This window comes from Silene latifolia, chromosome X (genome assembly GCF_048544455.1).
Source record: "Silene latifolia isolate original U9 population chromosome X, ASM4854445v1, whole genome shotgun sequence".
Classification (NCBI taxonomy): domain Eukaryota; kingdom Viridiplantae; phylum Streptophyta; class Magnoliopsida; order Caryophyllales; family Caryophyllaceae; genus Silene; species Silene latifolia.
The window spans coordinates 22857628-22929716 of NC_133537.1; the positions used below are offsets into that span (position 1 = coordinate 22857628).

At 35.0% G+C, this 72089-nt stretch overlaps 3 protein-coding genes and 1 long non-coding RNA gene across 7 annotated transcripts; 2 read left to right on the plus strand and 2 right to left on the minus strand.

The window, feature by feature from the left end:
• Positions 1 to 7622: 7622 nt before the first annotated feature.
• On the minus strand, positions 7623 to 9991 carry LOC141623132 (uncharacterized). Of its 4 annotated transcripts, none has more exons than XR_012533212.1 (3): positions 9492 to 9983; positions 9319 to 9382; positions 7623 to 9149 (listed from the first exon to the last, which is right to left on the minus strand). It is a non-coding gene; the product is annotated as an uncharacterized LOC141623132 (long non-coding RNA). The 4 variants fall into 4 exon arrangements; XR_012533210.1 differs by having other exon boundaries at positions 9546 to 9982; XR_012533213.1 differs by having other exon boundaries at positions 7623 to 8092; positions 8358 to 9149; positions 9319 to 9979.
• A 4597-nt stretch (positions 9992 to 14588) lies between these two features.
• On the plus strand, positions 14589 to 20619 carry LOC141623133 (uncharacterized). Its single transcript, XM_074439201.1, has 9 exons — positions 14589 to 14928; positions 15019 to 15166; positions 16013 to 16181; positions 16437 to 16695; positions 17476 to 17564; positions 17683 to 17865; positions 17969 to 18054; positions 19056 to 19140; positions 19991 to 20619. The coding sequence occupies exons 1-9, from the start codon at positions 14718 to 14720 to the stop codon at positions 20123 to 20125; spliced, it is 1365 nt and encodes a 454-aa protein (XP_074295302.1). The 5' UTR covers positions 14589 to 14717; the 3' UTR covers positions 20126 to 20619.
• A 41-nt stretch (positions 20620 to 20660) lies between these two features.
• On the minus strand, positions 20661 to 26173 carry LOC141623134 (putative prolyl 4-hydroxylase 9). Its single transcript, XM_074439202.1, has 8 exons — positions 25670 to 26173; positions 25109 to 25252; positions 24026 to 24183; positions 23722 to 23824; positions 22828 to 22923; positions 22489 to 22554; positions 22078 to 22194; positions 20661 to 20889 (listed from the first exon to the last, which is right to left on the minus strand). The coding sequence occupies exons 1-8, from the start codon at positions 25793 to 25795 to the stop codon at positions 20806 to 20808; spliced, it is 894 nt and encodes a 297-aa protein (XP_074295303.1). The 5' UTR covers positions 25796 to 26173; the 3' UTR covers positions 20661 to 20805.
• A 21763-nt stretch (positions 26174 to 47936) lies between these two features.
• On the plus strand, positions 47937 to 50858 carry LOC141623135 (protein CONSERVED IN THE GREEN LINEAGE AND DIATOMS 27, chloroplastic). The gene is made up of 7 exons (XM_074439203.1): positions 47937 to 48412; positions 48967 to 49119; positions 49300 to 49377; positions 49494 to 49589; positions 49675 to 49710; positions 50135 to 50316; positions 50413 to 50858. The coding sequence occupies exons 1-7, from the start codon at positions 48185 to 48187 to the stop codon at positions 50573 to 50575; spliced, it is 936 nt and encodes a 311-aa protein (XP_074295304.1). The 5' UTR covers positions 47937 to 48184; the 3' UTR covers positions 50576 to 50858.
• Positions 50859 to 72089: the final 21231 nt, after the last annotated feature.

Consider the following 72089-nt stretch of genomic DNA (forward strand, 5'->3'; position numbering starts at 1 on the left):
ATGCTTTTAATGATTTATATGAAAGAGTGGAGCTGTGGGATTTTCTTAAACATGTGGCTACTGATTGTTCTGATCCTTGGCTCTGGCTTGGAGATTTTAATACTGTTCTATCTCCTATTGAAAGACTTGGTGGCCAAACTACTGAGGTTGAAATGGAACAGTTTCAAGAATGTGCCTCCTTATGTTCTATGGATGATATTTCAGCTACTGGGGCCCTCTATACTTGGTCTAATAAGCAAGAGGCTTCTACTAGAGTGTATAACAGGTTAGATAGGGCAATGGGGAATCTTGAATGGATGGCTATGTTTGGTGATTATATTGCACACTTCCATCCTGAGGGTCTATTTGATCATTGCCCTTGTACTGTGGTGAATAGAAGAGCTGATTTGGGAGGGAAAAGAAGTTTTAAGAATTTCAATATGTGGGGCAAAGCTGCAGATTTTAAACCTAGTATGCTTAATGTATGGAGGAGAGTATTTCCTGGCACTAAAATGTTTGGAGTAATTAAGAAGTTAAAAGCCCTCAAACCAGTTCTCAAGAAGTTAAACAATGCTTGCTTCTCTGATATTGAAAACACTGCTGTTATTGCAAGTATGGCTTTAGCTAATATTCAGCAAGCTTTGGTTGACAATCCTGGGGATCTGAATCTTATTCAACAAGAATTGGACTTAGCTAGTGATCTTAAGGAGCTTACTGTGGCTAGAGATAGTTTTTTATCTCAGAAAGCTAAAATCCAATGGTCTATTGAGGGGGATTTAAACACTGCTTATTTCCATCATGCTATTAAAAAAAGAATTATGATGAATAAGGTGTTCCAAATTGAAGATAAAGATGGGAGGCTTTGTACTGAGGGAGCTGATATCCAGATGGCCTTCTTGGACTATTACCAGGCATTGCTGGGTTCTCATACTCAGACTCTTTCTGTACAGCAACATGTAGTGACTGGTGGTCCCTGTTGTACTGAGGAACACAGGCTCATTTTAGCCCAACCAGTTACTATGGAGGAAGTTAAGCACAGCATCTTCAGTATTCCCAATGGTAAATCTCCTGGTCCTGATGGCTACTCAAGCCAATTTTATAAGGATGCATGGGATATTGTAGGTGATGAGGTTGGTGCTGTTGTTATTAATTTTTTTTATGCTAGGAGGCTTTTGACTCAGGTTAATTCCACTGTTATCACTTTAATTCCTAAACTGGATAGACCTACAAGTGTGAAACATTTCAGACCTATCTCTTGTTGTAATGTCCTCTATAAGGTAATTTCTAAGATAATGTGCAATAGACTAGCAAGGGTCTTACCAGATATTATTAGAAGGAATCAAGGTGCGTTTGTTAAAAGGAGAAGTATTCTTGAAAATATACTCATTTGTCAAGACCTGGTAAGATTGTATAATAGAGGTATGGTTTCACCAAGGTGTATGTTCAAGCTTGACTTACAGAAGGCCTATGATTCAATTGAGTGGCAATTTGTGGACCAAATATTACAAGCACTTAACTTTCCTGAGCATTTTAGGAAGTTGATTATGCTTTGCATTACTACTCCTTCTTATACTCTTAATTTAAATGGTTCACCATTTGGTTTCTTTCATGGCAAAAGAGGATTGAGGCAAGGAGATCCTATCTCTCCCCTCATTTTCTGCATTTGTATGGAGTACCTGACAAGGGTTATGGAGTATGCCACTAGGAGATGGTACTTTAGATATCATCCTCTTTGTAAGAGCCTAAAGTTAACCCATCTTCTCTTTGCTGATGACTTGCTCATGTTCTGTAAGGGTGATATCAGGTCAATTATGCTTCTACTGAGGGCCTTATCTACTTTCTCTGAAACTTATGGCTTGAGGGTTAATGCTTCTAAGTCAGAGGTTGTGTTTAATGGGATCTCTGATGAGGTGAGAATGGATGTTGTTCAGGTTTCAGGGTTTCAACAAGGAGTATTACCATTCAAATATTTGGGGGCGCCCATCCAACCTGGCAGATTGTCTAAAGCTGATTGTCATATACTTTTGGATAAGGTGGTGCATAAGATCAGAGGCATTGGTGCAAGGAAGTTAAGTTATGCAGGAAGGCTTGTTTTAATCAATTCTGTGTTAAATACTCTCCATAATTATTGGGCTTCTATTTTTCTTATCCCTAAAGGAGTTATCAGAATAATAGCAATTTGCAGGAATTTCTTTTGGAGTGGGGAGTCTAAATATCACAGGATACCTCTGATTGCTTGGGAGAAAATTTGTTGCAGAAAGAAGGAAGGTGGACTTGATATAAAAAGTGTTGAGGTGTGGAATAAGGCTACTGTTGGTAAATTAGTTAACTGGATACATACTAAAGCTGACAGGTTGTGGGTACTATGGATTGATCATGTCTATCTAAAAGGAGCAGATTGACAAAGTTATCAACCTCCTCCTGATTCCAATTGGAACTGGAGAAATATCTGTAAAGTTAAGGATATACTGAACTATGGTTTTGTGGGTGGTCACTGGCAGTCAGATGCTAGGGGCTACTTAATTCAGTCTGGTTACTACTGGTTGCAGGGTCCACACCCCCTTGTCCAGTGGTATAATAGTGTTTGGGATTCTTGGAACATACCTAAGCATTCTTTAGTTGGCTGGATGGTTAAGCATCAAGGTCTGCAGACTAGGGATAAGCTGTTCCAGTTGCAGATTTGTGACAGTAACAGTTGTGTGACTTGTGAACAAGATGTTGAAACACATGATCATCTTTTTGGCAGCTGTGTTTATAGTTCACAGATTATTAGTGGGATTGAACACTGGTTTTGCAGGAGATTGTCTGGCTCTAACCTGAACTGTACAAAGATGCAGAAGCAAGTTGTTAGGCTGACATTGATGGCTACATGGTACTGTATTTGGAAACAAAGAAATGAGTGCAAGCTTTCCTTGACACTAGCTACACCAAGGAGAGTGATTATGGAGATTCAATCAATAGTGAAGGCGCGCATTCTTCAGAAAATTCAGACTACTTTGCCTCAAAGGGATAAGGATTGGCTACTTAGCTTAAGTATTCAAGTATAACTTTTAAGGTTTTGTAGCCTTTACTTGTATTGATAAGATTGTTAGTGTTGTAATAATGATTTATTATTAATGAAAAGCTCACATTCTACCAAAAAAAAAAATATAACAGAAATGCAAATTAATAAACTAGAATTAGAATGGAATTTAGAAACTAGAACTTGCAAAGAACAATTGAGAACCAAATGTTTGAATAAAATTAGAACCAAATGTTTGACAACCAAATGCTTAACAATATTAAAACTAAAGATGAAAATTAAGAGAGAATTTTGTGCTTAAGGCTAATAGAGTGTATGAAAGACGTAAGGAAGATGTAAAGAAGATGTCCCTAATGACGGATTAAGGCCCCTATTTATAAGAAAATAGGGGCATAACGTAAAATGCAAAGAAGGGGTCAACCCCGATCGGGGTTGCCAGCCCCGATCGGGGGCGTGGGTTTCCGGGTATTCTTCTTCAACTTTTGCTTTAATGCTCAGGGGAATCCCATGCAACGTAATTAAGCCTCCTTAATCACCCGGTTAAATGTGACAATTAGCACCTTAAGACCTTCCAAAGAGCGTCCTAAGTTGAGCATCTATGTAGAATTTTGTGGACTTGTAATGTGGGGTTCAAATTAGCATTCTACACTTCACATCTCTTCATGCTTGGCCTTGTAATTTCTTCCATGGTCCATTTAGCTTTCATACTTGGCCATATATTCTAGTGCTTGCAAATGTGATAGGAAAAAGTCTCTAAATGCTTAGATTCCTACAAAATGTAACAAATACAAACAATACACTTTGAACACAAGATTAGCTCACAAATATACTAATTAAAGTATGATATGCAATCAAAACCGAGATAAAATGAGGAGTAAAATTATATATAAAATGAACACATCATCGGTAAAGTTGGGTTAGAAAAGGTGACGGTGTCAGTGTCTGTGGCGAAGATAAAAGCAGTGAAAACCATGATGTGGGGATAGCAAAGAAGGCACGGACCTTGGTTAGATCGGAAAAGGTGGTTAAGTAAGGCCAGAAGAGGGGGAGGGGACGGTGTCTGTGGGTGAAACCCATCATTAGGGTCATCAATGGTGGTTTCTGAAGGGAGAAGGGAACATCAGAAGGAGAAAGGAGAAATGAGAAATGAGTGGATGAGATGGTGAGAGTATGTTGTGAGAGTGAGAGGAGGAATGGAGGGGAGAGATGCAAAGAGGAAGATATGAGATCAACGGTGAGAAAGTAGACAAAGCTGAAGTCCATGAGAAAAGGCACAACCCAATTAAACAGCCCAACACACACAAAACGACAAAAACAATTAAACTATTCATTTTGGAGAGTTGGACTGTTCATCTAACGCCCAAAGGAACGCAAATTATGAGATTTATCTCCCCCCAACACACTTTTATATTAGGGGGGGGGGGATATAATCATAGTCCACAATGTAAGATTGTATTTTTTGCTCCAAATAAATATCTAAAATAATTTTAAGATGTCTTTATTTTGTTTTTAGTGATTTAATTTTAATTTCACTAATTTTCAAATGTGCATGGGTCTCTAATAAAACGTTATTGCACCGGAAACATTGATTTGCCTAACCATAAACTTAAAATCCAGCAACCGCGTCAGCAACACAACCTCACTCGCACAACATAAATCACCTTGATTAGCCACCACAACTCTCAACTGCACACTAACGGGTCGTTTGGTTCACTAAGGGAATTGAAATTTCAAAGAAGTAAGAGTTCCCACGATTTTTTAAATCACATGAAATGGAAAAAAGTTGTTTGGTTGAGATGTAGGAAGTGAATTCCACATGAATTCCCACTTATCTAGAGGGATCTAGGTAAGCAACTTTCCATAAATTACAATTCATATGCTTTAGTATGGATAACCAAACGAACCCTAAGTTTATGGTTCACCCTAACCCACTCGAACTCATTCGAAACTCCATATACCGTGTTTTTTTCATCGTATATATGACAACCTAACTTTACCTTCACAACCTTCCATAGGTACTCACTAGGTTGCACGGACACTTCTATTAATCAGTCGTCCCGTGTCCGACACCGTGTCGGACACCGACACTCCTCGGACACACGCCAAAATGTGCCGGACGCCTATAAAGTCGTGTCTAACTTTCAACATTTATTTGGGCACGTGTCCGACGCGTCTCCATGGTATTTGGGTCGTGTCCGACGCGTGTCCATAACATTTGGACATCATTTGGGGTGAATAATGTTCTTTAGATGAGAAATGAGCTGTTGAAATAGCTTGATTAGAAGATGTGTTTTGATGGAAAATGAAAATGAGTTATAATCACGGACAAGTTTTACCTTTACTTATTTAAATTTAATATCAAATACTTTTATAAAAATAAAATTGAATGTTTATAACTATAAAATATATATATTTTATTAAATTTATATGACGTGTCCTTTGTCCTAAATTTCATGGGACGCCGTATCACGTGCCCGTGTCTATGCTACCTAGGGTACTCACTAAATATAAGACCTTAACTCCTCATGTCATCCCCATACAAGTTACAGTACAACACTTTATTGAAATTCTTACTATATGTGAGATCATCTTATAATGATGGCTTAAAATCTTAAATTACGAACAACAATTGATAGGTTAACTAATTATCATGGGCATAACTTTTTGGGGATTCACTCATAATAATATAAAGACACTTATAACCCGGTACAAATTATGAAAGATACCAAAAACCGTTTTTAGGAATGTTTTCGCCGATTACATACACATGCAAATATCTAACCAAACAGCTTTACAAAAATACAGGTACGTCTAAAGTAATACCAACTCCCGACAAACTTCGTCAAAAAAATTTTAAAAATAGAACAATCACATGTTTTTCTCGACAACAAACAAATATACTATTATGATTTATGAGTAAGTGTCTATCAAATATAAACACCAACAATAATCAAAAATTTCAGTAAGTTTTCGTTAAGACGATATTATCCCTCTTAAGTTTAAGATGGGTAAAGTATCATATTATCTGTGTATATAAGATAAACTAGTTTAGAACCCGTGCAAAATTCCACGGGTATATATAAATAATAAGAATAAAAAAGTCTTAAATTTTAGCTACAAATAAAATATTTGATTGAGTGTACAAACATCTTATAAAAATGAATAGAATCCGAAATTATGAGGCTGCCATGACATTCAATCCAACAATTTTATAATGAACTAGTTTAGTTGCCCGTGAATTCACGGGACTTTGTTGGTGCCCTCTCGAACATGTTACTATGTTATACCCTATTTGTTCCGGTCATTTGTTTACCTTTTTTTTTTTTTTTTGGGAGTGTAATTGTTCTACCTTTCTATTTTGATTATGCTTTTGATGACCAATTTAATCTTCTACACTCAATTTGGTCCATTTAGCATCCAATAGTTAGCCTTCTAGCTCCTTGTTCCTTTGCCTTTGTATTAAAACCAAAAGTAAACAAATAATCAGGAAAGAGAAGTAGTATTTAATTTAGTGCATGCCAAAATATCTTTCGATGTTTTTGTGGTTTTTTTTTTCTACGACCGAAAATAAAATTAATAGAATGCTCATTTGTCTAAATCGTACATCCGATAAATATTACCCTCTTTCATCCTCTCACACACCTCACTATCCAGTATCCACATTCACCTTGGTTTCACTATCCAGAATATGAGGGGTGCTATCAACCTTTTCTTTTCAACTTTCTCTCCAACCTCTTTTCACAACTTTCTCTCTAACCTTCTCCCTTCGCCTTTTAATCGGCTGCGAGAGAAGGTAAAAGAGAAGGTTGGAAGGAGAATTAGCTAGTATTTCTCCCGAATATATATTACCATTGTACTCCCTCCTATTCACTATTTTATTCTATATTTCCTTAAACGGATTATTCAGGTTTTATTCCCCTTTATTTTGGAAACTTTTAATCTTGTTTTATTCATTCCTCTCTCCTATTACCAAACCCCACCCAACTCTTTTACTCATATTTTATTACTTTCCTTAATATTTTGGCTCCACAATTACTTATTTAACTTCTAATTATCCATCCATATCTCCTATCACCAAACCCCACATAACCCTTTTACTCTTATTTTATTCTTTTCCTTAATCCTTGTGCTCTTAGCAAAAGGGAACAATATGGAGAATAAGAGGGAGTACTAAAGTCATTCCGACATGAATAGATGATATCATAATTTATACTTTTATAATGCTTTCCACCGTGTATTACCATATTACATAAAAATTCACTCAGCATCCATGAATTTTATACTTATAGTTTACTTCTGTATAAAAGATTTCAGTTGGTTTCTTGAGAAAAAATAGCTACACCAAATTGTTGTAAAATTATAAATTAAAGGAATATACTTCATTTATCTCAATAGCTTGCTCTTTTTCTTTATTTTTTATGAGGGACACTTCAATTGAATCGAGAGATAATAATAGGGTTAAAAGCGGATAGAAGATGATTTTATCAATTAATGTACTCCGTTTTTTTTATAGAAGACAAAATATATTATTTTAATTTTTATTTAATATTTTAAAAATAATATAACCTACAGTATACATACATAAACACCCATCTAGCTCACCTTTCAACAATCGGTACCCTAAAGTCCTCAACAATAATGCATGAATATTTGTCACCTCAAAATATTCTCTCCTTTTGTATCAAAACAATAATGCATGAATATTTTGTAAGCATTTCTAGCAATAACCAAAATCTTATCTTCAGGTTCTCTACTTCATCTACAATTTTACTGAGATCGTAGATAAAGAGGTTATCAAATTGGATGTTCAGATGAAATAGATAAGAGGAATTAAATTTAATAGCCCCTCTTGCTTGTGACGATCACAAGCTTATGACCTCTCACAACCTTCTCCCACTTTTCCTCCCACTTACCCTAACGGATTTTGTCCATCACAAATGAGAATTTGTGAAAATTTTAAGGTTGATGTAGAAACCATCTTTTCTCAAAGTTCTAAAGTAGTCTTGTTGTCATCATCCTCTACTATTTGCGCCAAGCTTTCCCTTACACTATGTATCTGTTATCACCTTTGCTACTACAAACTCCAAGCACCTACGTGAATCATAGCCAAGAAACTTAGTTAGCTTTATAAATCAACACATGTGAGTTATATGGGAAAAGAAAAAAAAATGAAACTCGTTATAGAACTCCATAACAATCACATACTCAACCTCATTAAATTATTGTGAGTAATACTCCTAATAACACTTGCAATATAGCCAACATTTCCATGTAGCAATGATAAATATTCCGTATACAAGAAGTAAATCAACAAAATTCGCAAATTATAATAACTAAAAATTCCTTATAAAAATACCACAAAGAAGCAGTGGATATGGAATTATATCATCCTCCTGAAATCGAAATCAAATTAGTTGTACAAATTAATATCGTGCCAAAAACGAAAAACAAACAAAACACAATATTTGAGGGAAACTATACGGATCGGAGTAGGGGGAGAAGAGAACATATCATGAGAAAAATTAACTGAAATAGGGTCACAAACTCACAACTACAAGGATAAATAATTATACTGTAGTTAAATACACGGGAGTTAATACTCTAAAGACAATGTTTCGCATCATTAAAGGAGAAAGAAGATAAAGAGGGGAGTTTGATTGCAGGTCATTAATGATGAGGGATGTAAAGTCTTTAGAGTATTAAACAGAGTAATAATTGTGTTAAGTCGTTCACACTTCACATATGGGGAAGATTATGGGATTTTAAGGTTCCCTTTTCCTTTGTAACCGTCAGAATTAATATAACGCAATATAAACTCATGGTTACTATCCTCTAATGTTCGTAAAGATTTCTTCATCCTCGTGATCTTCCGACTGATGTACTCATCTTACGTCATCCAAAAGAGCTCCAGTACATAGGTCATTACTTTCACTTTGATAGGCTTCATTGCTTACGTTAACTTTCCACTACAAAAAACTGTAGGTAGCTACAAAAAAGACAAACTCGAAATATGTTAAATTGGTAGTTCATTTTTAAAGTCGTTAATCCTCAAACATAACCAAACACCAAGACAAAATTACAAACTGTGGTTAACGATCTCTCCTTCGTTTTTGGTGAAAAGTGATTGCAGAACTCATAAAGCTTTACCCTACAATTCAAAAAACAACGACAAACACATCATAATAATTAGTAGGAGTACAATAAACAGTAACATCAGCGGCAACAACATCAACCATAACAGTAGCTAATATTCTGCTTAGTTATTTGCGGAAAAGCGGTAAGTTTTAATAGGGAAGATTGTAAGTTCAGGCACTTACAATGATTATATGGGGAACAATTATTAGATCGTGAAGCGTAGTATTTAATCAATCGGACCAAAACCTGCAAAAGTCTGACTAAATCAAAGCTCCAAATATACAGAATTTAGCATGAATTAAGTATTAGCTTCACCGGAACACACGCAAACTATAGATTAATTTAAAAAGTATACATTCCGGCGACGGTGATAGCAACCCAAAAAAACCGTAGGTTTGAAAGTAGTTACCGACATCGTAGATCAGCGAAGAATCAGGGACACAAGGTTGTGGAGTTCATTGGTTCATGCCGATCAATATAGGGAATGATCAGCCGAGGAAGTTGAAAAGGAAGGATTGATACATCAATTTTTTATAGATTTAAAGTGGGAATTCAATGACAATAACACCCGTTCTATTGTGAGTATTTAAGAAGTTATTTAATTGTGGGATTAGATTTAAAGTGGGAATTCAATGACAATAACACCCATTCTATTGTGAGTATTTAAGAAGTTTCCTTAGAGCAAGCAAATTAAAAGAGAGTGATTTTATTTTACTTCTAAGGGATTAGAATTAAGATTTGTGTCATTGAATTTGGTAAGTAACTCTTCTTGCGTTGGGGAAGATGAGTGGATTTTTTTTTTCCTTTTTTTTTCCAATTTTGCGGACTAATTGTAGGGTGTGTAAGAATGCGTGATTTTGTTCTCTAAAACCCATATAGCTATGCCACATAGGATTTTCTAACCACCCCTCAACTAACCTTTTTATATTATTGTATAGATATCTAATGGCCATAATAAAATGATCACACTAACAATACTTCCAAGTTTTTGAAGTCATTACATCTCCCTTAACCTTGAAGTCATCTTAAATTCTTAATGATATCTTTTTAACGATTTTAATCGTTCACCACCTCCGACAAAACCTGTTTTCCGAGACATAATCAAGGTGCCTGCGACCCAATCCAAAAGTAAAAAAAAAAGTCTTAAGGCTGTATATATGTTTAAATATCACAAAAAATAGAATACCGTTTAATTCTAAATAGTTGGAAAATTCGGTGCAAAGACTCAATACAAGACCATTAGACATAATTATTTTAAACAATGTTTATGTGTAATTTTATTTTGAAATTTTAGCACTTATCTCTTTGTGAAAAAAATTATATACGTTACAGATGGTAATAATAACGCCTTTAAAATTGAGGAACATAACGAAAGCCCGGCGTGAACACCGTCAATTGAAATTATTCCATTAGTATAACCTGAGTATTACTCCTTTCATCCCAATATCCTACTCTCTCCGTTTAGGCCATTTGCTTACATTTGATTTTGATACAAAGATTAAGAAGAGGAGAGGGTCTCTCCGTCTCGGACCTCGGTCATTTGTTTATCTTTAATTTTGGCACAAAGACTAAGGAGAGGGGAGGGGTTCCATTTGTGGGTGATGTTATTGAGTGACAAATGAACGATGAGTTATGTGAATGATCAAATTATTACCCTTCGAAAATATTCCAAATATAAAAAGGTAATTAAATGATGAGACATACATAAATAAAATAAGTAAACAAAAGACCGGGACGGATCGAGTACTATGGCTTAAGTATTATTCAATTCATCCCATTATACTACTCCGTACTAATTAAGCCCCGTTTGGCAAGGCATTTCAGGTACTTGATTTGGTCAAAGTAGCTTATTTGACTAAAATTTCAAGTACCTTATTTTTTTTAATCGTTTGGCAAGTAGCTTATTTAACCAAATAAGCTATCTAAAATGAAATGCTACAGAGTGTAGTATTTGAGATTTCAGGTACCTAATTTGATTTAATTTTCCGTTTTACCCCTTAAATTTATACTATTAAATAATTACCATATCCTTTTAGGTCATTTAATCAAAATCAGTTACCTTTTCAGTTAGTTTGTCAAACTCTTCTTTATATAATCAGCTACCTTATCAGTTCCTAGTTTTCAGCTACCATATCAGTTATGTTTTCAGGTTTCAGTTAGTTTTTCAGTTTTTAGCTACATTTTCAGGTTTCAGGTATTTTTACCAAACAGAGCCTAAAACATGATATATGTAGCAGGTTGTGTTAGAAAAGATTTTAATTAAAATGTTATCATTAACTCATTTTTCATTTAGTAAATCTACTATGGACCTGAAGAGATATGTGCAAAAGTATAAAATATGGCACGAAATAAAATAAAATATGATGTTGGTTAAATTACATTTCTATAATGCCCAATATACCGTGAGCCGAAAATGCATAAAATTTATATAGTGGACGGTCAAGAATCACCACTCTAACAACTACGGAGTATATGTAAGTGAAAAATATCATGGTGTAAATTAAAAGAAACATAAAATCAATGTTCAATACATTTTGAGCTGAAAATGCTTGATTAAATTACATTTGTATGATGTTTTCAAGTAACCAAATTATGTAGCCATGGCTAGGAGCCTAGGAATGACTGATACGATAAATGAAACATTTCTTTATATTTCAAATGCAAAAAAAAAGGGTAATGTTAATACAACTCATTGGGTTGTATTTATCATTAATAGAAATAGACGTAGAAGCCAAGTAAGTATTAAAGTTTGTTAACGTTTCTTAAGACAGGTGTATGTTTTATTATACTTACTTGACCCATCTTAAGCTTAAGACGGATATCCCCGATTTACATGTCTTAAATAATGTGGAGTAGTTACTGTGGGTTTCAAAAAAAAAAATACGGAGTAGTAATTTTTGCTAAAGCTAATAGCTATTGTTTTTATCCCGGCTAATTATTTAGGTGTTTTTTTATTGTCTCATTTATTTTATTTACATTTTTTTTTCCAACACACCCAAATATTACAAAAAAGAAATATATCTAGGAAATCGGAGATTTTAAGAGAGGCTCGTCTACTGCTAAATGATAATGCTTTATAATCAACATCATAATATCATATATCCTATGTAATTGTTGATCTTCAATCGAATCAATCTATTTCTCAAATCGTTCAAAGCTGGCAACAAATTATACAAGACTATGATTATCCACAAAAGATCGTTAGAGCAAATTACTGGAAGAGATAACTAATAGCTTCATGTCAAAAAAAAAAAATACTCATAGCCGATTTATTTATCTTATCTCTCTAAAAAGGATACAATTCCATTATTGCATGAACAAAGCATGAAAAAAAAACTAAATAGGTGCGCCATCTTCATATTGTCAACCCGTTAAATTAATACTCCATACAAAGATGTGTGTTTTGATAAATATTAAAATTAAATTAATCTCAAAGCCAACTATGCAACGATAAGTAATTAACGATGTTCAAAATTAAGATGTTGTGGGTAGCGAAGGTAGTTATATGGAGTAATTTCCTAGTTTCATATCTTGTCCAGTAAATGAGATTGAAAATACTAAAAAGGTTGAAAGAAACTTGATAATGAGAGTCACACAATTGTGTATGAAATCGGCACAAATACATGTGTAAGACGATTTTATACAAATTTATCGTAAAAACGATTGCTTTTAACAACCACTTACTCACGAATAGGGTTTATTTGGATTCACTGTACAATTATTTTAATGAATACCGCCTTACAAAACACTACCCTAAAATCAATAAAAAAAGCCACCATAAAATAATTCGAACTTCACTATTATTATACGGGTTATTTCATGAGAATAATCCAAACTATGGTCCCTCTTCTCATATTAATCCAACCTAAAGTTTAACCGGGAAAAATCCGAACTTTGACATCATTTAACTTGTACTAAACTTATCCCATAATTGACCTGATATCACAGGTTTCCCAACAGGTGACTTTTTTTTTCCTGATCCCTTTTCCCCATTGTTTATCAATCTTCATCTTCCTAAATCAGTAACTTTCCCAAATTTAAACAAAACGCAGATTTTATTAAAATCCATAAAAATTCTGATCGAATAATACAACATCTTCAACCAACAATAATTTGTAGCAATTTGTTGGTCTGACAACCAAACACCATTGTCCCCCTAATTTTATTTCAAAACCATGGATCTTCTTTCTCCTGAATCTTATTCTTCTTCTAGGATTTATTTCTTCTTTTTCCTTTTTCATTATCATTATCATTCTCCATCCCTTCGCTCCCTTACCTCCTTCCTCTAGAGGTGTTCAAAACCGGTTCGGTTACGGTTCATGTTTGGGTTCCCGAGTACACAAAACAAAACAGCGATAATTCTATCATAAAATTCTCAACGAACCTCTAAGTTTATTCATCTACTCACTGGAATGTGACTTCAATTAAAAACTAGAAAGTAAAACATTGCTATCTCAAACGCATCATACAACATTGATTTCAACCCATACAAACAGTATTCCAGATCTTAGGATTTGAAAAGACTATAAATTAATGCAGTAAATATCCCAGATTTCACCATAACGTACAAAGGAATCCATTATGTAGTCGGTAATGTTGAACGCCGTCAAAGAAGCAGACTTGATGAGCAGCGGCAAAGAGACGTCGGAGGGAGTCGAACGGCGGTGTCAGAGAGACAACGGAAGGATCTTAGCGCCGGAAAATATGTGATGAAAGAGTGAGATGAGATTTAGGGTGAGTGGTTGAAGTGTAAAGCAGAAGAATGAACATCTGAGTTAATGAATTGAGGGTTTGGTCTTTGGTGATTGGTGAAGAGGATGAAGGGAAGGGGTTAAAAAGGTGTTATTATTGTTTTGGATTTTACTGATTTTTAAGTTTGCAAGTGTGACCTGATAAATAAGTAGTCGGTTACCTGTGTATTATGAGAAGAACGAGTGCATACGGCAGATTAATATGGGTTAAAACATAAGTTGGATTAACACGAGAAGGAGAGGTATAGGTTGCATTATTTACATAAATAACCCATTATTATACTATGAAACATAAACTAAAAAAAATAGCATAACCTTTTTCAAGAAAAATCTGCAAGATAATCTTCTTAGATTAATGTGATGAATAATGATTATGGTGATGAATTAATATGATGGTTGATGGTTGATGATATTATTCCTCTTAAGTTTAAGATGAGTGAAGTATCATATTATCTGTGTATATAAGATAAATATATTATTTTTTCTTATGTATTTTTATATAAATAAGTGATATGTAATTGACTCGTTTTTAAGCTGAAGACGGATAGTACGATAGTACCGTCTTAGATGAGAACTTGTGCACAAAGTCACAGTACGATGCGCCTCATCCATGTTCACTCTTCAGTGACAGTTTTTCAGCCCACAAGGCCCAGTGGCCCACGCCGTGTTACAAACACAAAAACAATCAATCAATCAAAACTGATTTACAGATCTGACTCAATTTTCAACTCTCAACACTCCCCAACTGCTAAACTTGCAACCTTTTGGTGTGATTAAAAATGGCGGACACATAAAAACTCCAATTTCCTTAGTATCTCCATAGCTCAAAAATGGGAGTAGTAATCGAAACTCAAGTATGGCAGCTCAACCCTACCGTTTTTCTTTTCCTTTTTCTCGCTTCTTTCCTCTCTATTTTCCTTTTTCCTCACTCTAAAACGACGTCGTCTCTCTCCGATCATTCCTCTGTTTCCTCCCCCTCCTCCTCCGCTTCGTTCCTCCATTTTCAGCGCAAATTCATCTTCCTCTATTCTCTCTCCTCAGGTACTCCTCCGTAATTTCATCTTTCCTAATTTAGGTTTAATTATGATTACTTTTTTTTTATAATTATGTGTTATGTGGATTCATTTGCAGTGTTGGAAGGTTTATGGCTAGTTAATGGAGAGTATGAAATGGTGAACGCTAGTGGATTGACGAAGCAGCAGGTTGCAATGGTGTTGTCTGCTGGATGTTTAGCCTCCTTGATTTTCGCTTCGTTTTTAGGGATTTTTTCCGATGCGCTGTGAGTTTGCTTATCTTACTGTCTTTTTAGTGAGAGTTGAATTGAATTGAGTTGAATTGTGTGTGTTGTTATGAGCATAGCGAAGAACAAATGTTTTCGAGTTGATTATCGTTTCTGAATTGTGATCATTTACGCGTTATCTTAGGGGATTATCATCACTACATTGACGATTAGTTGAACATGCGAGTTAATGTCCATGGTAGCTTTATCTTAAGCATGGGGCTTATCATAAGCCTAAGTACATCGGAAATGTTATTGAAACTTGCGGCTTTAATTACTCAATGACTTGAAGTAGAAGGCTTTTGAGCGTGTTGTGATTTTGTGTTGGTGAGAAAGCGGAATTCAGGGAGAGTTCAGCGAAAATTTGAGAAATGAATTCAAAATTAGGAGATCCATACATTTTGAGCTGGAATATGTAAGGCTTACGTAGTATCCCTGCTAATTTGAGTGCCTGAAAATCCATGGAATTATGGAAATTGAGATGCTGCTCTTTCACTTACCAATTGACTCGGTTGTCATTAGGCGTCCGTTGTAGTTGCAGGCTGGTATGTTAGGAAATTGTATCTGATTTGATATCCTGGATTCTTTTTTTTTTTTGTTTTGATAAGTTGATAGTCTAGAATTTTGCTATGCGGAGATATTGTATTTTCACTAGGTTTGCGTAAAAAGGATATGTAAACTATTGGCTGAAATGGACCAAAATGGAATACATAAAACAATTGTCAGGGACACGGAGAGTTTCTGATATATGCTTAGGAAATCAATGAGAGTGACGACTTTGTTATTTACATTTAAATGCATTTTGGGTACACATTTTGAAGACTGTGATGCCTTATGAGTTTGCAGAGGCCACAAGAAATTTTGTCTTCTGTTTTCCATCCTACATTTGATCATCGGTGTATGGAATACACTTGCAGCTCATCCTGCCTTATGGTTAGCCAGCATCTGCTTGTCTATTGCCAGCTCAATATTTTCATTCAGCTTCGAGGCTTGGATGGTGGTGGAACACGATAAGGTTTGTTTCAGTTTATCTTTTTTTATTTAAGAATTGCACACACTCACGCCACGAGTAATTAGTTTGTCTCCAATCTCTTGAAATTTTAGAGTTGCCTGCTTCGTTCGTGTGTGCTTAAACCATTTTGTATTACTAGCAATTTTTCTATATGGAACACATCTGACAGTATTTTTTTCCTTGATAAAGACACGTGTACTTGTCCTTGTGTCTTCTATGGATTCAATATATGATGATCTTCGTTCTTCTTCAATGCAGCAAGGGTACAGGCAAGATGCTTTAAATGAAACATTTTGGTTGCTGTCTTTTTCGGAATCAGCATCCATGATAGGAAGTCAAGTTCTTGCAAACTGGGCAATTAATCATAGTCCAGTGTCGAGTTTTGTTTCTCCTTCCATTATATCAGTGCTGTTAGCGGTGGTAAATATTGCATTCATCATGAAAACAAACACAGAATCTCCATCGAAGGGAAAGCTTAAAGAGCATAGAGCAGCATTCTTCGCGTATATTTTCCGTGGTACGATAGATTTATTCTTGTCATTTGTGCAGCCATGACTAACTAGTATTAAGCATTAGATATCCTTCAAGTTAATCATCCGTTTAAAAAATTGGGTATGATAGAGAACAAGGTACTGAGGGAAGTTCTGAACTTTTATCTGTTTGAATATTCTGGAGACGCTAAGATTGGATATCAGCAATTAAGATATTGTGTTTCACATAAATATTTTTATACCATTAAGAGTTTTCACTTGATGATGCTGGACTCTACGAGGAGGGAGCTTAAAAAAATAATGTTTTGAAGTGCTCAAGAAAAACACACTCTTATTTAAGATGGTTGTAAGCGTGAAACGAGTCTAAAATGAACCATATACCCAGTTAGTGATGAGCATTAATTGCGTTAGAGATGTTCTTGGATCCGTTTCACACTTAAGAATGACTTAAGAGAGACTTACTTCTAAAACAATCGAATCCCTGAGAACACTTTGAGTTCATACAGCCTAGGGTTCTGTAAGGATTACAGAAGCTTCAAATAGTCCTCCATAGTCAATGGAAAAAAAAAACGTTTTTATTATTTGCTTGATGTCAGCCAGTTTTGATTTATGGAAATCTTTGGCATTAAGTAAACCTAAACTTAGTTATCAAATGCTATGGCTGCCAGTTGCCAAGTTATGGTCAATCCAGAGAGAATTTACTGTTATGCTGGTGTGCGTAGTTCGGAGTTAACATGCTATTTCTGAAATTCATTGTGCATACTGATTTAACTTATTAGATCGCGGTTGATTATTGCAATTGTCAGATAAACGGATATGGTTTTTGGGATGTGCACAAGCTTGTCTTCACTTCTCTGTTGCAGTGTTCTGGTTGTTATGGGCTCCAACTTTAGTGGTATAGCCTTGATACCTCATTTGCACTTTTGTATGTATGGGAATCTTCCCTCTGAGACTTGGCTTATGGTGGACATTTCAGTTGTCAAACCAATATTATGTTTTCCATTTGATCATAGGCTGATGGCCGTGAAGTACAACTAGGGTTAATTTACCCATGTTTGCTGGGTGCAAGAATGCTTGGAAGCACGGCATTTCCATGGTCCCTAAGTGGATTATTATCTCTTCGTATTGAAGATTGCCTACTTTATGAATTCATCAGTGCGGGAGTGATTGTTTCCATTATAGCTTATGATTACCAGGTGCGTATTATCTCTACTGCTTGCGGAGTTTCTTTGCATCTAGTATTCTGCCTTTCCACCTTCCAATTCGTGCTAATAAGTATTCGTTAATTCTAATGTGTAGGAAATTGGAGTTTTCATCACTCTTTTCTGCCTATTTCAAGCTGTTGTTGGGCTAATATTGCCTACTCTTGCCCGGCTGAGAAGCATGTTAGTCTCTCTCTCTTACCTTTCATCTCCTCTCTACTCCTTTTCAATCACTTTTACAGTAACACATTTTAGGGTGAGGATCGTCCAGATTTTTTTTTCTCTCGTAATCTGTTGCACAGACATTGATATCTTGACCATATTGCTTTTTAGGTCTTTTTTTGTTTATTAAAATCGGTGCTTCATTTTCCCTGAACCAATATGTATCAGTAGTTATGTACTGGACTTCAGCTCTATTATTGGGATTTACACTATTTGTCGAAGGGTTTTGTAAATATTTCTAGCTTAATTGGAATAATTATTTAATGAAACATCAAGTAGGGTAGAAAATTTACCACCACCTTAAAACTCTATATGGTTTGTTCTCATGTATTCCCTTCGATTCAGAAAAACCTTTCATATTACACCTATTTGTTTACATCTTTGTCGTGATTTTTTTAACAAAATTACAGCTACACTTAAAGCAGGTGGCCACTTGCATTTTTAGTATTGGTATTCCTAGCTATGTACTGTATTTCTTAAATGTTGTGCATATGCGGAAATAAAAAATATTTCTCCAATAGAGAGAGTATCATTTTATGGTTCTCATCTGCAAGCTCGATGATTGGGACATACTAATGTAACTATTTTCAAAGAAATTTTCCTTGGGAGGGTTAGTTGTTTACGAGTCTAGTTGCGAGACGACAAAACTCATGAGGGGACCTTTTACAGGCTGCATTCTTCCTTTGCCGCGATTGTGGGGGCTTCCATTCTTTTGTTCCAATAACTCTACTCTTTCACTCCCTCTATTATTAAACCTTTGGTTAAGAGGGGAAGGGGAATGGACAAATGGCATTTTTCTTCCATATTTTTCCCATGTTAATAAGAATTATCAATTTCACTTGTAAGAAGAGAGATGAATCCCCTCCCTTTTCCTCCCCTTCATACCCCTCAAATACAACGTGCTAAACCCCCCTATCCCTACCACTATCCAAACAAAGCGTAAATCTCTTATTGTGTCGCAGGGTTGTTCCCAATGAGTTCCGTGCCGGAATGGAGAGCTTATCGCTAGCTCCTGCAAATGCTGCTATCCTCTTTGTTTTAGTCCAGGTGAGCACTTCCAATAAACGATCGATAATACTCATAGCTGGTATTACCTGGATATGTAATTATGTATAGATATTGTAAGACTATAGCTGAGTCAACTACTTGCAGAATTTTGGAAAGATGATTTTCAGTAACCCTAGTTGGTCTAAACTCTTAACTTTTAATAAAGTACGATGACACGTGTAGTAATAGTTTGTTTGGCATGCTCTTTTAGTTCAGTTGATATATGACTGACCTCTTACGACAGTATTCAGGGTATGGAATCTCGGTTGTGACAACGATCGCAAAAAAAGCCTGTGCGGTCCAAATCTCGTTCTTTGCGCCCACATTCCTACCTATAGTCCTATCCTATACAACCTCAAATTGTGGCTGTGATAACCTTAGAATAAATATGATTTGGCTAAAAATGTGGTTGAGGCCAATTTTTTAGAACCCTAACGTCCTTTTTTTTGTTACTTCAGACATTATGTGCTCTGGGGTCAGTACAATCGAAGTTCTCCTTATATTAATTCTTAACTGGTTCGGTTTTGTTAGTTATGTGACAACTTCAGGTCTAGAGTATGGAACATCAGCCATCCATGTTATTTTGCTGTACGCTTAATCTAGATGATCATAGTAATGCATGTTCCTTTCCATGCCTCACGCATGTGAAATTACATAAATATCTTATAACTGAGACAAAAAAACATGTGTCACCTGATCTTGTTAGCCAATGGCAACTATAAATTAATGACGTAAGATTAACATATTTGGGTGACTCGGTATGTGTCTTCCTATCTTTACATGGAGTGGAAATCTTGGTTTATACTTGTATTAGTGATGTTTATTTCGGCCGACTTGGTGAATCTTGCAGGGTGGCTTTTATAGGGGCGTCAATAATTCAACTATACTTTTCATTGGTGCATTGGGGCTATTCTTGGCAGCTGGTTGCATGCATATGCTTAAGACTCTGGGCAAGCAACCTCATCAGAGCTGGCATAAACGATGAACCCAAAATTGGTCTTCAAACAAACCTCGATATTGATCATCCAGTTCAGAAAGCTCATCAGTCTTGGTGCAAGTTAGCGCTGACCAGTTTACACGACTACTATAGTGAAACGGCGGTGGAAAGCATTTTTGTTGAACCGTAAGAGGTAAGACCAAAATGACCTATCATCCAGTGATGTACCACATTCTCAACAAAGTCGGAAGGCTCGAGTATCCTATTGAATAAGTTCATTTTGTTTAATTTTTGTGTACATTTCCCCCTAGTATTAGTTCAGTTGTAACCGAAAAGGTTATGGCATAGTGGTTAAGATAGAGGTATTATCTTCGTGCATTCCCTTTAAAATTAGTCAGTTGTAGCCAGAGAGGTCTTGGTCGAGCGATTAAGTTAAGGTAGAGGTATTGTTAGGTCAGTATTTGTAGAGGTTCTTGAAAGTCGAAACATCTTGTTATATCCGATGCCTTTATATTCATTTCGATTTTGTCAAGTGAGATTAATTTTGAGCTTTGGTTGAGATGGAACAGAGAACAAACGTGAATACAGAAGAACGAGTTGTCATTCTTGTATAACTTATCTCAGTTTCCAGTTGTATTGATACATCTACACTATATGCAAGACTGACAGTTGAAGCCATTAATTAGTATGGAAACAATCTTAAATGCCAAATCTAATGTATAGAAATATTACTCTTGTTCTTCATTTCTAATCCACTTTGTTGCCACCCATTTTTCCCCTTTGATTACCGGGCAGCTTCCATGTATTGATGTCTGTAATTCAACAAAGATAATATTAACAATCTGCCCGATTGATTGTTATAGCAGCTCGTGAAGATGTAGACCATGACATTACAACTTACTGTACATATAACCCGAAATCTTAATTATCGTCAGACCTCAAACTTTACGAGGTCACGGATTGAGGGAATCAGGAAGGTAACAAACTTCATATACTAAACCAAACAAAGGCCCACCAATGTACAAATCACGTGGATAACATAAGACCAAAAAAACCCAGTAAATTTAGGACTTTAAACCAAACAAAGCAACCAATGTACAAATCACGTGGATATGTTGAAAATTATGATCAAGCATGACAAGGTGAAGGCACCTTTCACTAGTTTGAATGGATATGCTCCACCAAATTATGATGTGATTTGCTTCTATTACGGAGTATTCCCTCAAATTATTTGGATTCATACCATTTGAATAAACCGTAAATTTTTAAAGTCAATACTCCATATTTTTTTTCTACTACGGAGTATTATTTATTATACATCATCTCACATATGAAGACTCGCTTCAACCAGTTTGTTTCGTAAAAATGTTGGCAGACTTTCTAACCATCCATTATGGGAAAAACGTTCGACCGTCTTAAGGTATCCTCATCCGGACATCCTTTAAAAAACCTAGTCTGAACTGGAAGACCAATCTGACTTACAGTAACAGCAAATACCCTTCTATTTCTTTCCAACCAGATTGAATAAATGGTGACATTAATGCTGCAGCGGGACCATTTTGATTTCCAATGTGTACTACTGTTCTAGTAACATGCCTACCAACCATTGGACCCCTCTCTTCAGATTCCATCCTCTTCACTCATTCAACTCTTAATATCTCCCAAAGTAATTCTTTTCACATGAATACAATGTTGGATTTGAAGTCAATGGTTTACCTCGATAAATGGGAATGACGTTGTAAAAAAAGAACAGAGGGATTAAACAGATAGCTTGTTTTCTCAAGTAAAGATCATAGGAACTTCTATGGTTGCCGTAACAAACCCAGCAGCGTTTTATTTCGCTCTGTTTTCCTGAGACTCCAATTACTTAATTTACAGACAATTAAGGATTTGATTCTACTTCCATATGACATGGTGTTAATAAACTTGGTAACGTTACTTGCGTATGACTGTATGAACATGCTTTGATAAATTTTGCTGTCATAAAAAAAAGGACTTACAGGATCAATAGTTCCATTAGAGAACACCGAGTAAAAGAGCAGACCGTCTCCTTGACGTGGCTTAACTTTCAAGCCAATGCATTGTACATAGTCATAATTGGAGTCAATGTTGTCATTCTGCAAAACAAAAAGATAAGAGAGAAAAAACACACCACATTATTAAGGTAACCCCGTGAGTATTGAGTCTCTGTTGCGGTCAATCGCGGCATCTGCTGAGTGCTAACACAGCCTAATCTCATTAAATGCAGACAATGTTGACTCAAAATACGATGGTGGTGACCTCCAAAACCTTTACATGACAGGCGTGTTTTGTTTTTGGAGCCTTTTTTTAACACACATCTTATTATTGGGATTTTAAGATATGAGTTTAACACGTAAACTAGGCAAGAAAGAGGCATTTGCATATCGTACCTCATATGGAAACATGGTTTCGCCACCCTCTTCTACATCAGATAAATACAGCAAGAAAGAAGCAATCTGCAACATAAAAATAAGGCAAACTCTCAGCGCTAACAAGTTACAACGAAGGGGTGGTACGCACCATCACCCCCAAAAATAGTGTCAGTTTGGATGGTCTTAAACTTTCGTTGTAAATTATTCTCATTTACAACGGCTGTAAACAAGAATTTGTGCCTTATTTACTGGGTAAAGGTTGTGACATACAATTCATTAGAAATGCCCGTGTTTGAATGTAGACATAAGAGCTCGATAAAAGTCAGTTAAGTCTAGTCTAGCACACTGTTATCATACCCTTTGACTTTTCTGGGGACCATACTCTGCGGGATGGAATGCGTCATAGTGGGAATTATATTTCTGCCCAACCTCATATCGCAGGACATTATAGGCCTGAAACATGGTGATAAACTTAAATTATTAACACACAATCCAGTTGAAACGAAATACTTAAAAGGTAACTTAAATTGTAAAGAAAAAATTAGCTAGGAAGAGGCGGGTGCAGTAATTGGAAAAAAAAAAAAAAAAAACACCACAAGAAGGACTTCATCTGATAAAGACCACTACAATGAAAAGTGGCGAGATTACGCCTGTAAGGAGTTTGTTTTCCAGATGTGATTTTACTCTTTAAAGAGATTCAACGCCAGTACTGCGCAAATCTGAAGATCCTGCTAAATTAGAAATCATAATGTGCACCATAACTGATGTCATGCTAAGTCATCCACTCATCCCCCTTAAGTACTAGTAACTTAGCCATGATCATGAAATCTTGACTAAGACTGTTTGTTTGCCTTCAATAGAAAAAGATTTAACTTGAAGACTTGAAGTTAATTCTATAACTGCTTAGGGCAACAAATATATTCAAGCTCAATATGCTTCTGGGAGAGGGCGCCTAATCTTCAACTCAAGTCTATAGAGCTCCAGTCCATTTAAATAAGGAGCATAGAGCTTTGGAGGCACACCCAAAAGCCAGGAGGATGAGCACTACTTTTCCTATACGTATAAAAGTAATAACACATCTTTGAGCTCGAAGACTTAACGTGCAAGAAGTATGTTTGAACCTCACCGAAGATTAGAATATAATGAATTTGTAAATCAATTAGATGAAACCTAAACAAACCAACTAAATTATGCAATTTATAAGGATTTTGGCTTATGAAAGTTGAAGAATACTCATAATGCCAGGAATACCTCCCCATTGGCCCTGGGAATCATGGTGGCCCTTGCAATTTTCTCATCAATAAAATCCAAAATTCCAGTTTTGTCTTCATCAGCACTAATAAACATGCCAGAGCTGGTAGACAAAAATGTAATTTAGCGAAATAAGAACACAGTTAATTGCTAAGTTTAACATCAATAAACAAAACTCAAAGACGATTCACTAACTTAGAAAAATGATGTGCAAGTTGAGTTCAAGTCAATTGGTAGTTTCTTAAGGCAAACCAAAAAACAACTGAAACTCCATCAAAGATAGGCATCTAACACTAGGTCCAACCTTGTTCTTATTTCTCGAGTACTGTCTAGTGTTTCTCCCTTCCGTAAAGCCAATCTTGACGGTTTCAATTGTGATCTTGCGATACTAATAATAGTTTCACAATGGTCTGCGGTAGCAAACTTGGGAAAATATAGAACACGTGGTCTCCAACTCAATACCTGCACAAAAGTAGACATCCGTGGAAAAATTTGACAAAACAATACAAGTAGAAAGCAACAAGATAAAGTAAAAATGGAAGACAGGCCAGATCTTTGTTAAATTACAGTAAGAACAATGAAACAAAAACAGAGCAGCTTGCAGCCTAATTTGCTTGATTGACGTCATTTGCAAGCCCAGCAAAAACCAAATTCAAGTAAAAGCTACTCCGTATTCCAATTTCCAAAAGGCCTATAATTCAAAGTTTCCAATAACTTGCACGATGTGAAGAGATCAACCTGATGCCTAGATGAACTAGGCAAGCACGTTTTAAGCCACAAACTTTTAGTATATAACTAATTGACTATAACATCCTAAACACTAACTTAACAATTATTCTGCAAACAGTCGCGCTGAAACCAACCATGCGACTGTTTGCAGAAATCTTTCAACACCTGAATTTGGACATAGATGTCTCAGAGCCAAACTTTAGCCTTAAGAATATAGTCTTTGATATCATAATACTACGAACTCTTCGTCAATCATCATTGTCTTTGTTGTGTCCCATATAAGGCAACAGATTAGAAACTCAGTTTAAATCTAATACACAGGACACGACAATAAAAACACAAATCTCATCCGTAACTCTTACATATTGCTAGCTAATTCACAGCCAAACGCAATTATGAAACATTGAAACCATAACAGGTCGACACACAGTAATAATCCAAACTAGCTCCAAATCCAATCAAAATTCCTCAATCATCCTTTCCCCCTCTATTTCTCACCACTTCAAAATGCCAAATAATCAATTCTTTCATAATCATTTCCCGCTTAAAAACAAAAATTAATCACACAACTATTTCTGGCACATATGTTATGACTACTCCATGCAATTATCAGTTATCACAGCCTCAAAAAGTAATGAAAAATAAAGAAAAAAGAAACCTGAAAAGGAATAGAAGAAATAGAATCATCGCCGGTATCTCCTGAAGGCAAGAGATCAAAACCGAAACTACTTCCACCAGTTATATCTTCTTCGCCATTACTAGATTCCAGTATTCTCGCTCTCAGTCTCGCGTTCGCATAATCCTATTCATATCATTCCGTACAACACATCATCAAATCACATTTTCATCATCATATTCATTTAAACTCGCATCAAAATATTTAAGGCAGTTTCATCACACACCACCAAAACATCAAATCTCGCGTTCACATAATCCTCTACTAACACCATACCATAGTTTACAGTTTACACAATCATAAATCACATTTTCATCATCATATTCTTTTAAAATTCAAACCGAAATCAAAATCATTTATGTAATTTCATCACATACCGCTAAAACAACAAATCTCGCGTTCTCATAATCCTCCATTCACCGTCAAATCACATTTTCAACATCAAATTCATTCAAACTTACATTTTATCAAATCTCAGTCCAATCATAAATAGTAAATACATAAATTCAAAAATCAATCAAACAAAAAATGAAATATACGAACCTGAGAAATGAGAGAAGAACCGAAAAAGCCGAGAAGAAAGAAGAAGAAACAAAGGAAGAAGACGGAAGGTAACCCTAACTTGCGGCCAACAGCGGAAGTCCAGTTACCTCTACTTTTGACTTTCATATTCAACCTTCCGTCATACACAGCAACACGACGTCGTATTTGTTGTTGTTGTTGTTGTCGTCAGGGTTTGTGTAGAATAATATTTTGCAAGTATGATTTGCGTTAGCGAGTAGAACAAGTGCAGAGATGGAATTGGTGGGAAATGGAGAAAGGCAGAAAGGTGTTTGTTTTCAGTTAAGGAAGAAGAGTTATTAAAATAAGTTGGGATTTATTTAATTAATTCGGGAAACTCGGGAGATGGATGTCTGTTTTCTTTCTTTATCTCACACACACACACAGACAGACACACTCTCTCTCTCTCTTTCGTATGGGATGCGAAGGATGATTGATAATGGACGCGGCAAGATCGGTTTCATCTTGCCTGAAATTAATTTAAATAGGACGTTGTTTACCATGGTCCTACGGAGTAGTACTACTTTCGGAGTTCTTCCCACATTTACACACCCACGGATTAAGACTACTAGTACGGAGATGACAATTTGTTTACAAGTCACTAGGGTGTTAACGAGCCGAGTCGAGCCCGAGCTTGGCCTTGCCGATTTCATTGTCTTTCATAAAAGAAAAAGCTCGAGTTCGGCCGATCTCGACCTTATTCGAGTTTGAAAAAATTGTCTTTCGTTATCGAACTTTTGAGCTTTAATCGATTTTCGAAAGCTTCAGCCAAACTGCTAACTCGGCTGTATATAATTGTTGAATTGTCATTTTTTCTCTCTCGATATGTTCAATAACAAGGCTCGAAAGGTTTATATACAAATATTGGAAAATCAATAAAACATTTTTAATATGTGTGATACAAATATATAATCATGACAAAATATTTTTATAAAATATGAGTAATATCTCATCAAATTACACAAGTTCGAGACGTTCACGAGCTTTTCGAGCCGAGCCAACGTTTGCTCGGCTTGACTCGTTAAGCTCTCGAGTCGAGCTCACACGAGCTCGAGTCGAGCTCACACGAGCTGAGTTTTGACCGAGCCGAGCTCGAGTTGCTCGCGAGCTGTCTCGTCTCATTAACAGCCCTACAAGTCACTCTCCCACATTGATGGATTTTATGAATTAATTAGGGATTAACAATTTGGGAATTTATGGTTCATAAGTTTGGGAGTATGCTGATGATTTTTAGAAAGACATTGGTATGTTTGGGAGAAATGGAGAGAAGGGTATTATAGGCATTTTACGTAAAATGTTACTTAACGAGTCGGGAAATAAGAAAAATAAGTGTCGAGGCAACTATACGGTGGTGATTGGGGGAGTTTAGATGAAAGTTTGTAACACCCCGTATTTTATAATAATATTTTATTATAAAACTATTTTATTAAATTAATTATTTCGGGATTTAATAATGTATTTTGAAAATATTTATATTTATTATCGTCTTCGTTCTCTATTTATTATTTCTCATTTTAATATGCTTTTGGAAGGGTTAAAATGTCCGGGGACAATTTGATTATTTTAATGTAATAACTACTTTTTTATTATAAGGTCTCCTTGCATTTTAATATGGTCCAATCCGATTTATAATCAGATAATCCATTGTATGAGCTAATGGACCCAAAGCCCACTTGTTAATTCTCTATAAATACAAAACCCTAACCAAAAAGGCAAGCTCCTCTCTTTGTTTCTCGCGTGAATTATGGTGCGCCTCCTCCTCCTTTTTCTCTCTTTTTGTTCTTCTTTCTCCTTTTGACTCCATTGTTGAATATCTTTCATTCTCTTAAACTCATACACAAATTATATTTTTATAATCCTTGCTCTTACCTTTACAACATATTCTTCTAGAAATATTTTTATGAGGATTATTTGTATGGACCTTTAGATCTACATGTATGATCCCTTATTTTGTTAATAAAGAAGAAGATGTCTTTCCTTTGACGTTTTGAAAGAGGATTTGCATAGCACAATTTCTAGCACATGGGTTTGATCATTCTTTAATGTCGCTTTCGGGGATATTGACACGTGTTGGACACAAGGATTTGTTGGTCATGTATTTCATGGAGTTTTCATTCTTATTTCGCATCATTATTTGCTTAAAAATGTAACTAGGTGTTTTCTTTTAATTGTGTTTATGCCAATTGATATAATTAATATGATTTAATGATTGTCGTGTATGATTGGTACGTGTTAAATTGTTTATTATCATGTTAATTATGTTTTCGCATGTTTGTATATATTTTAATGTATTAATTATATATCGTATGTTGGTTATGTGTTTATTATGGGTGTCATGAGCGTAATTAGGGTTTCCGAATCCAACCCTAGTGGCGGCATGATAGGCGGCCAAGAGTTCTCTCCAAAGTTATAGCTAAAGCTAGTATAACCTTGATGATGATTATGTGTTATAGCTAAAGTTAATACAACTTTGGGTAGTTACTCTAGTTATGGCTGAAGCTACTATAACGTTGAAGTACGAGATAAGGTTATAGCTGGAACTAACGTACCCTGAGATTTATGGCTCAAGGTTATGGTTGGGACTAGTATAACTTTGAGTTTCGTGTCAAGGTTATAGTTGAGGTAAGTATAACTTCAAGTTATATATGTTGAAGTTATAGTCGAGGTTACTATAACCTCGCATCCAGAGTTTATGTTATGGTTATGGTTACTATAACATTGAATGGTTAATGTTAAAGTTATAGCTGAAGTTACTATAACATTGGTTGCTTATACTTGTTTCATATGTTGTATTGTGTTCAACGTGTATGACATTGTATTTGCATATATCTTTGGTTACTCTTGTTCATATGATAAGTAGGGTAGTCAGTTATACTATCCTATGAGTTGAGTCGTGATGTTATTCACGCATGTTAGTACAGTCAATTATACTGTGCATTTGTTTGTTGGTTGGTTTGAATAGATGACGGTAGTATCAATTGTATACTATCGGAACGAACAAATGCTACCCTTCGGGGATTGGTGTATGGTCTATGGTCGGGGGGTAACAGAGGCAGTGCGTTATACGCTCTGTTCCCCGAGTGTCGTTCGGTGTACGATTATTGCACCGAGAGTCCGGCCAGTCTTAGACATATAGGCGGTGGTTATACGCTATACATAGTACCTTGGAGGCAGTGCGTTATACGCTCCACACCGATGGAGGCCGTGCGTTATACGCTCCATCGCTAGAGGCGATGCGTTATACGCTCTAGCGCGATTAGAGCGGGCGTTATACGCTCTAACGGCGTTCGCTCTATTCGGCTATGCTTTGATGATAGCTTTGTGCCTTCTGTTGCTGTGGATTGTGTGTCGCCATGTTTGCTATGCTTTAATGCTAGCTTTGTGCCTTTCGTTGATGTAGTCGTTTGTTGCTACTGGTCTTGTAAGTGTTCATGGTCTAGTGGTTGCATATGGTCTAGGTTTGCATGATTGCATTCGTTCAAGGTTGATAAGTCATGGTAAGCTTTGTTGGGTTTTTCATGAGTATAGATGATCTCGCATGTTTACTGGTTTTACATTTCATTTGTTAATGATTGTTGATTATATTCAATTGTTGTAAACATGACTGGGAGAGCATCTAGTTACTCCCGACTGAATTGTCGACCCCCTTCTCAGGTTGTTCAAGTTGAACGCTTGTTGCTGACTTGTTGATGCTTGCTTGGGGAATGTGCGAAGCGAGCTTAATAATAAAATAGGAGTTTGCTTTATGTTTTAAGAACCTTCGAATAATGTATTAGTTGTTTTGGTTTTAGTAGCGAACCGGATTGGTCAGGTGTTTCCGCCACCTTGACCCTTTTATCAGTATCGTACTCTGATATTTACTTTATATAAGTTTTCCTCTTTGTTTTATAATCCGGGTTGTTACAAAGTTTGGGGATTATTTGTAAACTAGTGTAAAATCCGCGCAAATGCGCGGTTTTTTAGATAATAATCACTACTACAAATCCAGGCAAATACAACGCCCCTTTAACAACGATTATTCACGAAAATCACAATAGACGTTGTAGAATGTATGGCGCGAATTTTACTAAAATCAATTACAACGGGTATGGTTATAAAAACCGTTGTTATTAGTTTTAACAACGGGTCACACATGCACAACCGTTGTTAATAATTTGGCGCAAAATTGGCGCAAAGTTAGTGAAAAGTAATCACAACGGTTATTTTTGAAACCCGTTGTTAAAACTTATTTAACAACGGGTGTTTTTTACAACCGTTGTTAAAACTTTTTTCACAACGGTTGTTGTTTAATAACCGTTGTCAATACCTTCCATACTATAAACCACACAAACAGAAGTCTGCTGCAGCCACAAAACACAACCCTTAATACACAAACACAAACACAGCAGACAAACAAACACAAAACACATACACACTCTCTTTCTCTCTTTCTCTATTTCTCTCTTTCTCATCGTCGCTTTATCTTCTCGCCGTCACTGTGATTTCATCGTCTATTACGTTCTGTATTTATCGGGTAAATCTCGCCGTCCTTTCGTTAGTTTCATCGTCATTATTTTCTTTTTCTATTTATTTCTTTTGCATGTATGTGTTTTTATCGACCATTATGTTATTTGTTTAAGTATTGTTCGCATAATTAGTTACTAAAACAATGAAGAAGCAAGATGAAGAAGATAAACATAATTAATATATATATATATATATATTTATAAATACATAAATTAAAAAAAAAATTACATATGTAAAAATGCAATTCTTATATTTTCATGGAGGATCTTATTGTGCTCTATCGTATCCGTCCTCTCCTCCTTGGCTATTTGGAGGTTCCGTTCAGCAGTTGCTATATCGTCATATAGCTGCAACTGCTGCTGCTCCGTCAAGCCATTTTCTTTGGCGTGCTTCAGTGCGGATCGAGCTTCCGCAAGGTAGCTCCTGAAACTTTCCTCAATATGGAGGAACCGGCGGATGAAGTTGTTGTTGTTCTCGATCATGGTAAGAGTCTTTAGGATGAAATCATTCATTTTGTTAGAGTTTTTTGAGTTTGATTTGAAAGATTAAGTAGAGTTTGTTTTAACATGATTAGAGTTTGGAGATGAATATATGAGATAATGGAAATGTTAGTTGAGATATGCAATGTATTTATACTAAGCAATGTGTGGGTTGAGTTAATTGCTTTTTAATTAATATATATGTTAGGAAGTTGTGCCATAATAATCATCATCATATCTCTCAATAATGCTGCTTCAAATCCTATTACTAACCCTTCTCATTCCATATTATCCGTTCATATGTACAGTGATGTCAGTAATAATGCATGCATCGGAATTCTAACAGGCCGTAATTATGCATGCATCTAGTAATATTTAATTTAATTTTTTTTTTATTTTTTAAGAACAAACAACAACGGTTATTGCGAAACAACCTGTTGTCTTTAGTTATAACAACGGTTTTGTATATTACAACCCGTTGTTATAACTTTCCCCCCAAAATTGAGTCACACTTTCCACAACGGGTTTTTATACATAAAACCGTTGTTAATAGTTTTAACAACGGTTTCGTTAAGTAAACCAACCGTTGTTAAAACATTCTACAACGGACGCTTTAACAACGTCCGCTTTTTTATATAACAACGGTTTTTGACCGTTGTTATAGCCTGTATCTGTAGTAGTGAATATACAAAGACGTTAAATATTATAGCTTGGTAAGCGGTATAAGACAGAAAATTTGATAGTTTTCTTACCAAATAAGATTGATATTTATTTGAAACTAATTATATAAATTATTACTTAATTATTAAAAATAACATTATTATACAATTACATTTACCAAAAAAATAACTTCAAATAATGACTTAATCATACAATAGAATTAGAGAATTTGCAAAATGAGATAGTCAACTTGTAGAGTACCCTTGTAGCAAAAAAAAAGGAAAATAGAACTATGAAAAAAATTGTGGAGAATAGGAGAATAGAACTATGAAAAAAATTGTGGAGAATATTTTTCTCATATCATCCTCATTATTAATGCAATCCCACATGTATAGTAAATCAACAAAATATCTCATTAATGTATGTTTACAAATTAAAAATTAGTAATAGTATCTCCTATTTATGGTATATAATTAATACTTGTATAATATAGTGTGAGGAGTGAGAACCAATACAGAACATTTCACTTCAGCGGGAAAAATTAAGAGACCTCTTATTCTTTTAGTAAAAGGGGATGTATTAAGTTACTTTATAAAGTAATCATCATTGAATTATGAAAAATTTAGCAATTTATAGTCTATAGTTTAATATCAATTTTATTTTATTATAATAAAAAAATCGTAATTTTGAATTTAATTAAAAGATTAAAGTATAATTATAATTATAATAAAATTATATTTTAAGGAAAATATAATAGTTTATTAAAAGAAAGTTTTAATTGTTTCTTTATTAAGGCAAATGCATTTTGGAGGGAAAACTAAGAGAATTTTTATTCTCTTAGTAGTAAGGGGGAAAAATTACAAATAACCACCACGTATTTACGTATTTTTACAAATTACCACCACGTATTTGCATTTTTACAAATAACCCCCGAACTTCAACGTATACTCCCCAATCACCACCGTATTTTAACCCCGAGCATCATTTTTCATATTTTCCGTCTTCTTAAGTTACAATTTACGCTAAATATCCATTTGTCCCTTACCTACAAAACTGATTACTCCCGTTTTATCAAATTGTTCTCACGATTAAACTCTTATTTATTTCTCAAAACCCTAAACCCCAATTTCCCAAATCCCTAAATTTATCGATTATTTCTCACTTTCTCTCAAGAATGATTACCTTTGAGTACTCTAAATCTCCGATCCCCTTCCTTTTGAACATAGGCGTTCAATTACAATAACTTCGTCTGCACGTTTCGCGCTCAAGTATCACGTTGATGAAGTCGTTCCAATCCGGTCTCGGCTTCTCATTGTTTCTCCTAATATTGGTATAAGTTGAAGGTTATGGGATTCAATAAAACAACGAAAACAGCAGTAAGTACTTTAATTCAACTTGATATTTAGCAAAAGAGACTTTTTTTATTGGGTTTAGTTGTTTGCAGTGGCTAATTAGGGTAGTTAATTTCCATAAGTTTTAGAATGGTTGGAGATTTTGGTTCAGTTAGAAGGTCCCCAAGATTAATGAGGAGCCCTGCTGAATTTACTATCATTCCTGTCTCCCCTTTGAAAAAAATTGAAAAGCTACAAACAAGAAGAAAATTGATGTTGGAGGATAGGGAAGAATCTGATTTTGATGTAATTAAGGTTAAAGAAAAAGAAAAAGGGAAGGAAAAGGAGAAGGTACTGGTGCACGATGACTCGATGACGAGTTGCTCCCTGAATGTGGGGTTTTGAAGGGGTACCGAAGTGAGGATAGTGCTTTTAGTGACATGGTTGTGGGTGAAACTGAGGTAGATGGTGATTTGGTAGAAGGAGATGAATTATTTTCTAATTACGTAGATGAAGCTACAACAATTTGGGGATTTAGGGTTTTTACAAAGCAGTGAATGAATTGAGAAAATGTTGGGAGAAGTTGGGTAGAGTGTGTTTGTGGAATTAATTGAGGGTAAAATGGGTATTTAGCGCAAATTGTAAATTAAGAAGACGAAAAATATGAAAAATGATGCTCGGGGTTAAAATACGGTGGTGGTTGGGGAGTATACGTTGAAGTTCGGGGGTTATTTGTAAAAATGCAAATACGTGGTGGTAATTTGTAAAAATACGTAAATACGCAGTGGTTATTTGTAATTTTTCCTAGTAAGGGTGAAGTATGTTGGAAGTAATGCAAAGGCTAGTAATGTTGTCTAAATACATTACATCATAGAGAAGCTTTCCATTTTCCTCGTAAAAGAATCTCTACACTTTCTCCACTACTTGCATGATTATAGCCACTAACTCCATGTTTTTGGCCCATGTTCATGGTGGTGGTTAGGCCACTAACTTTGTGGTTATGGTGCTAATTAACCACTATAAATAGAGAAGTGTAGTCATTTGAGAAATATGCATCTTCATATATCTTTAACACCTTCTCTATGATAATTTTGAGCATACCATATGAGTTCCTACTCCTAATAGTTGAGTACACAACTTTTAGGAGTGTTGTGTGACCTTGGAGGACGACGCCTATATCGATTTGTACCGTAGTCGGGGCTATTTCGTTTCTCATTCAGTGGCCTTCATACCACGACACAACAACATATATTCTCTCAATATATCTTCGCCCCTATAGTGACCTATATTTCCAACAATTGAGAAACGAAATCTTGTCACTATTATTGTTGTTGTGTTCTCGTCATTGAGAATCATTTGATTGGAGAAAATATTTATTTTCGTCTAGAAGATTCAGCCCCTAGGGAGTGAGACATCACGTCGGTATTGTGGCCATAACTTGGTCTCTAGACCTTTGTTTGAGGCGTGTAATATGGCGTTGGAAAGCTAAGAAGAAGGGCTACAACTTTGTAGTTGAAGCCGTGAGCAGATTCTATCATTTAGCTTCCTTAAAATGGACAATAATGTCATGGTAGTGTGCTGGAAAGTTTATGAAGATTCATAAAAGAATGGTATTATTTATAATTTTATTGCTCAATTCATTCTTGTGATTAAGGTATGTTCCCGTGAATTTCCTTTAAAATATTTATGATGATAAATATGAAGGTTTGGTCAAATTATATATGCATTAATCATTCATATGTTTAAGCTACTACTTTATTTGATAAGACATGTCTATAATCTTGGTAAAATTACTTTTAATAATTGATTTCGAGATTATGTGAATGAAATTGTTCCAAGATTTTGAATGACAAGTAGCTAGAATGATTGAGTGACCAAGAATCCAAGATATTGTTATGTGTATTATATGTTTATCAAGCAAAATATTTCACACATTTGGATTGATTATTTATTTTTGATTATGAGATGAACTAAAATTGATATTTGAATTATGAACCAAATATGGGGGTTAAATATTTTGTTTTAAATTGATATAGTTGTTGGGAAATGTGTCCTCAACAATAGTGCGATCACATGATTTAAATATCATTATTAAATCTCATTTCAAGAATACGAAAGGGATGATACATAATATATATAGTCAACTGGTCCACACATATCGGTAATGATTGGCTGGCTAGAGTTTGACATTACTGTCGTGCGACGGTGGTGATCAGTTGATCCCTTGAGGTCACACCTAAAAGACGATTCCCTTAATTGAAAAGGTTAATTGGTTGTATGCCGTCTGATTAATTAATTCCTTAAAATTGAACAAATTATTATCATAAGAGAGAAAATGACATCTTATTATAATGTGATTAAATGAGATTTTATTTAGTAATTTAAGAAGTTATATTACTAAAATTAATCGGTGTTTGCGAAACACGCGAGATGAGAATGATAAGTTAGTTATAATTACAAGATATTGTGAATTATACTAACTAGTAATTAAATGACCATTTTATGAGAAAGTAATTTTATATTACTAGTCAATTTGTTAAATATGATTTATTTAATTTGTAAATGATATTTAATTTGTTAAATATGCATTTTAAATTAAAACATGACATAAGACATGTCACATGTCACATGACATACAATTGTACAATTGACAAAAATAAAATGGACTCTATATTACACTATAAAAACCGAAATATTGAAGGTAGTATGGGTGAGTGGGTGTTTTGTTTAATGGATAAATAAAACACTATGATTACCTACAATGTAGGGTAGTCTTACACCTATTTTACTTAATAAGAACAAAAGTAAAAAGCAAAGACCATGCATTGGTCTTAGAGGACTCCTCCAACCGGTTTTTGTAGTATTGGTAGAGAATTTTATTAATTGGAATTTTACTATCATTCATTCTAATATTACATGCAAAAAGTTCATGTATTTTTCCTCTCTTCTCTCTCTTTAATCTTCATCAAAAAGATGAGTTTTTGATTCAAATTTGTTCAAAAGATTATTAAAATTATTAATGTAATATATGAGTATTAGTAATCAATTTTAAGGTAAACCACAATATAAATATCTAGTACATATTAGTTTGTGGGATTAAGGGATAGTTTTGGGTGCTACTAATTGGAGGGCTTCTATTTTGAGGTCATGTATGTTCATCCAATATTGGAAAGCTCAAGAACTAATAAGAAGGAGATCTTGTTGGTGCCCATTTGACCGAAATTTATTTGGTGAGAAAATGATTTCTTCACTTATTTATTTTAGTTTGCATGCATAAGATCTAGAATTTATTTTATGACTAAATAAATTTGAAACATATAAGAATATGTTGTATAATGAGATATAGATTTCCAACAATAGTATCTTGGATATGTGTGACAAAAATTAAATGATTATTTGTCAAAGCTTCATAAAAGTATATTATGGAGAACATAATTTGTCAATGATTATATGATATTTAAAAGTTGAGATGATGAATGAATGAATAATGTGTATATTTGTTTGAACGATTATGTTTGTCACTAATTCGTGGCGTGATAACATGTGGGGGAAGACATTCAACTTATTTGATAAATTTATTCATCAAGTTTAGAGTTGATATCTTATAATTTGTGAAGAGTATGTATATCTTTGATTGTGGGGGTGTAGAGAAAATGATAATCGCATGTTTTATACGTGACTAATTGAACCAAAATTAGAAATATTAATTTGTTGGATAATGGCTATGTCAATAAATAATGGTTGCGTAATGTTCAATTATTTATGTTACATTTTGCTTACACCACACTATATGAGATTATGATGATTGATTTTATATTTGTAAGAAGTCAAATTCTTTTTGTAAAATATTGTGGATTTGCAAAGAGTAAATATAAGTGAAACAATCATCGAGATTCGTTATTTTCTAATATAAGAATGATGATATATATAGAGCTTTTAGTGAATAACTAGTTTGAATGTCCGTGCGTTGCAACGGGGTAATTAGCTTATTTATAATGCAAAAAAAAATTTTATAAGCGTTTAATGTTTGCATTATATGTCTAATGATTTGTTTACATATTATTAAAATATCTCTTTTAAAAAAAATAAAAGATTAATATATACGTGGGTTATTTATAATCATATAATCACCCCACCTTATACTAATCTTTAGATGTGGGACAATTCTACTATTAATAAGTAACTAGTATTGGTGCCCGGCTTCGCCCGGGCTACCTCTACTTACCATTAATTTTTTTTTTCATTAAATAAAATTACTTAAAGTTGCATAACCCATAAATTTATCATTAATATATTTTTCTATGATATATCCTAAAATTACGATAAAATAAATTTTGAGACAAATTCACTACTCCTGCTATTAATATTTTACTCTTATTAATGAAACAAAAGTAATAAGATTTCACTACTTGCCCGTACTCATTGTTACTTTCACTATTCCCGCCGTAATTATTGTTATTGTCACTACTGCCGCATTAATATTGATAATTTCACTACTCCCACCGTAATTATTGTTACTTTCATTATTGCCGCATTAATATTTGATTATTTCACTACTCCCGTTGTTGTTTCTACCACTTTCACTAATCTCGCTGATAATATTGTTACTTTTACTATTAAAATGAGTGATTACTATCATATAACTATATCCAATGTTACTACAATTCTTTTCTTTACTGACGAAATTACTTTTACTACTTAGGCATTCAATTTTAAGAGGATTATATATTTATATAAATATATTACATATATGCATTAAATCAAATCGAAAAAATTATGCAATATTATATATTATGGATTCTAACTTGAATTATTTATAACCTACTTATATTATATTTTTGTCTTTTAAATAATTAACATATCTATACATCTAATAAACTATAAAATTTAATAAAATTGCATATATTTTAAATTTAATATATAATTTTATGATGATAATAATTAATACCATAGGTGTACATGTTTATACTAATTAATTATTTTATTTTAAGGAAATTGACCATCTTCTAGTCTTTTATAAATATTTAGGAAAATTACCAAGCATCTTCTCTCTTTTAGTCTCCTTGAAGTTGACCATCTTAATTAATTATTTTATTTTAAGGAAATTGACAATCTTAATTAATTATTTTATTTTAAGGAAATTGACCATGTTTTAGTCTCTTACAAATGTTTAGGAAAATTATCAAGCTTATATATAATTTAATTTTAACCCAAACTATATAATATTTGCATTGAGATCCCTTAATCGGGTCCATCACACGTTGCTAGTGATTTAAAACTATATAGTATAATTAATTTGTACAACTTTCTTTAATTATATTGAAGTCCCTTGGTTTCTGGATTTAATATATAGTATTGATATATTCACAAAAATTGGATTCTTTTTCTTATGTGGGACAATTCTAATATTTATAGGTAATATATATTAATCAAACCTTCATTATTTTTCAATGTGGGACAAATAACATACTCAGAATGACACCATCTTTTTTGCACTTAGTTCAACATCCAACCAGATCTCGAATACCGAATACAGACAATTGCTACTCATTATATCTAATAGTTATATTTAAATTTAATAATATGATCAAGTACTCTCCATTAATATTTGTACGTTGTTTTTCTTCAAAAAAAAAAAATTAACATAATTGAGATATGGAAATTTTCCGTGATACCCCTTAATTTTGTTAGATTTTCCATGTTACCCCTACTTTTAAAAATCTGGCTATGGTACCCTTGAGGTTCCATTTTTTTGCTCATGGTACCCCCTAATGTAAAGCCTGTTAAATGGACGTTAAGTTTGATGGCGTGATAATAAAATAACAATTAAAAAATAATACCCCTTTATTGTTTTATTGGTACAGAAATTTCTCTTTTAAATGCAAATTTAATTAACTATATCATTATAATATTGGAAATTTCTCATGGTAACCTTGAACTTTGATAGATTACACATGCTACCATGGACGTTTGTTTTCTATATTTTTTATCATAATTAAAATAAGTGCAAATGATAAGAACCTATATATACTCTAATGATAGAATATTTTTTAACACAATTCTAATTATATTATTTAAACATAGTATATTTACCACACCTACATTATTTTCAATATGGGACATATAAAATCTATAGGTAGAAAATATAATGATATAAACTTTTAAGAGCTCTCCAAGACAATACTTAAGCGACTCAAAAGATTTTGGGTTGATGTCTAAGTTCCAAGGATGCTCATAGAATCACCCACCTTATGCTATATTTCGATGTGGTAAAATTCTATTTTTTATATGTAGTATATTTATCACACCTATATTATTTTTCAATGTGGGAGATATAACATATCATGAAATACACCATCTTTAATATGTGCAAATTATATGAAATCTATATATACTCTAATGATAGCATTTATTACCCTGAATCTAATAATATTATTTTCATAATTTTTTTACCGACATTATTTTGTCAAATGAAATTTAAAAGTTTTTATATAAAAATTAGAAACATCACTTGAATATAAAATAAGAAATACATAGTATATATTATAATAACTAAAAGATTTCTCAAACATTAACTAATGTTAGAAATCATTATTGTAGAGACAGTAATACAAACTCTTTTAAGAGTTATCTTTGACAATACTTAAGGGAATCAAAATATTTTGGGTTATGACTTCTATTTATAATCATAAGATCACCATGCCTTATGGTAATCTTTCGATGTGGGACAATTCTAATATTTATACATAGTATATTCACCACACTTACGTTACTTTTCAATGTAGGACAAATAACATACTAAATACACCATTTTTTTTTTGCACTTACTTTGACATCAACCCGGTTTAATAATGAGAAATAAAATACAATACAATATACACTCTAATGATAACATTTTTTTGTCACAATCTAATTATATAATTTTCATACGATACTTTTTTTCAAATGAAATATAAAGTTTTTATATCAAAATTATAAACATCACTTTAATATAATATAGAAAATGTATAAATATGGGACACTTCTATTATTTATACATAATATATTCACAACACCTACATTATTTTTCAATGTGGGACATATAACATATTAAAAAGTATATATCTTTTATATCAAAAAAATTTGGATTAATATCTAAGTTTCAAGGATGCCTCATATTTATATTTATAGAATCACCCTACCGTATACTATTATTTCAATGTGAGATACATAATTATTATCTAGACGTAGTATGTTCATAATGCCTACATTATTTTTCAATGTGAAAGATATAACATACCAAGAAATACATGTCTCTTCTTAAAAAACCACTATTGTATACATATTATTTTTCTTTGAAGGTAAAACCACTTAGTCTCGATCATTAGATATGGATCTCTACATCGTACATATAACGCTCATTAACGCTCTATTACTGCATTCAGAAGACAACCATTAGTAAAATCTTTAGATTTGTATTGTGTCAGGAGACTACTATTAGTAAAACCTTTAGTTATTTTTTGATTTTCTTGTTCATGTTCTTAACTCTTTCCCGGGTAGTTCCCAACGATTTCCACTTTATTTTTTATATCATTATCGTAGATAATGATAGAAAATCTTAAGAGCTCTTTAAAACCATATTTATGAGACTCAAATTTTTTTGGGTGGATACATAAGTTCCAAATACGCATCCTATTTATAATCATAGGATCACATCACCTTATACTAATCTTTCAATGTGGGAAAATTCTACTATTTATATGTAGTATATTCACCACACCTACTTATTTTCTAATGTGGGACAAAACATACTAAAAAGTACACAATTTTACGTATTAAGAAGTACATCATCTTTAATATGTGCAAATAATATGAAATTTATGCTCTAATGATAGCATTTTTTAACACAAAGCTAATTATACTATTTTCATAATTTTTCTAACGGTATTTTTTTGCCAAATGAAATGTAAAAGTTTGATATAAAAATTGGAAATATCACTTGAATATAATTTAGGAAATATACATATTATAATAATTAAAAGATTGTCCACTTTATTTTTTACATCAAAAATTATACTTTCCTAAATTTATTTTTGATGATGTGGACGCTCTCAGATCGCTCGAAAAAACTCTCTTTTATATATATATATAGATATGATTTTGGGTGCGAAATCACAAACATTACGTGTATGCTTTATTCTATGTCAATTTATTAGAAAGAGAAAATAATAGAGAAGATTATTTGTTCTTTTAAACGACATGAGACTGAACCTCTATATTTAATTAGAACAATGATGCTAATGAGTTATAAGAGAACATGTTTTGACTATTGTGAGAAGTCTAATATGTATAATTATAGTTGCTTCAATGTAGCTTATGCAGCTAAGTACATTTTGGCTGTGTATTCATTACCAAAGTTATCATTCACATTTGGTGAAGTGCCTAAGGTGCAATATTAAGAATTGCACTATGTTGGATATCTAGAAAGATATTGGATCGACCAAAAGGTAATGACGATCAACAAGGTGAGATCTATGGTGAGTACTATACATTTCCACCTTTAATGGTGATCTTGTTTTAAGTCTATTGAGAAGACTATTATAACCTTGTCTATTGTGTAAGCATATTATATTGCTCTTAATCTTGCAGGGTAAGATGCAGGGTGATTGTTTTTTTTTTTTTGGTACGTAGATGCAAGGTGATTGTGAAGCTATTATTAGCTACTACTTAATTGTGGGGGCATGGAGTTTTGCCTAATATTTATCTTTAGCATAATGCTAACATCAACTTAATAATGCTAAAATAATGTGTATAATGACTTGCAGATTTACACATTTTATGCAGATTTGAGATTTGAGAAAGTTAATTGAGAATAATACGCTCACAAATTGTTATCTTTGTGAACTTTGGGTGAAGCATATTTAAGCTAATGGAGTAAGAAAGAAAAAAGTCCTAGAATTGTCGAGGGGAATGGGGCAAAAGCCTATTAGTTGAGGAATTTGTGGTGGATACCGGAACTTGCTATGCAAGGGTGGTCTAACGAAGCCATAGATAACTCATACTTGTGTACACATCCCATTCCTATGACATGTACACTATTTTGGAAGGTTGAACATATAGCTCTTAATGGTCTTATAGCCCAAAATTGGGTGGTCCTTGTGAGACGGACTTGATGAGATCACCATAATGATGGAGGTTGAGATATTTCTCTTAATGAATCTATATCCCTTTATTTGGGTGGTCCTATTGAGAAGGACTTGATAGATTCACCGCAATGTTGAAAGGTTGAGCCTTAGAGCTTTTAATGAATCTATATCCCTTTATTTGGGTGGTCTTATTGAGAAGACCTGATGGATTCACCGCTATGTTGAGAGGTTGAGCCTAGACCTGGCAAAACGGGTCAACGGGTCGGGTTCGGGTCGGGCCAATTCGGGTCAGGTTAATTCGGGTCTCTCGTTAAATTCGGGTTAATTCGGGTCGGGACGGGTCTTTTCGGGTTTCGGGTCTACCTCGGGTTTGTTGTCGGGTCAGTTTCGGGTCAATCGGGTCGGGTTGTTTCGGGTCGGGTCATTTTCGGGTCAATGAATAATAGAGAAATAGCCATTTCAAGTCTTTTCGGCTCAATTAAAGTTATATTTTCGGGTCATTTTCGGGTTTGGTGGTTTCGGATCGGGTCATTTTCGGGTCGGGTCAGTACGGGTCAAGAAAGTTCAGGTTATGTTCGAGTCGGGTCGGGTCAAATCGGGTTTTCGGGTCACATTCGGGTGATGTAGTTCGGGTCACTTCGGGTCTCGGGTCAGCTTTTTCGGGTCGGGTTGCTTTTGCCAGGTCTAGTTGAGCCTACCTTAATCTCATCATTAGACTTACCTTAGTTGCGACCATAATTGACCTTGACCGGGTTCACAAGTGTAGGTCAAGGTCAACTAAGGTAACCGGGTTCACAAGTGTAGGTCAATTATGGTCGCAACTAAGGTAAGTCTAATGGTGAGATTAAGGTATGCCTCCACCTCTCGGTGCGAGACGGTCCCTTGGTTTAAGTTTGCCCGAGATCTCTCCATAACCACCCCCAAGCATGCAATGGTCACACACAAAGCTCACATAAGTTCAAGCTCTCACTCAAACATGGCAATGAAAATAGAAAGAACCTAAATTACTCATTCAAGCCTTTCATCAAACATGTGATGTGCACAAAACATTGCTACAACTCAAAAGACTCAATATATGTATCAACAACCATAATCAAACCATATTTTCTACACAAGTTCCCCCATCTACCTTAGTAATACTCTACTCAAACATACTAATAGAAATGAGAATAAAAGATGAGGACTTTGTCATGTAAATAGAAGAACAATCATAATATAAAGACAAGTAATTAATCAAACAATAAAGATGTAAACAAATGAAAAGAAGAGAAATAAGAAGAAGGATTATACCAACAATAAATAAAGATTGAAACTTGGATTGATAAAATGGAAGATGAATCTCTTCCTTCTTCCAATTGTAACCCACTAAATTAAATGTAAACTATTGAGAATTGTATAACTTGAATAAACTAAAGATGGATTACATTATTTTGGAAGAAGGATTACAACTTTGATTAAGGAGAAATTAATAAGAGAGGAAAATAATATAGGGTTCTTGTTACAATCATGAGAGAGTAAGAGAGACTAATTTCTAATCTAATTGCTAGAATAATTCTAAGGTAATGTGGTGTGTAGATTAATCTAACTAGTGTTTTTATACTAATTCTCTAATAGTCTTATAATAATAGTAATACTAGGCTATCTCTCTAGAGCACTCGTGAGAATCCCAAGGTTCATTTGGCCATAAATTTGTTGAATTGTATCGCGGAATTCGTCTGGAACTTAAGGTGAGATATGTGTTTGGAATTTACCCCGGAGTCTAGGAGTTCAAGATTCGTTCACTCTCTAGGTGATGAAAGAATTGTTCCATTTTACTATGTGTTAGTTCAAATCGAAAGATACTAATGCTTAAGTATCAATCCTTATTAATATGCTCAGAATTTTGTCTATCATTTGCATTAGTGGGAGATTGTTGGAAGTAATGCAAAGGCTAGTAATGTTGTCTAAATACATTACATCATAGAGAAGCCTTCCATTTTCCTCGTAAGAGAATCTCTACACTTTCTCCACTACTTGCATGATTATAGCCACTAACTCCATGTTTTTGGCCCATGTTCATGATGGTGGTTAGGCCACTAACTTTGTGGTTATGGTGCTAATTAACCACTATAAATAGAGAAGTGTAGTCATTTGAGAAATACACATCTTCATATATCTTTACTACCTTCTCTATGATAATTTTGAGCATACCATATGAGTTCCAACTCCTAATAGTTGAGTACACAACTTTTAGGAGTGTTGTGTGACCTTGGGGGACGACGCCTATATCGATTTGTACCGTAGTCGGAGCGATTTCGTTTCTAATTCAGTGGTCTTCATACCACGACACAACAACATATATTCTCTCAATATATCTTCGCCCCTATAGTGACCTATATTTCCAATAAAGTGCAAATACATGGTAGTTATTTATAAAAATACGCAATTACGGGGTGGTTATTTGTAATTTTTCCTAATTTTTACTCCGTATAATAAAGAATAAGGATATTCTACGTGGTACCCCTCAATTTTTCGACTTTCTACATGGTACCCCTACACTTTTTAAAACATACATGGTACCCCTAATTGTTGTCATTATCACTAAGTATACCCCTAAACTTTATTTTCCGTCAATTAAACTCAGTTTTAGGCGTTAAGTGATTACTTAGATGCGTAATCAAGCTTGTCATTTATCATCTCATGACATAAGGACTCTATTAGGCTCAATATCCATCTTTGGACGTGATAATTTGGCAAGGAATCAATAAATTTTCCGTCAATTTTTTTTTGGCCCATATCAATAAATGTTAGGATCAAGATGAATATTGAGCCTAATAGAGTCCTTATGTTATGGGATAATAAATGACAAGTTTGGATTTACGCTGCGTCAAGTCATTACCTAACCTAAAACTCGAGTTTAATTGATGGAAAATAAAGTTTAGAGACACTTAGTGATAATGACAACAATTAGAAGTACCATGTATGTTTTAAAAAGTGTGAGGATCCATGTAGAAGTCGAAAAATGAGTGCACTGTAGAATATCTCGAAAGAATATATATACCTGTAAATATTTCTCCTTTTTATTTATTTATTTACCTCTAACAATGATAGACTGATGGTTTGGTTTCACAACCCCCAAAATGACCCTTATACAGCAAGCAATCGCTGAACAAAGTAGTAATAATTTATAGACATACTCAACGTACCAGGAAAGAAGAAATCATACATTCATATACAGACATTATACAACAATTTTTTTTGTCTTGACTAGGAGAATCCCCTACCGACAGCTGGAGCAATTTTCTGCAGGGTACTGAAGACAATTTAATGGGTTGACCCCTCACAAGTTTGGTTTTTTCATTCGCAAGAGTCGGGAATCGACCCGTGACCACTTGTTTAAGAGATGAAAGTTCTTGCCACTCACACCAACCAACTGGTACAGACATCATACAACAGTTGGTAAGTAAAAAATGGAGCTTAGCAAGTTATCAAACTTTTCAAAGACAATTATGAGACCATTCTATCCTTGATTATAAGGATATGTAACGGCCATATAAAGATATATGTTTGGAAGAAGTTGCTTTGCGGTGTGTATTAAAATACAAAATCTCATTATAGACGGTATATATCCGTCTATAACTAAAGATGGGTCAAATACAATACCACATTCCTAATAGGACAAGCAACAAGTGAGGTGGTGAGGGCCAAAAATGTCACCAGTTGCTTTGCGGTGTGTATTAAAATATAAAATCTCATTATAGACGCCACATATCCGTCTATAGCAAGACTAGCTAATTAAAATAACTTGTTCATCCATGTGTGCTTAGCTTAGCTTACAAGGGATTATTCTAACTTAACTAAATGACTTAGGTTTGAACCCCAAAATGCAGCGATGTGTAAACTCGTGATGGAGAGCTTTATCATCCTTGTGCCCTTGTGGTACTATCCGACTTAAACTCGAATTAAATCAGATGGTATACACCCAAAAATAAAATAAAATAACCAGTTCAGGTGGGCTTTCATTATCAGAACATGCTTGTTGCTTTATTAGTATGCCATGACATGTAATCTACCAAGAAAAGCTCTAAAGTGAGATTGTATTGTTTCTATAGAAGTAGTATAATCTTTTTGGTTGAGGCTAAAAGTTGAACAAATACATTAATGGATACGTGAGGCTTATCCTAACTTCAGTTGCTAGCACTTCAAAAGATTTCTGTTGAACTGGAGGTGACGGCAGTTGTCCAGTGAAAGGCAGTGCCGCCAATAACACGATTTATAGAATTGAAGATTACTATTTTTTTTTTTTTTTTTTGTTCAACCAAGTCACACTTAATCGCATTCTGATAGGGGAGGGGAATCGAACCCGGACCTATGTCCGGATACCTCCGTCTTAACCACTAGACTAAGACATCTTCGGTAATTGAAGATTACTATATTTGCTACTTCCACTCTTAAAGTCCTAATTGAATAAACTAAAATGACTTGGGTGATCTAAAATACACTCCCATTCTATCGAGAGTTTGTTAGGGTGCTACATCGGTAGTGTAAGGTAAAATATCATCTTTATATATCTACAAGATATAATAGTACGAGGTCTTTTGACAAGAAGCTCAAGAGTAAACCCGTGAGGCCTTGGCCCAAAGCGGACAATATCATACTATTATGGACCGCGGACACCGCACACCGGCGCAGCAAAGGCCCATCACAAGGTATTCACGCTTCCGCACAACTGAGTTCATTAAGCTCGAGCTAATTAATTAAACAAAAAGGGGTCAAGTCGAAACAGATTATCGAAAATGAATCCACGTAGAACAAAGAAGTTGGTGAGTCACTTAACGGCTTTAGAGCCTAGTACCTATTCGTTGAGCCAGAGGTTCTTTCTATCCTACATGGACCCATTTTCGATAACCTATTTCAATCCCACCCCCCTTTGTTAATTTCTTTGCATCTAAACACCATTTAACAAAGAAATACATGAAACCCGTTACTACAACGTAAAACACTACACATTTTGGCGAGTTAATCTTGTTTCATTATACTGTATCAAATTTTCAAAACCAATGAATATAATACATCAACAAACAATTATTTGAAATATAAAGAGTGAACAATATAGTGAATCATTTCAAACACAAAGAAAAGTGTTCTCCAATGGAGTTGAAATTAAAGGCAACTAAGTGAAATGAACCTTAAGAATTTTTTGAGATACAAACAGATGCCATGAGGGAAGGGGAAGGGAAAGGAAAATAGAGCATTAGAGAATATTTCTCTTCAAATCTTTCCTGTGTTACGAGAGGCTCTAACTTGACTTGTAAGATGAAAATGGAAGGATAAATTCTCCTCCGAATCCTTTCAACCTTATTTACTGACAAGCAAAGGGCGGGTATACAGAAACTAACAAGACTCTGCATAGTCATCTCACTTTATTCATTGTCATGCAATTAGAAACTCATCAATTCTTGCCGTAAGGAGTTTCTTTATAGTGACCTCGCAAAAGAATTCACGCATGCTATGACAGAAATATAATACCGCAAGTTTAAGACGTAAACAAAAAACACAAATCTTGGATAACAGCTTACCCTATGGTCTCTTCATCTTTCATTTTAGTTTTTTCTGAACGTGGTTTCATTTTACAATTACAGTTTCTGATATTTCAAATACTTGTAAAGTTGTAATGCATTTCTGAGTTTATGATAAATGTTACGGAGTAAGTTTTAATTTTGATAAATTATTCTAAACTATGTGAAATTTTCTAAATATTTTTGACATGTAAAATTGAAAAGAAGAGACTCTTTAAATGTTAAGCTTCACATAAGATAGACCCAAGCTCCCATGTGGAAGAAATGAGAAAGACGCATAACGAAGCGTGTAAGCAAGCTACTTCCACGTTGCATTCTTGCTCTTCTAAATCTCATTTGTTCTTCATGATGTCTAAGCACCACAAGAAACCAACTTGCTCATATATACCACATACGGAGTACTTTTGTACAGGATTAGGATAAATCACCCTAATACAGTAGTTGGTATATACCTCCAACTTGGAAGGACCACCGTATGAAGTGGCGGGTTTCTATTGGTTTATATGCTTGTATCAATCTAAGCCAAAACAAATGTGGGTCCAAAGGGAACAAAATTTCTAACATATAGACAACATTTTCCCCCTAATTTTTATGCAAACTGTTGCGAAAAATATTAAATATTCACAAGGATTTGGATTGATCTCAGAATAAGACTTGCTGATATTTTCGGCCTTAGCTATAAATTCTCCTCCACTTAAATAATGCATGGTCATAAGCAACTGGCAGCTACTATCTCTGTAGTTGATGAAAATACAAAAAGGTTCCATTTTTTTCCCTCCATGTGATGTTAATAACAACTTTTGTGCAGGAACAGCAGTTCATCTCCTAGTAAATTACAATGTTGAGGCTACATGTGTTTTGCACTCCAATTTCCGGGTACAGAGAAATTAAAATTGGTGACACTAGGCATAGTTCATGGCTTGTTCAGGATCAGAAAGAGTGGAGAATATTGCGTAACGTTTCTGTTAGAGCGCTAAGAGATGAATCAAATGAAGGTGTAAGAGGATTACCTGGTCAAAGGTGGGATCCTGGGTTGGAAATAGAAGTCCCGTTTGAGCAGCGACCGGTACGTATATATCCATAAAACTTGCACGGTTTCTGAAGTTCAATTTGAGCATGTATTTCTTGTGCCAATCCCTGGAATTCATTTTACACCTGAATTCCAAAAATTAAAGAGTATTACTAGTATTAGTGCCGCCAAAAACCACATGAACAGGAAGATGACGAAGCACTTTTCTGATTTCTGTGCATTACCCACAGAACCTATTTAGGCTTTGTTTGAATTGAGGGACTTGGAAGAAAAGAGAGGGGAAGGAGATTGAGGGATTTCATTATCCCTCTTTTAAGCCTAAAACTCTCCATACTCCACTCCCCGTCCCTTTCTCTCCCCTCCCCTCCCTTTCCCTCCAATTTTGGCACCCAAACACGCCATTTAACTCGACCCCATATCCTCACTAGCTTCAGCATATGCCACTGGATGTACATACTCATATCCGACTTTTTATTTATTTGATCAGTAGTCTTTTATTTGTTAAGAGTTGGCAGGGAATGGACATAAAGATCATTTGAAAAAAAAAGTACGCTGTCCTGTCAACTTACTTTTTCCTTGGCCCCTGATAGGTAAATGAGTATTCATCGCTGAAGGACGAAACATTGTATTCATGGGCTGAATTGAGTCCAGGTTCATTCCTTATAAAGCTTGGAGGTCTATGGTTAACCACCTTCATAGTTTTGGGGCTGCCGATTGCAGCTGCTAGCTTCAATCCTGCAAAGGTATGGGCATGCATGAAGAATACAATTCCTTGCTTTAAACATGAAACTTGAAACATGGTATAACCAAATTACCAATACACCATCCCCAAGAATACAATGCACTATTTTTTTCTGCCAGTTTTAATATTTGTGACTTTGAGTGCTACTATAATATTACTAATCATATGTTAATACACACAGGAACCACTAAGACTTATACTAGCAGCTGGAACAGGGACCCTTTTCCTCACGTCATTGATTATCCTGCGTATCTATCTGGTAAAATTTTTATGTAATGAAATCCAATAAGCTGCAGAGCATTTCATCTTAAACTTGCACAGTTGAAACAATGAAACCCTACAAGATCAAGATTGCTAAGCATTGGCACATTATAGGGATGGAGCTACGTAGGTGACAGGCTATTATCAGCAGTAATACCCTATGAAGAGAGTGGATGGTATGATGGTCAAATGTGGGTGAAGCCACCAGAGGTAAGCAGTTATACAGTTTTCTTACTTGGCTACCTAAACTTAGTCAACTGCCAAAGCTGGATAAAATAATACTTTCGCCTTTCAGATCTTAGCTCGGGACAGGCTGCTTGGCTCTTACAAGGTAATATTTAAATTCACATCTGACAACTATGTTATTCCGACTCTTCATGTTACCTTGTGTACCTATGAAGCACACTCAACACGTGGACATGGCCACATGAGAGTTGGGAAATTCATGTCACTAAAAAATATGAGAATTTTTCATAGACCAGGCAAGTTTGACACTCTGACCCCATGCTTTTTTTTGATAAGCTACTTGGACGCACACCCTTGTCAACTACTACTAACCGAATCTGTGTAACATAGTCTGTTAATGCTGTAGAATTGTCATTGTAGTTACTTAGATATATATTCTACCAGAAGAAATGCACATAGAAGTCTGAGACCATATACATAACATGTTAGTAAAAAAAAAAACGAGCTCCTTAGCATAAAACAAATACAGGATTCAGAACTAAACATTATCTTCGCATACATACCTACAGGTGAAACCAGTTATCAAAATGTTAAAGCAGACACTAGTTGGAACAGGGACATTGCTTGTTTCTGGAGTCCTGCTATTTATTTTTGCCACACCAGTTGAAAACTTTTTCCATGCGACTTTCACGACAGAAGACATCTCTCCAGCTGTTCGAGCTACAAATATCAACACAAAGTTTAATATAAGGTACACAAGCATGTCATTCCGTTAGAAACCATATACCTGATACTCATAGGACCTAATAGGCTATAACAAGTCTTTTGCTTAAAAATTGCATCACAGGAAGGAAGAGTTGCTAAGGTTGCCAGTCGACGTAAAGGAAGATGATGACTTAGCAGCAGCTGCTGCGGAGGCAGCTGACGGAAGGCCAGTATACTGCAGAAACAGGCTTTACAGAGCATTAGCAGGTGGCCAATACTGCAAATGGGAAGATTTACTCAGATAGGCTTAAGAGAATACACCACTGCATGCGACAGTTGCTGAATTTAGATGGCAGATAAATGTCTATGGATAGTGAAGACAATACCAAACATGTGATTCAGCATCTCTGGCAGATTATACAAGGTGCATGTATTATTCATTAGAACAGTAATACGCATTCATAATTAAATGTATATGTTATTGGATTACAAACATTACATCCCTTTTTGAGTAGTAATTTCTGAATGAGTAAGAATGATACCCCTCTGTCGGAGGCAATAGCTAATCTTGTCCATATTTTCACTTCCAGACAACCGTTTACATTTCCTCTTTAGACATATTTTGTGTAGTGTAAACTAATGTGCGACTCTCTACCCCACTTACATACGATATTGTGCTTATGTAAAACGATTGAAACACAAATGAACAATATTGGCCAAGACAAAGGGAATACTTTTTTATGTGTTGAAGGCCATTGCCCTATATTACAAAGGGAAAAAGAAAAGATGCCACCCCTGCCCATCCACACGGCAATCAAAAAAGGAAAAGGAAGTCTGAAAATCATACGGAATAGTGCTCGTATAAAACCATTTGCTTGATTGACCACTGCGCTAAACAATGGCCTACCCTTAGATACCTTAATACTCCATAGAATTTACTCAGCCAATTAAGCTTCCAGGTAATAGTTTCAAGGTGTGTTTTAGTCTTGCCTTCTCAGATTTTTTATATATAGACAAATAGTTGACAAGTACAGTTGCATCCTGAGGAGCAGTCGCTAAAATGGCTTAATAGCTGAGGCACTTAGGTTCAACACGACCATCTTAGATATGTAGAAGTGTTGTGAGATCTTCTTTGAATTTTGACCATTGATATTCAAATAGAATTTTTTGAACCAAAAGCATCTCGCTCAGCAAAATCTAATAGGCAGAACCCAAACGACGCCTTTAAAAACTGTCAGATTCCATAACAACATAATCGCTAAGCAGTCCAGAAGACAATGAAATAGCAACCAGGATTCCAGAAGCTCATATGCTTACTGTCCTGCACACATATTATCTGGATAATTTTCCATCCGCAAACCCCGAACAGTAAATTTTGTACTCCTTGCAGTTTTGCTACTAGGATTCCCAAAATTGTTAGTTAGATACATTGTATATACCTAGGAATTATGATGTACAAAAAGTATTAGGAGTTGTAGAGTTTGTGCTGTGAATGCCTGAATGCTTTCCGGAAGCTCACGGGACTACTTTGATGTGTATATATTGCCTTGTACATTGCAGTCAAGGGGTTGAACCTGAAACCTGTGATTATCTAACAATTGCCCCCTGCATGTATCCTATATTCAAGATCTAGCAAATAAAGTGCAGGGTGGCCTCTCTTGTAGACAAAAGATGGCTTACGGTCCAGTTTGAAATGTAAAGCATAAAACCAACCAATCATAACTAACACCATTCCATGTTCCGAACCAAAACACAAAAACTACTCTAACAAGCCATTTAGTTCCAAGAATCACAAAGAAATTTACTTACTTCTCAAACTGTTGATGAAAATTAATAACATCCCACTATCTTTCTGGTAGAACAATTTGCTTTTCACTATCCCTGCCATAAGTTTCCCCATACCAACGACCTATCCTATGCGTACTACAACATGGCTCAATCAGCCAAGACCTGAAAGAAAAGATAACTATGGAGTTGTAATTGACATAAACTCACACCGTCCCAGCCAATTGGTTACATTTTTATTCTTTGTGGAGGGTATTTTAATCAAAGTTAAACAAATCTACCTAGTATAAAAGTTAGTTTTTTCTTTGCTTTTCATTGGTTGATGGAATTAAACACTTTTTTTAGGTAGGGACCACCATGACCATTGTAATTATTTAATTACTCTCCCTCCTATGCTTTATTTTGTTTTGCATTTTTTTTTTCTCTTTTTCAAAAGTGCACAACTGAGTTCATCGTACTTAGAGGAAAAAAATTCGAAAAATCGAAAAAATATAAGTCACTTAAATACAAATATATTAAAGAACACAAATTAGTAAGAAAAAAAAATAAAAAAATATAATTCAGACTTGATCTTATTAAGATAAACTCATTAATTAACTGAATTAATAAATAAAACTCAGAAACAACCTAATTTTTCTTTATAATCAAATTAGTAAGACATAATAAGAAAATATTAAATACCATATTTATTCAAACCTTAGTGAAATAATGTGAATGCAATGAGATAGAAATGAGGAAATAAAGTTTTAAAAAATTATATTTATTCGTTAAAATTACTGAAACTGAAAAAAAAATTAAAAACTTGAAAATAAAGTAAGTTTCCAGAAATTTTCGAGATTTCAAATTAATGGTTAGAAAGAAAAAAATTAATTGTTATGTTAAATAAGAAAAAAATCATAATTGTTTTGATAAAAAAATAAAAAAATTATTGAACCTGAAAAATATGGCCAAAAAAATTCACCTACGTTTTTTTTACAATTGAAATCGAATAATACAAGAAAAATTTAAGAAGGATGAGAGGGAGAGGAGGAGAGAGAGAGTAGAACTGCGAGATTAAGAGTTCAACTGGCGCACCAATAATCTTGAAGAGAAGAGGCTATAGTGTTGAGGTGAGACGAAAGTGTAATGAGAAGCGGGTGAAATATAAGGCGGCAAGATTTTGGCAGTGGTAGGGTTATATATTTTACACTTTAAGGCAGCAAAATTTACGAAGAATGCGGGTACATGGAGATTGGAGGGTTATGAGTTACATGACTTATGAATATGAGAGGTTGTGGGTCAAATAATTGAGTTTATAGTAATTTTATATTACTTAGAATAGATTAAAAGTAATGTTAACTAAGCCATGTATTAATTAACATTACTTTTAATCTATTCTAAGTAATATAAAATTACTATTTGAACCATATTCATGCAATTTGTATTTTATGTATTGTGTTAGGTTTGTCTCCGGTTAGACTCCCTTAAAATAAAAGTATCCCGCTTTAACATTAAAACGGGTAAGTACCCATCTCATTTTAGCATATAAGACAAATCTAAATCTTTTACTTTGACCGATTCTTATTACTTGACCCAGTAACCTTAAAACGGCGATACACGGGCTATAGATCGAACAATTTGGATTCCACGTGTATTATTATATGGTTATTTCTGATATTGTTTTTTTATATTGATTTACATCAAGTCGCCTGTAAATGAGCTTAATTAATTCATTATGGTTGCATTTGGATTATGCAAGTCGGGTTAATTTAGATTACGTTAAACAGATTAACCATGTCAGGATAAAATACGGGTAAAAGTGAATAGGTGTCGAATAATAGTTAGAATACGGGTTAAAAATAGTCTGCGACACATTTCGTTTACCAATTTTTACATTCTCTTAAATTAAAAATATGACTTATAATCAAAAAATTTAAATGTCATAATATAATACATAATCGTGGATTTTCTGACAATAAAATATATATTCAATAAGTTTTATCAATGTAGACCGTGCAATTTCTGCACGGGCATAAAACTAGTGACCAGACAAAGAAATGTGCTACTAATACCTGAAGAAACATTGGATCTCGGTCTGTTCAAAGGTCCAAATCGGACTGACCCGTAGGAGTGGCCCTTATCCGTAGATCTCACCATTGGACTTGCATTGAACTTCTTTGTGTCTTTTGGTTTGCTGGTTTTTCAATGTTGAAGGTTTGACCCCTTTTAAGCATGTTCCAATATTCACAAAGAAATGTGCTATTAATACCCGAAGGCCGACTATTTTGTGAAATGTGCTATTTTGTGAATATTAATACATGAAGGTCTGACTTTCTTGTCTGAACAGGTCGAGTTTGTCGGTCTGCGTAGCATCTTGTACAGCCCTGCTTGGATCTGTAGACTTGTTTCTTCCGTCTTCTAAGTTGATTCATTTTCTTTGGGCTTTTGAAGAGTTGGACTTTGTTTGTGAGAGTCTTCTTTTTGCCTTCATTTTTATTGGTCTTATTATGATTTTCTTTGGTATATTGAAAGTTTTTCACTTTCGTTTACCGTTTCACATCCGAGAGGATGTTATAGGTTGATTTCGGTTAACCTAGTTTCTTTACCTTATCAAAAAAAAAAAAAAAAAAAAAAAACAACAACAACAAGAGCTTTAATCCCACAATAATTTGGGGTCGGCTGACATGAATCATCCTTTAGAACCATCCATGTGTGAACGCACACCTCAAAATGCGAATAGAAAAGGGAAAAATGAAAAACAAAAGAGACAGCGAAATGTAATACAAAGTCAAGGATCGAATTCCGGATTTCTTTTATAAAAACTTAAAATTTAAATCGAGAATAAAGATTAAACGATTTTGAAAACCGAAATAGAATTAAGGATCCGAAATGCCTTAAAAGTAAACCAAGTAAAATATATAAGAAAGTGGTTGATATAAAAGGTGTAATAAAGGAGAGAACAAATAATTTTTTTTTTAAAAATTAAATAAAGATACTAAATATGTAAAAAAAAAATCAAATACTAAAAATCCACATGCATTATTTCCCTCCATTGTGCTCTCTTCGTCACCATACTCTCCTCAAGTCCCAAAAATCTCATATCGTGCTCTATCACTCTCAACCATGTCTGTCTCGGTCTTCCTCTACCTTAATCGATCTTTCCTTGTATGTCCGCACATCCACCTCAACATACGCATCTCCGTCACACTCATCTTTTGAATGTGACAATGTTTCACGGTCCAACACTCGGAATCGTAAAGTAAGGCAGGCCTAATTGCCGTGCGATAAAATTTTCCCTTTAATCTTTGGGGCATAGCTTTATCGCATAAAAACCCTGAAGCACTCTTTTATTTCAACCATCTCGCTTTAATTCTGTGAGCCACATCTCCGTCTAACTCCCCATCTTTTTGAATAATAGATCCTAGATATCTGAAGAAATCTGACCCCTCAACAACATTCCCATTGAAAATGATACTCCCCGCCTCTGTCGATCTCGACCTCGCCACTTTAGTGAATGGACACCTCAAATACTCGGTCTTACTCCTGCTCAACCTAAACCCACGAGTCTCTAAAGTATGCCTCCACAATTTCAACTTTCTCTCCACCCCCTCTTTCGTCTCATCAATCAACACAATATCATCAGCAAACATCATACACCAAGGGATGTCGTCCTGAATATCCCTTGTCAACTCATCCATAACTATATAGCAAAGAGAAAAGGACTAAGTGTAGAACCTTGATGCACCCCGATGGTAATGGGAAATTCTTCCGTTCTCCCGACATTAGTGCGAACACTTGCGCTAACCCCCTCATACATGTCCTTTATGAGGTCAATATATTTTCGAGACACACCCTTTCTCGCCAAAGCCCACCAAAGTACTTCTCTTAGTACCCTATCATATGCCTTTTACAAGTCAATAAAAACCATATGCAAGTCCTTCTTCTTGTCCCGATGGTGTTCCATCAACTGTCTCATGATAAAAATCGCATCCATAGTCGATCTCCCGGGCATAAATCCAAATTGGTTATCCGAGATGTCTACACATCTTCTAAGCCTTTGCTCGATTATCCGCTCCCATAACTTAATCGTATGACTCATAAGTTTAATTCCCCGATAATTGGAACACTCTTGAACATCACCTTTGTTCTTGTACAAAGGGACAAGAGTGCTTCTCCTCCAAGCTGATGACATCTTGTTGCTCCTCCAAATCTTGTTGAAGAGCATGGTTACCCATTCGATTCCTTTCTCCCCCTAAGCACCTCCAAACTTCTATGGGTATACCATCCGGTCCCTCTGCTTTCTTTGACGTCATCTTCCTTAACGCCTTTCTAACTTCACTCTTTTGTATTCTACGCACAAATTCCCGATTAACCATGCTTTGTGTTACTTCTACATCCCCAAAACCTTGCTCCTGATGTCCATTGAATAAAGTATCAAAGTAAGAACTCCATCTAGCCTTTATTTCGTTATCCTGAACCAGAACCTTGTCGTCCATATCTTTCACACACCTAACTCTCCCAATATCCCTCGTCTTTCGGTCTCTTATGCGAGCCGGTTTATAAATATCCTTCTCTCCTACTCGATCGTGTCCAACCTGGCATACACTTCTTGGTTAACTTTTGCCCTCGCATCCCGCGCTGCCTTTTTAACGGCTCATCTAGCCTCCTTGTACTTTTCAAAGTTCTCATCACTCATGCATTTCCCCAAAACCTTATAGCATTCACGTTTTGTCTTTATCGCTTGTCTCACCTCATCGTTCCACCAAGATGTGTCCTTACTTGATGTTCAATTTCCTTTAGATTCCCCTAACACCTCCCTCGCCAAATCCATTACAACATGCTCCAATTTATCCCACTTTGCATCAATATCTTTCTCCTTGCAACCCGACCAAATATCGCTACTTCCGACCTTATCCAAAAACTCTTGTTGGTTTTCCCCTTGTAGCTTCCACCACTTGATTCGTGCCTCACCGATTATCTTTCTCTTCCTCAAGTCTCTCTTACCCCGAAAATCAAGCACCACTAGTCTATATTGTGTTGCAACACTTTTCCCGGGTATGACCTTGCAATCGGTGTACTCTTTCCTCCACACATTCCTTACCAAAAGGAAGTCAATTTGACTAGCATTTCCTCCACTCCTTTAAGTCACCAAATGAGAATGCCTTTTCTCAAACCAAGTGTTCATTATACCCAAGTCATATGCCAAAGCAAAATCTAATATGTCACTTCCTGCTTCATTTCTGTCCCCGAACCCAAAACCCCCATGAAGGCTCTCGAAGCCAACTCGACTAGTACCCACATGCCCATTAAGGTCACCACCAATGATCAATTTCTCTCGAATAGGGACTCGTTCTACAACCTCTTTCAAATATTCCCATAAGGCTCGTCGAAAAGAAGCATCTAATCCTACTTGAGGTGCGTAAGCACTTATAACAGTCAGCACTTCATCCCCGACTACAAGCTTAATGCTCATAATCTTATCACTCTTTCTTGATACTTCTACCACATCATCGATGTAATATTTATCAATGACAATACCCACTCCATTACGACTTTTGTCTTTACCCGTGTACCAAAGCTTATAACCCCAAGGCGCTATCACCCTTGCTTTATCTCCGACCCACTTCGTCTCTTGTAGAGACATTATATGCACTCTCCTCCTTTTCATAACCTCCCCTACCTCAGCTAATCTCCTTGTCAAAGAGCCAACATTCCAAGTACCAAAACGTAACCTACTACCCTTTCTAAAGTCATGCCCTGATTTCTTTACCCCCTCTTGACCATGCTTCCTGGACCCAAACCTATTTGACACCACACCCATACTTCGAGTGGCACTCCACTTTTGGGCGACGACCTAACAACCCTTGCATATTTTTCACTACACCCGGGTCTAGAAGATGTAGCGCACCCTTGCCTATTTGACACCACGCCCAGGTGTAAAGATGGCGCGTCGCTTCCGGGCGATGACCTAGCAATCCTCATATACTTTTCATTACACCCGGGGGTCTAAGAAGTGCAGCGCGTCGCTTCTGAGGAGACGCCCCAACGATGTTCAAATTCCGATTCATGTCCATAAAATGTGACTTTATGCTGGCTGCCACAGACCTACCGCAACCCTCCTCCTTTATCCGGGCTTGGGACCGACAGTGAATCCCCGAAAACACTCACAGGCGGAGTAAGCATTTTCAATCAAATAAAATAAAAAAATAATCGGGAATCAGAAATTAATGAACATATTTAAGCACAACAAGAATTTCATCAATGTTGTCGACCGTGGATACCCTGAGGCCCGATCAATAACAAAAAGAATAATTTGATCAGTTTCAAACGAAGAATACCTAGATAGCAAGGAGAATTTGGACAAAACATTCCGAATCGGCGTGCGATTAAGAAACGACATGAGAGTGCGGATTTTTCGATAAATCCCTAAATTGAAACCCTAATTACTCGGAAATCTTGACCGAGTTATGTGACTCGGTAGCTTAGGGTGAGCCAACTCGCGTTTGTATCGATATGCCGCCTGGGTACAGGATTATGATTGAGTAGCTCAAAAGTTGTTAAAGTAGAAGAGTAGAAAAACGAACACCAACGGTTAGTTGTGAAGGAATTTTCGCGGGAAGAAATTGATTGAGAGACTCGAGAAGCAGAAAGTTAGCAATTCATAGATTATACTACTGGTCGTACAGCGTAGAATATGAGCTTTGTAATAAAAAATCCGAGTTCTATTTTAAAGAATACGAGCCTAATTAGATAGTATCAGATTTCATTAATTTACACAATAAAACTAGGGACGTGCTAAATCCCGCACACTATTTTACTTAATCCCACACAAAATTACCACTCATTCCAATTTTATCCCTTCCATTTCACATACACGACAAATAAATAAATAAATAAATAAACTCGCCTCTTTTATCTCTCTCCTCTCTCCCAACCGACTCCCTTCCCTCTACCGTCTCAAACAACTCCAAATCTCCAATTGTACTCACAAGACACAAGTCACAACACCTCAATATGTTTCAAAATCATAATGTACTACTCCGTATAATAATTGAGATCATTAATTAACACAAATTCATTTCAATATAATTAAATCAGGAAATTAAGGCAAAATAACATTACACTTCAAATTAAAATCAAAATCACAGGACCACCGCTCAAAATCGACGCCGATAACGGAACGACATCATCAATTGCATTACCGAAGGTGGTAAAGTTCAGCACACGACATCTCCGTTAAGAGTTTTGGACGATGTATTTGTGGTTTCGATGAATGAGGTGAGGGTGTTGAAGAGCGATAGGTGGGCGAGCGGAGAGGTAATCGACTTAATTATTATCGTCGGTCGCTGGCCAGCGACGGTGTTTGAGGCGACAGAGGTCGGTAATTTGTGTAGGATCAAGTAAAATAGCGTATGGGATTTAGCAAGGGATCTGCTTTTTGTCGCCCGTGTTTTACTAGTATCGTCTGAATTAGAACATTGACTTTCCAATTGTACCCCTAGACTATCTTATCTATTGACTTTCCAATTATATATTTAATATCTCATTTCTTATTTATCTCCAAATTAAACCTTTTGTTTTAGAGAACGGTGTACTATTATTATAAAAATAAAAGCGAGACTACATAGGTTCGATTACATACTAACCTGTTACAAAGCAAACACAGGTGCATGAGAGACCCCTAAACTAGTAGATGAGCAACTAACTAATAGTACAAACCGACCCATTAACACAAAGACGTTGTTTCATAAACGAGGAATGGTAAAGGTTGTCGAATTAGCTTAAACATTCCTCCTTCCTTTTATAACCCACAACTGTAGTCTTTGTAAACCTGCAAACAACAAAACCTCTAACCAGAGACAACTTTTTATTTACAAGCTAGAACTTATTTTTTACCTTTACCTGAGCTCGATCCTCAACGTATCGACTATTCAAAGATTGTCTAGATCGACGACATTTGCTTCCTGAATGCATCTTCAAAGCCGAAAAAAAAAATGGTTTTGACTTGTCAAGGGACCAGAGCCATCCAAGACGGAGTGTTTCATCAGAGTGTTATCAACTGTAAGAGTATTATCAACCGCTGCAACCTCGCGAACCGCATTGCTGTAATTTGGACTGTCCTTGGGGGTCAAACGGGGTTTCTTAACCTCAGGACAATTAACTGCCTCATCAACGGAATTATCAAAATCTTCAGCAGACCTAAAGTCCAAACACGGAGAAAGACTCACAGGCAATGGAGAAGACAAGGGAACTGCTGCTTCACTGGAAAAATTTCAATGGGGAGTTCCCGTCAAGATAGAAGGTTTAGAAGGTTTAGTGGAGACGGAACGAATCGTCATATAAGCCCCTGATTTTGGGTGAAAGAAATTCAGATTCCCTCCTAACATCAAGTTCTCGTAATCCTTGGAAGAAAGGTACAAATTTTTATGGACCCGTTTTTTGTTAGAGAAGTTGTATTTGGTAGATTCCGCGGTAAAAGAAACGGGAGGATTATTATCACATTGAACTAGTGAGGGAGGGTGAGTCTCGGAAGTGAGGTCGGAAACCATATTCACGTCAGGGACCATGTTACATCCATAATCATCACAACCCATCTTATTATTCAACAACGGTACTCTACTACAAGAAGCTCCACCCACTGTATCAAGAAGCTCTAACTTAGTATCACCAACAACATTAAGAAGAGGTTTCTTACCTTTCTTGTCTTTGCACAAGGGGTCAAAAAGAAAAGCGACCCGCTTCCCATTGGGTTTCAAAGCTAGACAGTCAGCCACAGAATAGAATTCACGAATTACGTCCTTATTATTCAGGTCAAGTTTCAGGGCATGCTCAAAATCGTCTAGGGCTTCCGTAAGGAGGTTCAAATTCTTTAAGGCTAGTCCTCTACGATATAAGGCCTTCACATTGCAGGAATCAAAATTTAAGACAGGATTACAGAGACACCATGCCTGATTGTAAAGAGAGAGTTTCAAATCACATGCCGCTAAATTGAGAACAAGTGATAGGGCGAGGGAAATAGCAGCTGGTTAGTCATGTGCGGATAGAAAATCAAGGAGGCAGAAAAAATTAAGAGCTTGTTTATAGAGGCTAGCAGTTAAAGATGGATTTACCTCCTTGAAAAGAGAATTACCCCTATCTTTCATCATATGAATGGTATAAATTGATGGCTCCCCCATACTCATAATCCATTGAATAAGGGCATCATCATCCACACCAACATCATTGAAAACAAATAACTCACACAGATTGAAAAAAAAGTGTCTGACACTCCATTTGTAAAAGCTAGAAGGTAAAAGCGGGATCAAACAGGAAAACCGAAAAAACAAACTAGAGAGAAAAAGAAAAAAAACAAACTCAAACTTAAAAACGGGAAGTAAGCAGTAGAAAAACTTCCCCAAACAAAGATCACCAAGAAACTCCAAAGCACAAAATACAAAGGACCAGTCGGCGCTGATGATTAATCGGTGCTTTTGATCTGTTAAAGGGAAGGAAGGACGGACTTACAGGGTACAAAATAGACAAAAGAAGACTCTCGCCGATGACCTACAGAGGTGCGGTGAGGCCGCCGACGAGAAAAGAGGGGATAAGTCGGTAAGGCGGTGGAGGAGTTTTTGGGTTTTCTTTTCTAGAGAGGTTTTTTTTTTTTTTTTTTTTTTTTTTTTTTTTTTTTTTACAGTTTACCAACATTGTTAAAAAAGAATTTCCAAATTAAACTTAATAACTAAAATACATAATTTTAAAATTTACAATCATGAACGAGGAAAATTAACAAGCGAAAAAAAGGTAAATTAATTGAATTCGACCATACACTCTCTCGGGAAAGTACTACACATTTGCACAACATACTTCATAGTATGAGGTTCTGACTTCTGACGTTATGTACACCTCTTGCCGCCTAATTTTATTAAAAAAATAAAAATAAAACTAAAAGACAAACCTAATTAAAGAAGAAGACCAGAGACTTCTGCAACAAAGCTGATAATTTTTTCTCCATGATACAGATGTACTCCGCCCGAACCATCCTCATAGGACCCTTCTTCCTTTTTAGCTTTTAGCTTAGTAAAAATCAAACGAAAAAAAAAGCAAGCCATCTCAACTCCTCTAAGTAAGACGATAATAAGCCATCTGAGACCGTCTTCGTCCACACAAGATAACAGTATAACAGATATGGGACTTGTCGTGTGATGAAGACGAACCAGACCATGGACATGTCGTGTGGTGAAGACGACCTTGCCACGGCTATATCATGTGTTGCTGACGACATTGCCACGGATGTGTCTGTGTTGATGACGAATTCATCGTTGCTATTTCGTGGAATAAACACGACCCAAGGCACCGCGACGATACCGTAAGTTAAAACGATCATATTTCCAGAATTCACACCACAAAAATGTACTCCGTAATATACAAACATTTGACAGTGGATTTACTTATTGAATTACCAATATTGTCCAATAATACAATCAATTTTGCAGAATTTGCAATTGAATAACCTTAATTCATTGATTTTACACCTAATTACAACAATTAACGTAAATGAATTGAAAGTTAAAAAAGAATAATATCTAGGATATAGTTGATATTATGCTTGATATTATTCTTATATTGTGATTTTTAATATTAGTATTTAAGTATAACAAATAATATGGTTGCCTTCTTTGTAGGAGCTAATTTATATAGGTAGTCAAAGATTGTATCTTGTGTAATATAGTATATATGGTTGGATGTATCGATGGTTGTATGCAATGAGAAATAACACATTATTCCCTTCCTTCGTTCAATAGATTTTCACATGGTATCGTGAGCAATTAACGATCCAAACCTAAATCAGAACATTCAAAACAAAAATTCAGAAATCCACCGCATTCACCATGCCTGGTGATGACGGAAAACTTAAAGGAAACGGGAGTGGTCCAAAGACAATTCCCATGACATCACCTCTTTATCTTCATCCTTCCGATAACCCAAATTTGAACGTTACAAATCATTTTTAATGGCAACAATTACGATTTGTGGGCAGATGCCGTTAAAAATGGATTGGAAGCGAAAAACAAATTAGCTTTTATCGAAGGTAAAGTTAAGAAACCCGAGAGTGATGGAGAAGAAGATAGTCTCAAGTTGGTAGCATGGTGACAATGTAATGCTATGCTAAAGGAGTGGCTTTGGAATGTAATCGATCCGAAGTTGCATCCGAGTATCACCTTTTCACAGACTATCGAGGATGTTTGGGAATTATTGTGTGAGAGATACTCGGCAGGGAATGCTCCTAGAGTCCATCAGTTGAAGAATAAACTGAATGAATGCAGGCAAGGAAGAGACTCAGTTGTAAAATATTAGACAAGGCTAAACACGATCTGGGATGAGCTGGCGAATTACAGCAAGATTAGAACTTCCACTTGTGGGGCGGCAACATCGATAGCGAAATAACGAGAGGAGGAGAAGGTGCACCAATTTTTAATGGGTTTAGACTCGAAATTGTATAGCAACATACGAACTAACCTATTATTGGAAGATACAATTGCAACATTAACCCGTGCCTATGCCCTAATTCTGAGGGAGGAATGACATGTTTCCCTTACCAAAGTCAAGGAGGAGCGTAATGATGCGGCCATGACTGCTAGAACCAATGGAAGAGGAAAAGGGGCAATCACCAAGGCAGAGAATGATGAAGGAGATCCACCACCCCAGTGCACTCACTGTGGAAAATACTATCATACGGAAGAAAACTGCTATGACAAGCATGAGCATGAGGAAGTGAAAGCACGAGAAAGGGGGAGAGGACGACGAGGAAGTAGCACCAGCCGTGGGAGCAGTCGTGGAAGAGGGAGTGGTTGTGGGTAGAACAACTATCAAGTTAATGCCATGACCAGTACACCGACAACGAAGAATGAAGAATCATCAAGGCCGAATGTACCTTTCACCAATGATGAGATTGAAAGGCTTCAGATTTTTGTTGAATGCAAGTCCTGATGGCAGTGACAAATTACAAGGTTTGAAATTAACCATAGATGTTGAATGGTTGATAGACAGCGGAGCCTCACATCATATGATGGGAAGGCGCAAATGTTTACAAAATTCGTGGGTTGAAAGCTCATCTACTGTGAGTTTGCTAGATGGAAGACGAGTTGAAGCAAACGTTCATGGCGAAGTCAGATTGAATGCGAATTTTGTTTTAAAAGATGTTTTGTTTGTGCCTTCACTTACTTGTGACCTAATTTCTGTCCAACAATTAATACATGATAACAATTGTGTGATAACATTTTATCCCGATTATTATGAAATGCAGGACCGGACTACGAGGATGAAGATTGGACGGGGTGAGCATCGACAAGGGGTCTATTATTACCAGCCGAGAAAGATTGAAATGGCGAGTCAAGTCGTGGTTTCAAAGGAGAGATGATTGTGGCATAGGAGGCTTGGACATCCTTCTAAGAGTATTTTTTTTCGTTTTACTAATTTAGTTGGGTGCAATATAAATTGGATTTCGGATGAAGTTTGTGATTCATGTTGTAGAGCAAAATAATCTCGTACTCCTTTTAAACCTAATAATAAAAGATGCGATGTTTTATTTGGACTCATTCATTGTTATATATGGGGGCAGTATCGAGTGGCTAGTTTGACATGAGCACACTACTTCTTGACCATAGTTGATGACCACAGTCGGGGAGTATGGGTATAGCTCATGAAAGGAAAGAGCGAGGCAGGAGACTTGCTAAAAATGTTTTGTCAAATGGTCAAAAATCAATTTGAAAAATGTGTCAAAATAATACAGAGTGATAATGGAACGGAGTTGTTATCTGGGCCCATGGAACGTTATTATGAAGAAAATGGTATTATATTTCAAATTAGTAATGTAGACACGCCTCAACAAAATGGTCGGGTTGAGAGGAAACACCGTCATATCCTCGAAAAGGCAAGGGCATTACAATTTCAAGGAGGTTTGCTGTAACACCCCCATACACCAAGGTGCCTTACCAAGACCACCTAATGCATGAAAGTGCTACCATATCGGTTATCCGAGGCAATGTATATCAAATTGACCATAAAAGAACGTACTTTAATAGATAAGTTTAACGCGATATATGACAAAAACAAAAAAACTGTTAAAAGAGATACAACTGTTGTGGACATGGGCCAACTGCGGCGCGCGCGGAAAGGCTTGAATGAGCCTGCATTTATAGAGTCGCCACCAATTTTTATGGGAAATTGGAACCGTTCGAATACCTCGTGCCATGTCAAGACACAAAGTAGTGACATGAACACTAAGAACTCGTTACCTTTAGCATTCTATGTCTAGAATGACTCTCGTGGATGCCAATGAACACGGATGTTCACAGAGATCTGGAGTAAGGGATTGTTGGAAATCTATATCTCATTATACAACATATTCATATATGTTCTTATTAATTTAGTCATAAAATTAATTTCTAAATCTTATGCATGCAAACCAAAACAAAAGGAGATAAGAAAATCAATTTCTCACCAAATCAATTTCGGTCAAATGGGCACCAACAAGATCTCCTTCTTGTTAGTTCTTGAGCTTTCCAAAATGGATGAACATACATGACTTCAAAATAGAAGCCTTCCAATTAGTAGCACCCAAAACTATCCCTCAATACCACAAACTAATATGTACTAGATATTTATAATGTGGTTTACCTTAAAATTGGTTACTATTGCTCATATACTACTACTAGTATTATTAGTATTTGATTTGTACAAATTAGATTCATCAAACTTGATTTTATGATGAACAAGAGAGAGAAAGGAGTTTTTATGAAAAACATAAGAGAATGATAAAAAATTAGAGGAAAAATACTCTAATAATCCTTCACAAAACCGGTGGCCACTTATGGTAATAGACCATAATTATTTTTCTTTTTGTCTTCACAAGACAAATGTGTAAGCCTTTGTCCATAGTCATGTCACTATCAAGCATTTTGGACAAATGAATAAGACAAATGGAAAAAGATAAAACTTCTCACAATGCCTATCAATTTCGGTTTATATGTGTAATATGGAGTCCATTTTATTTTTGTCAATTGTACAATTGTATGTCATGAGACATGTGACATGTCTTATGTCATGTTTTAATTTAAAATGCATATTTAACAAATTAAATATCATTTACAAATTAAATAAATCATATTTAACAAATTGACTAGTAATATAAAATTACTTTCTCATAAAATGGTCATTTAATTACTAGTTAGTATAATTCACAATATCTTGTAATTATAACTGACTTATCATTCTCATCTCGCGTGTTTCGCAAACACCGATTAATTTTAGTAATATAACTTCTTAAATTACTAAATAAAATCTCATTTAATCACATTATAATAAGATGTCATTTTCTCTCTTATAATAATAATTTGTTCAATTTTAAGGAATTAATTAATCTATATCGGTATACAATTAATTAACCTTTTTCAATTAAGGGAATCGTCCTTTAGGTGTGACCGTCGCACGACAGTAATGTCAAACTCTAGCCAGCCAATCATTACCGATATGTGTGGACCAGTTGACTATATATATATATATATAATGTATCATCCCTTTCGTATTCTTGGTGTGAGATTTAAATATGTGATCAATTATGATCGACAATTGTGATCGCATTATTGTCGGGGACACTTACTCCAACAATCTCCCACTTGTCCTCGACAAGTGTGCGTCACCAATTCTCTTGTCCTATTACTATCTCCCACTCAATGCAAGGTGTCTTTCGGGTCGTACTTACAAGTGATCATATCGAGAGTGGTTTCCTCGATCTGGAGAATAACTGATTGACCGGATTTATCTATCATAGATACCTTCCGAGCGTGGCCACGCATTTCCAGTTCATTACTCCTCGAGTGGCCCTGAGATATTGTTTTAACCCTGACAAGGGGGTGGACAATTCCTATCGCACTTATTCCCTTCGACTAGCCACAACCATCATAACCCAAAATATGCCCATTTGACCCCATTTACGAAGGTCGTAGTAACACAAATCAAAGTTAATCCAAACTCGTGCCATCTTAGGCGAACAGTCTTTAGTCAAAAGAATCGACTCATTAGAATACTATAGTAGCTCTCGCCACGACTAGGCTATATAAATTTGCCAGAACTCTATAAGCGGTCACTGCCCGACAAAATGTTCCTAACAGTCTGCCTATGTGATCGACTAGTCATCTCACATGACTCTATGACACTTGAACTTGCCATCAATCGCATCACACTCTAGTCACTTCGAGACGTCACCTCATACAAGTGACTATGGGCGAATACAATGCTAATCCGTGTTCACTTTAACAGGGTTCAATGTTGTCTCTACAACCTGTTTGGATGTAACAAAGTATAAAAGAAGAGTTTTAGAGTAAAACTCAAACGACAAATGCGATTATCACATATGAATAGTCAATGCTTGATTACTACTTCATATTCTATAATCTAATTTGATCTTTTATGTAGTTATTCATCTCAATTTAATTGAAATGACATGACTCATCATGTTAAGCCTATGAGAAGGCTTTGGTTAGTAGGTTTTATCAACTTCTTGTACCTTACTCAACCTTACTACATACTCGTTTTCCTTTGTAATGTATACATTTGCATTACAAAACTTTCTGAGTACGTGTCGAGATCCAATCAAGACATAGGACTCATCCTTCTTGCACATCTCATGATTGCAAGTGTACTCAATTTCCGTTGTAAACATTTCTCATTGTTCTTTATTGCCTAGAACGATTCTAGAAAATCTACTTCTTAATTAACATAGCCACAATGGTATCTTAACCATCCTAATGTGTTTTGATTATGGTTTTGTCAGAAACCATGCGCAATCTCAATTGTCAATTGTCACTTGTGTAACACCCTTACACAAAATTGCATCAAAAACACTTTGCTTTACTTCCTTAATGCTTCTGGAAGCACTTAAGGGTAATCTTCATGGCTTACTTGGTAAATTCGATTTTGAAAACAATTCATCATACTCAAAGTATATGAAGTGTTATACATCATTACTCATTTAATTGATCCGGCAGCAGAAGCAAATGGAATCAATCAAATACGTTCAATTTAATTAAACTAGTCATGAATCTTATCAACATAAGACTTCTTATTGACGCTAATATCATGAGGATTTATTTACATAAATCTAGATATTAAAGATGTATTATAATACTCCAAAAGTCTTAAATCATTCGCAATGATCAATATGTCATCCACATATAAGACTAATTAAAATTACCGTAACTCCCACTAAACTCCATGTATAAACACAACTTTTCGACTTATCGAGAAAAGTTTTATAACATGATCAAATCATTGATTCCAACTCATTGATGTCCTACTTAAGATCCTCTCTTAAGTTTCACATTATCTTAGGATTGTAAAAATCTATAAAACTTATGACATGTATTGAATACATTCCTTCTTTTGAAGAAGTGGGTTTTAGATTTACTGGTTGTGTGCATATCTTCATAATGAAACACAATCCCTAAGAAGATCCAAATAGACTTAAGCATTTCCATTAGTGCAAAACCCTTTGCAACCAATCTTGCTTTGAAATCTCTCTTTATTAGTGCAAAACCCTTTGTCACTAATCAAGCCTTTTTATTTCTTATTTTCATGGCTCTAAGCCCTGTAGTGAGTTGTGACTTAAACATTCTTATGTAAGTCATTTATTCATTACTTTCCAGAAGTAATCAACTTGAATCAAACAATTTCTTTTGTAAGTTATAAGCTCTTTACTTTCTTAAAAGTAGCATAAATTCATCATCTTTAACAAGTGACGAATTTAACCTCCTAGGTTTTAAAGAAACAACGTCTTACACAAAACGTCTCATGTAGCCAAGAAAGACCAGTTTCTTGCGACATAACATTCTTTGTGGCTCTTGAATAATTTTCTCCCACTCTGTCTTCTAGAAATAAACTTGTATTTTAGAAAGACAGCTTCACGAGCCGCAAACCCGTCGTACTCGTGATAATTGAAAGGGAAAAATGAGCTTTTGTTTCTTGTGAAAACTTACAAACATGGTACCCTTACCATTTCATATCTCATATGAATCGTTTAGATTTAGTGGAAAAACAACTTAGACAAAATGATAAAATCCCCAAAAGAATCAAGTAACTCAAAGTAACTTGATTGAAGTCCAAACCATATCGAATAGCGTTTGATTTCTTATCCAACCACACATTATCCCATAATGTGTGTCAAGAGAGATTAATTTGTGATATTAAATCACATTTCATTTGGCTTATATCAAAGTCTTCACTTTGATAATCCCATCACGACTAAATCGTGCTTCTTTGAACTTTTGAACTTCTTCAAAGATTTCTCTATTTACCTTATTAAGTGAACACATTAGTGTCAACCTAAATCGTTGGTAAAAGAAAATGATCAACTTATTTTGGATCAATGATTTAAAACCTCGATCTCCTTTTCAACCAAAAGGCACGAGATATCTTGCTTTGAATACAAGATACACATAAACCATAAGATCTAATGGTTTCAAGAGTACTCGATAACTCTTTGCGTTAATCATTCCAGAGTCTAAGGTTTAATCTTGGGTTACCAATTTGAGTCTTGCATCATCTACATGATATATCATTCTAGTTTGGTTTAGAATATAAACACTTTGATAATGGGCTAGCCATACATCAAATTATGGTGTATAGGGTCACAAAAGTGAAACCACTTTTGTATCTTAACAAGTTTATATTCTTATTTAGAGTTTATGCACTTAATAGTCACAATTAAGTATAACTTTAAATCCAAAAACTAGATTGAGTACACAATTACTCTATCTCTCGACATTATTGTTGCTAGTCGTCATATTCTAATCATCTTATGTGTCGAATACAATGATGAAAACCTCCACTGGTTTCTAATATTGACGAAGTAGTACTAGCAAAATTTTTGTTTAATCAAATAAACATTTAGAGAAGAAGGTCCCATTAGATGTCCCACAACTAACTTGTTGATTCTTCAATAATTTGGGGTAGTTTCCTTTCTAGTGTCCAACATTTAAGACAGTGGAAACTTTATCGGTCGGGATTGATAGGTTTAGTATCGCTATTCTCAACAACTTTACTTTTAACATTACCTTGTATCAATTCCATTATAATCTTTACTTCTTTGAACCTCATCCCTTTCTTAACGGTTTAAGAGAATGCTCCCACTCATTTCAATGAATCTTTGCTTAAAGAAGCAAAATTGAATTTCATGAAGACTACTCTTCATTCGTTTGTTTAGTCTTAAAACTTTCATTGAAGTGGTTGCGGTATTTTGGTCAATCTAGTTACCAAAATGATGTAACGTTTCTCAATTAAGCATATGAGAAACAATTCATTGTAAGTAGATATGTTAGTCAAGAATCAAAAACCTGTTTGATAATGAATAACTTTAATCTATACTCTTTACAAGAGATCCTTAGCAATGGTTCATTTGAGGTTTTAGAAGCAAAATTCAAATTTTGTCTTTAGTTACGATGTTTTAATGGAGATTTGAACTAAAATCGAAATGATATCGTATATGAATTGTAGTAAAGAAATAGAACAATATGATAACGGAATAGAGGAAAACTTAACATTTATCGTTTTATTAATACTTGTAAATAACAATTAAAGCATTTACATAGTGACCTCTACCCAACTATGATAAATGATTCCAAGATCCAAATTCATATTAACTTGGGCACGGTAGGGCCGATTCATCCCTTATCAATATAACTCGGTGGATGAACTCTTTAATCGATTCTACTTTTAGAACTCTTGGTCGATAAAATTACATTAATATTTATCTTTAGCCCGGAACACATGCAACTACGGTCACGAATACTTCCGTTGAGCTCAATCCAAATTTCGAATAAATGTGTCCATGATCCAAAACCACATCAACTTGGGCACGGTAGGGCCGATTCATCCCTCATCAACATGAATTCGGTGGATAGACATTTATCACCCACTTCACCAACGTAACAAGGTTTGTCTTACGGTAAAGTTTACTCAACTCCTTGCGAAACTGGTACTTCATGGTTTCTACTATTTGGTAAGGCTAAGTCTCAATTGTTTATTTTAGCGAGAGGTCATGTCAATTTATTACCTATCACGTTTTAAGTGAACTAATGCGGTGAACTACGACAATTGTAATTGACACGGTCGATAAACTCGATTAAAAGATAATGCATGTTTTAGTTATGGCGATTTAGTGATGCATGCAACATATAAATAAAATGCAAAGCATAAAAATAAATCCTAGTATGGCCTTCCTAAAATAGAAAAACTATTTAACTATTACATATTCGGAAACCAACTCCATTGGTCCCTTGAACTTCGGTTGAGGCACGCATCTCGAGGTAACACCGTCTTTATGTATCGTCTTCCTTGAGTGAGTCCGTCTTTATGGAACTCCGGAATAAATAAATTACATAACAAATTACATAATTTCCTATTATACATATGTAATTAAAATAAAAGAATCTATTAAATTACAAGACGGTGATACGAGATCACAATAAATTACAATCGAATCGATATTCCCATACATTTCGGGTAATACCAATTAAAAACTAAGGCCATACTAAGTAAAATTACATAAAATAAAATTATGACAATCATAAATAAAATGCAGCATTATAATATGTATGAACATGCCCAATTTTATGCTAAATCGCCTTTAAGGAGCCAATATCGTATATTAAACGGTTTTTACGGATTTGCGTGATTCAACCTTTTAGAATCCCTATAAATTACATAAAGTCATATTTATGCACAAGTTAATTACCCTAACTATCTTAGGACTCAAAATTAGTCTCCACTAACCATTTGACTATAATTAACTTATATTTCTTAAAATTGTTCATTAATGGACCTAAAATAACAATAAAATGCTATAAACTTCAAATAAATCACAAAAATTTCAAATAAATTCAAACTTTGAAATTTAAACTCATGAACATTCTGGAAAAAAAAAACCATGACGCTCATAATGTTAAAAATCTTAGGTTAAAAATTTTGAAATTCATCGGGAAAAACAATGTTGCGGTTTATCGGATTTATCAATTAAAA

Excerpts from the sequence above, each read along its gene's own strand:
- LOC141623133 (XM_074439201.1), top strand. The coding sequence starts at position 14,718 with ATGGGAGTAGTAATCGAAACTCAAGTATGGCAGCTCAACCCTACCGTT. Across the intron at positions 14,929-15,018 it reads CCTCTATTCTCTCTCCTCAG|TGTTGGAAGGTTTATGGCTA; the intron begins GTACTCCTCCGT and ends ATTCATTTGCAG. Across the intron at positions 15,167-16,012 it reads GGGATTTTTTCCGATGCGCT|AGGCCACAAGAAATTTTGTC; the intron begins GTGAGTTTGCTT and ends ATGAGTTTGCAG.
- LOC141623134 (XM_074439202.1), bottom strand. The coding sequence starts at position 25,795 with ATGAAAGTCAAAAGTAGAGGTAACTGGACTTCCGCTGTTGGCCGCAAG. Across the intron at positions 25,253-25,669 it reads GTTCTTCTCTCATTTCTCAG|GATTATGCGAACGCGAGACT; the intron begins GTTCGTATATTT and ends TGATATGAATAG. Across the intron at positions 22,924-23,721 it reads TTCCCAGGGCCAATGGGGAG|GCCTATAATGTCCTGCGATA; the intron begins GTATTCCTGGCA and ends ACCATGTTTCAG.
- LOC141623135 (XM_074439203.1), top strand. The coding sequence starts at position 48,185 with ATGTTGAGGCTACATGTGTTTTGCACTCCAATTTCCGGGTACAGAGAA. Across the intron at positions 48,413-48,966 it reads TCCCGTTTGAGCAGCGACCG|GTAAATGAGTATTCATCGCT; the intron begins GTACGTATATAT and ends GGCCCCTGATAG. Across the intron at positions 49,590-49,674 it reads TGTGGGTGAAGCCACCAGAG|ATCTTAGCTCGGGACAGGCT; the intron begins GTAAGCAGTTAT and ends TTCGCCTTTCAG.